This window comes from Acartia tonsa, chromosome 5 (genome assembly GCF_053477335.1).
Source record: "Acartia tonsa isolate MP-2025a chromosome 5, ASM5347733v1, whole genome shotgun sequence".
NCBI classification, from domain to species: Eukaryota; Metazoa; Arthropoda; class Copepoda; order Calanoida; family Acartiidae; genus Acartia; species Acartia tonsa.
Window position 1 is genome coordinate 11,364,034 of NC_137264.1, and position 72,089 is coordinate 11,436,122.

The window sequence follows — 72,089 nt, forward strand, 5'->3', positions numbered from 1 at the left end:
AAGTTGGGCAGCCAGGTAGAGTTTTCTTGGTCTCAGATCCCGGCCCGAGCCCACCATTATATTGGGCAGGCTGAGAAAATGGTGGGATTAACCAAGAGATTGCTGTCCAAGAAGTTGGTGAATAGTTCTGTTAATTTCAACGAGCTCCTGGTGCTGTTGGCGGAGGTCAGCAAAATTATGAATAGCAGACCACTGACGATTGAAGCTGCAAACGACGTGGAGAATTGGCGGCTGATTACCCCTGGCCAGCTGCTGGGAAATGTTGACCGCCAGCCGTTGTGCAATGTGGCGATGAAACCGGAGGACCAAATTTCCTCCAGGTTGAAGTTGTTGGAAGATTTATCTGCCCAGTTTTGGACTGCCTACCGCCAGGAGATCCTACCGAAGATATTACGGATGTCCAAGTGGAAGGATGAGATGGCGGAGCCACTAGCTGACGGAGATATAGTTTTGGTTACGAGTACCAATCCACTGATGAGATGTTTGAGGATGGGCCGAGTGACGAGAATTGAGGATGGAAGAAAGACTGCAAGAGTCTTGTTCAGACTGACAGATAAATCTCCCCTAGAAGAACATGCTGTATCAGTCAGGCAGTTGTTAAAAATTATGATTAATAATTGATTCTTATTTTATGGAAATTGAGATTTTTTTAGTAAAAAGCCACATTTTTCATATGCCTATTTTTATGCCTAAAATAAGAATCAAATGAAATGCGATTAAATATTCTTCTATTTCATATGCTCAAATTTAATTTTATTGAGTTTAATTTCTTTTCATAAGTACAATTCATTTTAAAACTTACCTGAAAAGTTTAACAAAAAGGAATAAATGTGTCGAGGTTGCGTGATTCGATATTTATTCTAAGAAAAAATCAAGTATTTTTTTAGCAGATTTTTTTTTAAAATTATATATGAATTTCAATCAAGTAAAACATTTTTATTCAGATCAAGGAATGATTGAAAATTCATATTTAAAGTTTTTTTTTTACAAAGAAAAATTGGTATTTTTTTTTCATAATTTCAATGAAAATTCTAACGAAGATATTATTATTTTGCTATTCTTTAAGTATTAAAAAGTTTTATTGTTGATTAAGATATTACAGTTCTTATTCATTAGGTTTGAAAAACTTTCTGCCCAAGGATTTTGAAAAATTTTTTCTTACTACTCTTTTTGATGCTTAACAAATTTAGTTTTAAGTACCTATAAATCTTAATTTTCTTGTCTAAGATTTATTTCGTTTTATTTTTACCATTATTGTTTACATTTACATTTCAACCTGATTTCGTAGGTACTTATTGATTTATTAATAATGATTTATTACCTATTGATTATGAAATGATTATTATTTAGTATAGTTGTTATATTACAACATCATGATTAATAGGATTATCTATTTTAGGATTGTGTATGTGATCTTGTGATTGTCATGTGCATGGAATGTTGTATGGTACAAACCAATCCCCATCCTTCTATCCTAAAAATGTGAGGTATTATGAGTCCTAGTGAGGAGTATAATATTGTGTATGCATTTCACGGGGTTTCATTTAGTTAGGAGCAAAATTGTCACGTTTTCGGGATGTGGCCATTCTCATGTGATTATGGTGAGTTGAGTTTAGTGAGAAATGTTGCTAGTGCTCAGCGCGAAAAAAACCTTGAATCTCGTTAAGGAAGTTAATTTGACTTTCAAACGGGGGGTGTGTCTTAACCTCTTTTCGAGGAAGCTTTGTGTTTATCAAGTTCGAAATTAAATTCCTTATCATTAACTGAAAACAAAGCGCAAATGTCGTCTTTTTATGGCTTTCCTTTCAAAATGTGGCGCGGCATAGAGTGTTTGTTTATTTTTGATGCGCACGTTCTTTACTTTTGAATGAGATATGAGAGTGTGAAGATTTCGGAGAACAAAATTGGGCCTATCATTGGTCTCATTGTGTGTGAACGACCCTAGTATACCAGGGATTTGAAACCATAAGAGCTTCAGGTAGAATTTGTTAATTTGATTAAGAAGTATGGTGTATAGGACGATTATATGTAGTTTTAAAAAGGCTTTAGCCAGCTAAGCATGAAACTTAATTATGATTAATATATGTTTTAGTAATTTTTATGTGCCTTATTGTTGCATTTAACAATGATTTATTAAACCAAATAATTTTCCTTTAAAGCCAAAGTTTCCAAAGATTTTTACCGTAGAGAAAAATGATTTTTAAAAAGCAAATAAGATTACGTGGTTATAAATAACTGGAATTATGAACTAATTGATATTGTAATTTCAGGTCTTTGAAATAATTTCATCAATAAATCTATATTCAAACCTGCTGTTGAAACTTGATGGTTCCTGGTATTGGGGGTTTGTATGTTCGCCAACTGATCTCGTGAACTTCCCGCTAATTCGGAAGTCAAGCTCAACCAAAGTGTCATGGTTGAGACAATATTACCTAGTTGGGGCAGGATTCTCCTTCGATTTCAAGAGATCAATTTAATGTGTTTAGTCATGGAGCGGTTACGGACTGATATTCGAACCTATCACCTCTAAGACGACAAGCAGATGCACTTCATGTTAGGCCAAGGTAGCGGATTAAATATTAATTATATATGCAAACTATAAGGAGAAAATATAATAGTCATAAATTATCCAATTATGTGATTTTACGAGTAACATTGAAGGGCAAATACTTTAATTTCCATAGTGGCGTGCCCATGGATTTGATATAGGGGTGTAAAAGGGGAAAAGGAAAAACATCTCCCAGATCCAATATTAAGGGGAGTTTTGAAACACACCCCCCCCCCCCCGAAACGCCCCTGGATTTGACATCTATGCCAAATATATTAATTTGTCAAAAATTTAACAAAGGCATTCTATTTCTACGTATTTAATGCATTGCATATCCTACATAAGATTACGTTTCTTTCATTTAAGATCAATAACAAAACAAGGATGACAACATCCCTATATATAATTCTAGAGTAGAACATCCAGACAGAAGGACAAACAGACAAAGAGCTAAATGGGCAGACAGACGGAAAATAGACAGACAGAAAGACAGCCAAAAAGATAGCCAGAAAGAAGGACAAACATACAGATGGACAGAAGTTCTTATGCCGAACAGACATACTGACATACGAACATAAAGTAAAACATTCAACAACATAAATTTTTGTATGATGCGTATTTTGACTAAATGAAGTAATTGACACTTTTTTCCAAAATATCTTTTAAAATAAATTTAAACAAAATTAAACTATTTAACTTTTTTGAAGGAAGAAGTATAATTAACTTTACAAACCCAACAGTATGCATGCTTTAATTATGAAGAGGAAAGAAAATTAGTAGTTTCCCTTAGGATGCCTTATCGAGGAAAGAACCCCCCTCCCCTTATTTTGAAAATTATATAATAAATATGTCGGTAAAAATGTTTTTTACTTTTTGTTTGGTTCTGTTAGGTTACATGCAGGTTTATAACACTCAGGATTGGGCACTCCAGGGGGGTTAGTCAAAGAAAAAAATAAAACTCCCATATTTTCAAATTATTCTTAAATTAAGGAGGATTGATGAACTTAATGAGTCGATAGGCTCTATGAAGGAAAGCACAGAAAAAATTTCGTCGGTCGTGGAATGAATCATGTGACAAAATCTTTTTCTAGGGTAATTAAATGTATTGAATCGGATCATGGAAAGAAAACGAAGTAGTGGATTTTGTCATATTTTCACATTAGCTTTTCTTCTGTTTCTAGCCCCTGTGAGGCCTATTTCCTGACCAAGCGGGGCAATCATTAACATTTACCTAACCTAAAATAACCTTTCAAAAAGCTACAGTGCAAATATGACGAAACCAGCTACTTACGTTTTCTTTCCATGATTCAAACAATCTTATTCTATAATTTTGAAAATGGTCATCTAATAAAGAAATGAAAAAACAATAAGAAACACACAACACAAAATTCTTTAGATAATAGAAATAATTTAAAGTATGATTATATCTTGTTAGGTAGGGGGTATTAGAGCTTAAATCAAATTAGTCATCAAAGGTTTAAAAACATTTTCTTTCATTCTATAAGCTAAAAACTTTGGGTACTTTTATTAAATCTATGTTTGGTAATAAAAACTTTCTAGTATTAAAGTAGAAGGTAAACGACAACCAACCCTTTTATGCAGGTTCCTCATCTAAAAGTTCATAGTACTTATTGTGCCTGTTCATTGGACATGACATTTACCATACTCATGTAATATGTATTATCTTTAATGTCTTTAGTATGGGGTCTTCCTTTCTTTATGATAAGCAAATATTTTTTTCAGGAAATCTTTGAACACTCTCTTAAAACTCTAATGGCCAAATCTTATCACTATATGGTATTAATGACTTATAGATATCTCAAGTATTATTTCTACTCAAGGATCTTAAGGGATAAGACAATAGAAACTAAATTAATGTACATCCACAATTATAATAAACAAGTTTACCTCATCTCTAGATAAACATAAACAGAATCCAATATTTAAGCAGATTTGCAACAAAATAACTACCGGTTCTGAGCTTCGCTTTTATGAATGCTGTCATCTATGTTTTCATATATATACAATACATATGCAATGCATATTAAGCTTTATGATTTTCCTTATGTAACCCTGCATTATATATTATCAGGAATGAAGGGATATATTGAACTGTAAATTATAATGGTCCTCAAAGTTAAATAAACAAGTTATATCATTCGTTGAATTAAAAACTCCGAGGACGTCAAATTAACCATGATTTATTAGTTAAAATTAGTTTATAATATTATTTTGTTTTCTTCTGATATGGGATAATTTTTAAATTATTGTATATTGTCTTATCCCTTAAGATCCCTGTTTAATAAAAATAAAATTATCATATCTATTCTTGTACATTTTATCATATCATAATGTTACAATGAAAGAATAGTTATTTATCTCATCGTATTATAGACAGCTTTCCGTGGATATTAAAATAAAAAATCATAAGATTAAAACCAGTTTTGTGAGGCCCGAGGGCCCGAAAGTCAAGAATAACAAAACTGGTATTAATGTTATGATTTTTGTATTTATATTCGTGGGAAATTGTCTGTAATGCGATGCTGTATTTGATTGTTGAGTGTGTCTGAGAACCGGTTCTAATCATCCGGATATAAATCGGTTTGAAAGTCATACTGTAAAATGTACATATTTAATATTAGGTATATATTGTATCTCGCAGGAATTACTTATCCGCAAAAAAAAAATATTATTGGAAGAATATTAGGGAGGGAGGGGACATTGCACTGTAAATTTCATTGGTACCCAAAGTTTTATAACCACGCTATCTTATTTGTTGACTTAAAAACTTTGGAAACTTTTATTGAATTTTGATTGGTAGGTTTCAAATTAGAAGTGTCTAAACTTTTCAACCAATAATATAATTGACAAAAGAGATAATTATGTGTATGTTATCGTTGTGGATGTATAAAATTTGCCCCTTGTCTTATCCCTTAAAAAGCCTAAAGAATAGACTTATCACATAATTCTTGTAAGGGTAATACACATTCTTAATAGATCAGGGGTAGCTATTCTAACCATTAATTCTACAAAAAAAATCACAAAACCTTATAAAGTATGTGGTGGTATATTTTGTTTTTGTCATGTAACTGAAGAGGGGTGGGGAAGAAGGGGAGGAAAATGGGAAAGGGGTTGTGGGGAAATTTTCCTTTAGAGCTGTTTTTCAGAATATCATTCCCTTGTCCCTGATTAGTAGCTAAGCTACTCTATAATTAAATTTGTATATACATCCATCTATCAGTTGTTAGCCAATAACGCTCTTTGAAAATTTGGTTTTCCAGCTGATATTTTTGTGAAAATACAAAAAATATAAATATTGATCTAGTTTTTTCTATAATTTATGAGATCCGTTTTTTTTATGACCAATAAATATCTCATCTGAAACCTTCTTATAGATATTGTCATCCTTGTTTAGGTTAAAATAAAGTCATATTTTTCTTAGGGTAATTTTTTGGGAAGGTTACTTTACCTATATAGCTTTGAAAAGAAAAGAAATTTATGTTTTGAGATTCCTAATATAAAATTTACATAAAGATAAACATTTTCTGAAAAAAATGTTTTTCTAGCTTCAAAAATAAGAAAATGACAGCTTTTTGAAATTTTGAAGTAAAAAAGGACCTAAAAACAAAGGTTGTTAAATAAAAGGGTGAAGGAAGCGAAAATTGACTTTGATTTACTTATAGTCGGAAATTCATTATCAAACTTGGGACATGCACAAAACTTTTTAGCCCTCTAGCTCTACTGTGAGCCGAGATAATAAAGGGGGCGTTGAACATCCCCCCCCCCCCCCCGACCAATAAATGTGCAGCAAGGGGCCCGACTGTTAAGGGTTAAACATCCTAATCTTTTTATATAAGGTTTTCTTATGTTATTCACGAAAGTAATAATGTCAAATGAAATTAACATTGTTCCATTTGGGTTCTGCATTATGTAACATACAATAATGAATATATTATATACCTGGATCTTACACCAGATTTTCATATTCTTTAATAAAGTGAAACTTACATCAGGCTAAAGTAATGAATCTTCCCTTCCACGTTCTTTACTCCATCCGCTCCCCTCTTACTGGATGAACGAACTGTCCAATAAAGGAGTTCTGTGCTAGCAAGCTAAATTGACGACAATTTTCCCTGTCATAATATCTACGTATATTTTACATCAATTCGTACAATGAATGCCAGGGATATAAAGGGATAAACAATGGACAGTAAAAATGTATTTTCCCAATGCAATGATGAAAAACAAATGCATTCCTTCTGTAGTATAATTAACGAAGCTTTTCTATAATTAGGTTCGGTCCGTACGTCCGTTACAGTCAGATCTTTTCGTTAATTTAAACAGGTTAGAATTGTCCTATCGATTTCAAAATTTGTATGCTGATTCCTATAACAGTTAGGTACGACTAAGAAAGCGAAGCAACTCTATTATCGATACCAGAAAGTCCGTACGTCCATTTAAAACAAGCTGATTTTTTGCTTTTTTGACAACAAATTTTTGTATATTAAACTTATCCTATTCATCTGATTCTTTGAATACTGATTCCTATTACAACAAGGTACAATGTGATAAGTGAAGCATCTATATAATCAAGTCCTAAAAACGTCAGTATGTACTTAAACAGTATCATGTATTTAATCAGTTATGCAACAAATTTACTTACAATTTTGTACATATAAGCTTATCCATTAATATTCAGTTTATTCAGTTCTGAAATATACTAGTGTTAGTGTTCGTTTGTCCTTCTATTTCAGAGCTTCGCTTTTATGGATGTTGTCATCCTTGTTTCTTTATAAATTGCTTGTTTCTAGAATTCAATCAAAATTTAAAAGTTATCAAAGTTAAAGAGCTAACGAAGGAGAAAGTATGTTAACCCTTAACAGTCGTGCCCGTTGCCGCACTTTAATCGCTCGGAAGGGGGGTGGTTATCAACGCCCCCCCCCCCCTATTATCTCAGTTCCTATTAGAGCTAGAGGGCAAAATTTTTTTGTGCACGTCCCCTGTTTGATAATGAATTTCCGACCTTAAGTAAGTCAAAGTCAATTTTCGCATCCTTCACCCTTTTATTTAACAACCCTTGTTTTTAGGTTATTTTTTACTTAAAAATTTCAATTTTAATTACTTATTTTGTATGTTTGCTATGTTTATTTTTCTGTGTATTTTCTAAACTTGCGTACATAATCGGACTACAAAATATCTGTCACTATGCAGTGGCACTATATGCAAGGTATATTCTGTACAAATATAACAAAGAGTTTATAGCTACTCTAAAGATGATTCCTTTAAAAAAAAAAATAGTGTCCAAAAGGTAGAAAAAGTCTTTGAAAAAGACAACAAAGAAACTTTACTAAACTGTGATAAATTTGAAAAAAAAAATGGGGTAAATATTAATATTTTTAAATGGGACCAAGACCATTAGAAAGCTTACGGAAAGGACTATCAGGTCCTAATAGGACGTTATCCTAGGACTTTTAGAAGTTTGTCATAATTGGACTCAAAGAAATTACCGATAAATGCCCCATGGTGGGGCATTGTGGGTAACGTCTTTTCAACCTAAAAAAAATCGATGAAAAACGGCCAAACGGCCAGTCAAACATAAATAATCATAATTAGTAAAGGTTATAGGGATTATCCACAAAAATTTTCATAAAGATCGGACTATTCCTTCTATGTCAAAAATCATTTTTTTTAAAGGACGAAAATTTCGATTTTTTTTTCACAAAAATTTTCTTTCAAAATAAAATTTGAATTTTTTTATATAAAAAAATCTGTTCTATTCACTATTTGGCCTAATTCTTAAAAAGCCCATATTGAATTTTAGATTTTACCAAAGAAAACTTGAAAATTGATATTAAAAATCGAATTTGAATTTTTTTTTCGACGTTACCGAAAAATACCCCGCGCGAACTTTGGTCATTTTTGAAAAAAATATTAACTCTACATTTAAGCTCTCAACGGATTTGGAAAGAGCGGGCAATTCTTAGTTCAAGGGGTTTTTACGGATCAGTTCTAGGTCTTACCAATTTTTGTGTAGGTCGATCTTTATACACATAGGTGAAAAAATTTTTGAAAAAATTTTTTTTGTCCGACTTTGAGACCCCAAAAGTACCCTTAAAATTTATCTCACAAAAATTTCATTTTATACTTTTTTGTAGGCAATTTAATAAAGAACAAATTTGTTTTAATGTTTTTTTCTGTCAGTCGATTAGAACATGGAGAAAAATGTCATTTTCTGAAGGTGGGTAAAAAATTACCGGTAATGCCCCTTACCGGTTAATGCCCCGCTTGACCCTACGGAATTTTATCAGTTTATTGTGAAGTGTAATTTTCTTTATTAATAACAATAATAGCATGCTTGTTAAAGATCATTCTTGATTGACTAACATGGTTAAAAACAACTCATGTCCTTATAAATATGATAAATATATTTTTACATCTAATAAGTTACACTTCTACATATTGTATTATCCTTAGGGTTGAAGGGATGAAGCGGATATTGGACTGTGAATTATACTGGTACCCAAAAAATGAATATTTAATCTACAGAAGGGGTAACTTTGTGTCTCGTAATTTGGGGATGTAAATCAATTTATCGGCCATTGTCTTATCCCTTAATATCCCTGTTAATTCCCAATCTACCTACACGTACATGTCTGTTTGTCATGATTAATACCAAGTATTAACAAGCAATGAAAAGGGATATTGCATACGATGAAAAAAACTACTGTTTCTCATTTTGTGGCCAGTAAAAAAATACAATTTCGGTGCTTTCCCTCAAATAACTAAACGATCAGAGAAACCCTCAACTTTAATTCTTATTTCTAACCGAAGGTAAATACTAACACACGAAAAGCTACCCCACCCCCACATTTTCAATATTTTTTAAATAAGAAGGGAGGTGGGGGCCGGGATCTGTTTACACTTTGTTGGGCGGAGATTCAATCCCTGAAGACAAGTATTCAGAGAGAAAGGGGACAATGTGCTCTTTATTACACTAGTCCCCAAAGTTTTAAATAACATTTTCTTATTCGTTATCTTAACAACTTTGGGGACTTAAGTGGATTTTGTATCATTAAATTCAGTGTCCAAACTATTCAACAAATAGTTGTTATCTTGGTAATTTTGTGTTTCATCATTTTGGATGTATATTGTTTATCAATTAATCGGCCATTACCTTATCCCTTGTCCCTGAGGACAAGTATTACACATTTGCGTCACAGATTGCGTCAAATAAGGATAATGTTTGTTTATCTTCATTTCATTATTAGCAGGGAGGGAGGGGACATTGGAATGTAAATTAGCATGGATCTAAAGAGTAAAGACAATGACCAATAAATTGATGTACTTCCCAATGATAATACACAAAATTACCCCTTTTGTAAATTACAACTAGTGGTTGGACGCTCAACCTAATGAACCAACCAATCATATTTCAATAAAAGTTCCTAAAGTTACTGAGCCAAATATTAAGAAAAAAAAATTATAAAACTTTGGAGACTAGTGTAATAAACAGCCTAATGTCCCCTTCTTCCCTGGAAAATTACACTGGCGTCTAAAGGTTTATAAATATGCCTTCTCACGCGTCTTATCATTTAAGATCCATGTTTGTTGGTCAATCACAAATAATGACTAAAATATTTTCAAAAGCAGCGAGCCACTGAAGTGATAATTTTGTTTGTCGGAATTGGTGTTGTAATATGCCATTTGTCAGCCCTGGTCCAATTTTTACAATGCCAATACTCGACTTTCAGACCATTTGAAAAAAGAATCGTGATTCATTTGTAATTCCTGCCTTTTAGACACATTTTTTCTATCATTACACAAGTAATACATTGCATGTATAAAAACTAAGTTGCAATTTGTTATTGCTGTACTACTTTATTATTATTTCAGTACTTTCCCTCGCGATCAAAGAAACTCCCTCCCATCCCAATTTATTTTTTTAAACTTGAAAAATAGAGGGTCATATATCTGCAGTACATTAACCCTGCAGAGCTACTCTTTACCTAATACACAAGAAAAAATACCCCATCCCCCCACTTACCTTTAATTTAATTGGGGGGGGGGGGTCTGTGCTTCTCTGGTCATTTTGAGGGATACCATTATTTTTTTCTACTTTTCTTCTGGTTTGTTGGTTATTAACTCCACCACACACACTTACAAACACACCACACCGCCCAACATTGATCGAATATGATTTATGTTAGAATAATTACCCCGTAAAGTACAGTAGGTGCACATATCTTAATAATTTTTCTAGTAGCGCAACTACTTTGCAATTCTATTTGTCAGTCCGTCTGTCTGGCACTCCGTAACGCTATGGGAAAATGTAATTTTATGGGAAGATTTCCCATTCCAAAGAGCATCCATAATACAATATACTTTGTATGTCGGTCTAAATATAGTTTTTTCAAAACCAATTACTCCTTTTAATCTGTAACTTCATTTTTATCAACCCCTATCTATATATACTATTTATTTAAACAACATACCTGTCCCTTATAACCAGAAAGAAAGGGGACAATGGTATGTTTATTACACTAGTCCCCAAAGTTTTATGATAACGTTTTCCTATTCGTTAGGTTAACAACTTTAGGGACTTTTGCTGAATTTTGATTGGTTAAGTGTCCAAACGTTTCAATTCAATCCCTAATTGTAATATACAGAAGGGGTAATTTTGTGTGTCATGAATGGAGATACACATCAATTTATCGGCCATTGTCTTATCTCTTTAGATCCCTACTTATATCAGCTAACAAATGCAATTTTGCACAACAAATCAGACATTTCTTCTTATGTAATAGATTACAATAATTTAGAATGATTTAAAGTTTACAAACATTTTCATTTATATCTATAATACCTTAGTTATATACTTGGGGTGAGTATGTGTGATTATTTGCAGGGAACCATAAGGATAAGAAATGACCGATTAAATTTTGTACATCCCAATGATGATATACAAAATTACCCCTTTTGTAAATTACAAATAGAGGTAGAAACGTTTAGACATCCAAATGAATCAACCAATCAAAAGACTATAAAAGAATCCAAAGTTGTTGAGTTAACAAGTAAGAAAATGTCATCACAAATCTTTGGGGACTACTGTATTAAACAGCCCAATGTCCCCTCCCTCTCTGGTTTGTTTGTTAAGATATCAGAAACTTCTCACACACAATTTTGAATTTTCTTATTCCCAGTAAGGTTCTAGGATATTTTATGGTCCTCCCTTCCTCTTTAGGAAGGCGCTAATTTTAGGGTAGAACTGACTAAATGTGCTTTTGAAAAGCAAAATTTAAAAGACTAAGTACATCAACATTTACAACCCCCTAAGTATATCTTTTTCAATCTAAGTAAATTGAACTGACGATGTAACAAAAAGTTTTAAACTTTTATACGATCAAAAGTTAAGAGTAGGAAGCAAAACAAGTATGATATTGTTCCATGGGATCATTTTAAAGACTTCTAGATATTCAAAACAACCCCTTGTATAATACAAAATAGCTGGTTTTAAGCATGGATCTTACGGGATAAGACCAAGGACGAAAAATTAATGTATTCACCTGTAGATTTGTATTATTTTTTTTTTGAAAAGTTTAAACACTGCTAAATTGTACCAATCAATCTTGATTCAAAACAAAAATGTATGGTTATACCGTGTAACTAAACCGTAGCTGCGATCAATTAACAATTTCAAGCATGTAAAGTTGGGTAATTAATTTAGGGTACAATTTCGTACAGTACCTATTTTGTACAAAGTAGTTTTCTTAAGTTTTACAAAATAATAAAAAAAATTCTATTCACCAAAATGTATAAAAATGAAGAAATTTTTAAAGAAATCAAATATTAAATCATTTTTTTGAAGCAGTACATTATTGGATGTTTGCCCGTGTACTATAAAACAATGTTCATTATCGGTCTAATGGGCGCATATCATCGCATATAAAGTTTTAATAAAAAGGTAAAGATTTTAAGGGTAGGTCGTTGAACACATAATTTCATTAAAAAGCTCCACTGTTTCTTTACTTTCTTGGTCGTCGGAAGACATGAGACCATGGAAGCTTAAATAATAACTAGTAGTCTATAGTCAGTAAGGTTTCTATCTGAATCTATGTATACCTGGGTGACATATAATCAGTTATTTGATAATGTACATTATAGGGTGTGGCCGGATATCCGGCCGGATATCCGGCTCTATAATTTTTTATACTTTACACCAAAAATCTCTGCTTTTCAAAATTTTAAATGGCTATAATTTTCTTATTATTGAAGCTAGAAGAACATTTTTTCTGAATAAGTTCAACTTTATGTAAATTTATATAAGATTTCTGAAGAAATTTTTTTTACTACTTTAATATCTGGTAATTTGGCCGGTTATCCGGAATGCCGGATATCCGGCCGGTTACCGGATATCCGGCATTTGAAATCAGCCGGATATCCGGTATCCGGCCAAAAAAGTATCCGGCCCAACCCTAGTACATTAGTTTACAAAGTATAATTGCAGGTATCACCTAAAATTTCGATTCTTTGCTTTTAAAAATCTCTCTGTTTATACAGTAATAGTAAACTCAAGAAAAAAAGAATATATTTACTGTATAAAATCGGACTATTAATTTGCCTGTCATACTTAAATTGCAATGGTCAAATATGATAAGAACTTGTACCTACTGTAAACATGTTTAATGGATGATTTTTTATTGTAAGATTAGGGTGAATGTTTTGGTAACTCGTTTTCATACTTAAATGTGACTTAATATAAAATGCCATGCAATCAAACGGGGTAATCTCTTAATTTTTGGTCTCAATATACTACTACTTCTAATTGACATAATTGTCCGTTTTCATAAATTTAAATACAGGAGCATCCATTTAATGTGATAAACTTTGGCGGATTTTGAGACTGTAAAAGTTGCGCAGGATTAATAAGGATTTGCAAATTTTAATTTGGGTGGCTGATCGATACAGAGTTGGTATTTATTCTAGATTAGACACTGTAGAAAATCAGGGAGATAGGAACTGTTTATTACAATAGTCCCCAAAGTTTTGTGATAACGTATTCTTATTCGTTAGCTTAACAGCTTTAGGGACTCTTCAAATTTTGATTGGTTGGTTAATTAAGTTGAGTGTCCAAACGTTTCAATCACTAATTAAGGGTTATTTCTATGTATCACTATTGGAGATTCACATAATTTTATCGGCAATTGTCTTATCCCTTAAGATTCCTGATAAATTATAGTAGGGAATTTAGTATCTTAACAACTAATAGTTGCTGAATTATTGAAACAAAATTAATTGTTTTTCATCCCTACAACAATAGTAGCATGATGTTTCAGTTATTGATAAAGAAATGAATGTTTTATTAAAGAAACTGTGACGAAATATTCTATTTAGATGCCTTATATATTTTCTATAGACAGTTTAGGTAAGGTATTAATAACCCCTTTCATAACTCGTGCCCTGTTTGGGATTAATAAAATTTTCCACAAGTACTCTTGATAGGTTAGTAGATTAAAAATTCAATATTGTTTTCTCATTGTCATTGTTATAGCATTTATTGGGTTATTTTTTTTTTTTTGACCAAAACTGTAGGGTTTATCTATAATACAAAGTAGAACGATGTCTGTCTGTTTGTTTGTCTGTTTGTAGCAAAGGATCTCGTTAACCGCTGAACCGATCGGGTTCTCCTTTACAGGGTAGCTTCTCATAGGTCCCGGGAAGGTTTATAACAATTTTCTTGGGGGTTGGGACACCCCCAACCCACCCAAGAAATGAAAATACCCCCCCCAAAAAAAAAAAAAAATTTCTTTTTAAAACTAAAATTAAAATAGTTGGGTCGACTACTCCCCCCCCCTAGGAAATTTTTTTTTAAATTTTTCTTTTAAATCTAAAATACGAAAAATTGGTTTAATCAAACCTCTTGGGGCAAAGCCCCTAGAGGCTAGGGGTGAAGCCGCTAGTAATGAAAAAAGTGAAGCGATTGTTTTTTTTCTTCAACACCCTTTATATTTTCAAACATAATTTCCTTGGTGTAGTAACAGCATGTGTTGGCTTAAACAGCTCTAGGGGTGGATGTGCCGTTGGGCTAACAAACCTTGCTGGTACAGGAATTTGTTTGTGTCCTGTGGCCACCAGGTGGCTTGACGGATGCCCAACAGGGCCCGGTGCATGATGGAGGTCATGAATGGCATGGTGATCATATTCACTATGGTCAGGGTGGGGTAGCTCATGGAAGACAACAGGATTTGAGACTGGTTGTCCGTGAACAATGTGGAGTGGCGGCTCCTCATGGAATCTTACGCCTAGAAGTTAAATCCTTAATAATATACATTATGCGAGCTAGAAAGACATTGAAAGACTATATATGAAGTAATTTAGTTGGATAGATAGATACACACAAGGAAATATATCAATAAGAGAAGAGTTCTATTCATTAATGGTATAGGCCTTATAATCTAGCAGATGATCAATTTATTGATATATTTATAATATGATAAGGATTCATTCCTGAGGGTGGGTAAAGCGAAGGATGGGTCAAATCAATATGGTGACTCTCGTGTACGTGAACAGCTGTTTCTGGCCCGTGTACAGCATGTGCTGGTACTGGATTATGTACGGCATGTACAGAACTGTGTATGGCATGTATTGGACCATGTACGGCATGTACAGGATCATGTACGGCATGTACAGGACTATGTTCAGCGTGTACCAGACCATGTAAATCATGTAAAGGGCTATGTACTGCATGTACAGGACTATGTACGGCATGTACAAATGGTCCCGGGGAATGTATGGTAATCGGGGGTTGTATCGTGCTAGGCGAATGTAGACTCTGAACCAATTGGCCAGGCGTATGGAGGCTATGAACTTTAGGGGGATGGGACAGGCTGTGTACAATGGGCTGGTGGGGATGATGGGGAGGTGTTGGAGAATGGAATACATGATGGGATGGAGTGGGTGAGTGATGTGCAAAGCCACGATGGAAAGGAGTTGGTGACCCAAGATGCTTAACCTAGAAAATAAAAAAAATATATATTTCCTTTATTTCAAAATGTAGAATCAACAGACATTTTAAATAATTTTTACTGTTATATCTTCAGTTTTTCAGAACTAGTAAGTGAAACCTTTCAACTCATTCGTTGTAAAATTTCTAAATATTCTATTTTTCTATATTTGTACCTATCCACATTAAATTCCAAATGCCTATCTATCTATATAACCTGTGGTTGAATGGTAGGACCAGCAGGAGCATGGTGGGGAAAATTAACATGGCCCTTCTCGTCTTTGAAAACTACTTCGTTGGTGGTATCTAGAATATGAAAAGTTTTGAAAAACCTAAATAAGAAAAGATACCTGTGATATATTATAAAAAAAAATATTTTGAAGGCCTATGCAGTCGTCCTAATTGGGCCTAACAATATTGTTAAATACTGATAGTTAACAATATTAGTTGACAAGAGGCCCTAGAACATCCAGGTGTATATTAGGAGAACTACCCTCCTTAAAATCTTGATAAAAATACAATAGATCTAACCACCCCACTATGTTCCACGGGTGACAAAAAATCGTTTTTTACATTTTGGAAAATACACTTTTAAACAATTGTTTAGTAATATACACAAGTTTTTGGAAATAAAGCCGAAAGAATTAGCTCTTTACTATGAAAAATAAGAATTTTATGTGTAATTATACCAGAGGTATGGAATTAAGTTCCTTTTCATCATTGTAAACAACTATTTTTAAGGTCAACTAAACTACATTTCAAATCATCGTGGACCCTTTATTTTTAAAGCTATTTTTAAGTATTATATATTTTTGGAATCAGTATGTAATAATTTATACGTTTAGCCTTTAAAAGAAGTCAAATCTCCATTTTTTGTTGTAATTGTAGATGGTTTTCTTAGCATACCCGATTTCTGTAAAATAGACAATTTTCTTCTAATGAAAATTTTACGTTTGGTTCCAGATCTTTTAAGACCAAAAAAGTCCAAGCAAATCCTCTTACATGGTGATATTAGATGTATGTATAATATCAGAAAACTTTACCCTGTGTATACGAAGCTATGCGAAGTTTGTTTTTTTAAGCCCTAAAGATACTGGGTCTATCAAAAAATAACAATTTTTTAAGATATAAAAGTTATTTATTTTTCTATTTATTTCAAACACATGTTCATTTAAACTAAAAGTAAAGAAAAGTTTTAAATAAAGATTATCCCTAAATGTCTAAGCTATTATCTAAACCATTTCACCTTTTTATTGGGGGGGGGGGAGGGGAATGCCCCACTTATATCCACATCTGAACTTATTAAAGCAATAAGTTTTTTTTAAAAATTATGTGGTTTCCTAGTTCAAATATATATTCTTATTTAATTCGTTAGCATTATTTACTCCCATCACCCTTTTATTAAGCAACCTTTTACCAAAGGTGCTTTCATACTTATTAAAAAAAGACAAGTAGAATTTGTATTTTTTTAGATAGAAAATGCTTCCTTTTAAGTAAATTGAAAATAAAATGAAAGTCTTACATATCAAAGATTTATAGGGATTAGACAATGGCCGAGAAATTAATGTACATTCTCAATGCTAATACACAAAATTGCCCCTTCTATAAATTACAATTAGTGAAACGTTTGGACACTCAACTAATAAAACAACCAATCAAAATTCAACAAAAGTCCCACAAATTGTTATGACTACAAATAAGAAAACGCTATTTAGTGAATTTGGGGACTATTATAATAAACAGCCATTTGTCCCCTCCCTCCCTACATATACACACAGAAAATAAATAAGAAATCTGTATGTAAACTTTAGATTAGAAATCTCAAAATATAAATTTCGGCGGCGGCGGTCGGCGGGAAAACGGCGGCAAATTTTCATATAATTTCAGTAGGTCATACATACTTGTAAGAAAAGCTTATGTTTAAAATTTGAAGTCTATAGGTCAAAAATTGCGGTCTTAGAAGGTGTTTAAAGATTTCTGAGAGATCAGAACCTGCAGGATCATACCTGGACCCTGAAATTGACTTAAACACTTAAATTTCATATTGGTATGTACTAGTATAGGATATTGTAGTATTTGTTAACTTAAAATGCTTAGTTTAAGGCAAACAAAATATTTTTGCCTTTTACCTGTATGACCCTGCCAGGTTTGATGGCATCCTGTGCCAGCTAGGATGGAGATATTTAAAATTTCGCCATTATATTGAAAGATATATGGATACTTATTGCTTTTTAAATAAAATTTCATCAAAATTTTAAGATATACAGTCTCTATGATTTTTTGTCATTTTTTGGATTTTCTGGAACACGGTGCACCCTATAACAAATACACCTTCAAGCTTGAGATGCTATAAATATCCCCAAAACACCTTTGTTAAAATCACCGACAATGTTTATTTCTTTTGTGCCAATTTAGAACATTGACTTAATGATCAAGGATTTCCAAAAAGTTCGGACTGGAACTTAGAAATGAACTATACCTGAATGTTCAGTCGAAGGACCATCATTGTGTCCATCAGCAGGCCCGTCTATGTGATGGACAAAAGGTTTCACCTTATGCTCAGAGGCTGTAAGAAGAGGTTGGGCTGTTCCTAAAAAAATTTCATTTACAGATTGATAAAAAATAAACATAACTGGATTTTCCAAATTGTTTTTTAAAAATTAGTTGCTGAAAACATAAGTGTGGAACCTAATTTATCTTTTACATGCGGCTACGCGCCCTAAATGAGCACTTGAAGGGGGAAGGGGTTTGAAGGGGTAAGTCAATAATTTAGTTTTAATAAAGAAAAAGAAAGATTTTTCTGATTTCTCCTCAAAGGTTGGGAGATACTCTATCCCAAAATCTCCCCATGCCCAAAGCTTTACTATAATGGGGTACACTTAGAGACGATTAGCGAGATCTTAAGCTACAGACATCATGTTACTTTTCCGTAAAGATTGATTTTCCCTTTTTCATTAGAAATGAGAAATGAGGTAAAACTAGAAGAAAAAATACACTTTAGGGCATTATTTGATTTATCAATTTAACTCTGTAAATGCAAACCTGAGGCTAAAGCTAAATCCGCCGCCGGTACAATATGTCCTTTGAGGGTGGGGGAGAGTGTTGGCGGTGTGGCGGGTTTATGGATTGGCGGCAGGGTTGGGTAGCGCAGGTTTGGATGGGTGGGTAGGCTGAGCGAGTGGACAGCTGTTGTGGGTAGACCCACTGCGTAGGGTGAGTAGGAGGTTGGTACAGGACTGAAATACAAAATATTTTCAAAATAACACTTTTTAAAAATTCAAGTAAACCCTAAATTAACAAAACGTTTTACCCAAAGACCTAAAGATAAAGGACAATGGATGATACATTGATGTACATACCAATGATGATTTCCCATTCTGTAGATTAAAAATTATTGGTTGAAAAGTTTGGATACTACTATTTAGTTTAAAACCAACCAATCAAAATGCAATAAAAGTTACCAAAGTTTTAAATCCAAACGAATAATGCAACGTTTTTTTTTTAACTTTGGGTACTAGTGTAATTTACAGTTCAATACTACTACCTTCCTTAATTTTTACATATTTAAATTATCGAAATGACCATTCAAAAGCAAATACATATGTCTTGAAGTTATAATATGTTTCAGACAGACAGCAATACTATTTAATAATAATTTCAAATATTACCAAAACTAATAAAAATGATGTATTTTTTATGAATTATGAGAACAAAAATTTAATATTTAACTGTTCTGCTTTGGTCAAATGCAGGGGTACTGTTTCTTTAAACTTACAAAGATTTTTAAATATTGAAAACAGCCTAAAACCATCGCAAAACTTAAGGAGACCTTAATTAATTCAGTGGTTATTGAAATCTTAAATCAGACAAATAAACCTTACTACTTTGAATAGTAGAATAGCGTCAAAATTATGAAGTAATGTAGAAAACTTGTATTACAAGCGCCTGTGCCTCTAACATCTAGGGATGGAAGGTAAGTAAAAAATACATGAAATCATTCCAAGACTTATATTAATAATGAAATAGCCTAAAACCCATCCATGGTTCTTATGTGAAGCTTCTGTAAATTAGATAACTCAATAGGTCGAGATGTGAGTGATATCTTATTCTTAACATACAAACAAAAAGGACCGGTAACTTTAGTTAAAAGAATTAAATAGCAAATTGACTGGCGGAAAACTAAGAAGCAAATTTTTCAATTGTTAAGGTTAATCAATCATTTTCAAGTCTTCATTTTGATTTTTAATTACTTATACAATTGGAATCAATGGCTAGTCTCTAGTTATAGAGTATTTTAAAAACAGATTCAGATATCTTAATCCACAAAATACATATATACTACAGATTATGTAAACATCTAACTGACCAAACCGCAGAGATGTAATTAAATTTAGACTTTACTATACCTTTTTTAATTACAATTTTACCAATTAACGGAGCTATAAGGCATACTATAAATAAGGCTGTAGTATGCAAAATTATGATTTTTAATTGCAAGTTTAACAAGGGTAACCATGTGCATAAGTTGTGCAGATATAACATAATGATTTAATTAAAATACAAAAAAAAATCAAAACCAAAGCAAATAAAAGCTTTAGATTTTAGACATGCAATGTCAATAAATCACAGAAATAGACAGCTATTAAGAAAATTGATGTACACCACCAATTATGGTATACAAAAAATACTATTTGATGATTAAAATTATTGTCATAAAAATGTAATACCGTTGGCTTTAAAAAACAATTCATGTTTTGATAAAAGATTTTTAGCCAACAAATGAGAGAAGTTATTAATATAACTTTTGGATTAAGTATATTTAACTGAAAGACATCTCAATTAGCTAATTTGTCCGTCCGTCTGCCAATCATTTTTAGTAACTAACAACGACAAAAATGGCAAAAAGAAGAAATCAAACTAAATATAGGCAAACTGAGAAATGTAGGGGAACGTTTATGATACATTAGAGACAAACTAAATATAGAGTTGTGTAGCAGCTTTGCTGTTCGGAATGTGGGAAAGCAAAATATAATACTTGAAGAAATACCACAAACATATCTTGACCTTTTTATATCTATTTTTTGGCCAAAAACATTGGAAAATAAAATCTGCATCTAGTGTATTTGTTATAGTTTGGTTAATTACAGTTATACTTTTTAATTGTTAGCGTCTGTTTAACTATTTTCAGGGGGAAGGGGAAATGAAAATTATACTATTACCCAAAGTTTTCCAAATATAATATTTAATTGTTAGCAAAAGCTTTTGGTGCTTTTATCTTATTTTGGTTGGTTGGTACAAACTGTCAAATGAATTATTTTAATCTACAGAGGGCTAGTATTGTTTATCCTAATATCGTGTATTACACCTTCAATTTTTAAAACAAAATGTCCTATTTTTGTAGATTACATTATTAATGGAAAAGTTTAGACAAATAAATAATAATTTTTCATTCAAAGTCCAATGTTCTGGGCGTATCAATATATTTTTTTGAGCAATCTACTAAAGCATTATACCATCATCTATCTATTTAATAATCCATCTTTTCTATCTAAACATACCTAACAGGTAGATGGGAGAAAATAATTTGACTGCTCTCAGCTAGCATGACCTATCTATAATCTATACATGTAGCTATCAATTCATACCATCTATATATCTATCTGGAAATACCTAACAGGAGACAATAACTTGACTGCTCTTAGCTAGCTATCTATCTACCTATTAATACATTAAACTAACAACTTATCTGTAAATACCTATCAGGAAGATGGGAGACAATTACTTGACCGCTCTCAGCTGGCGACGGAGCTTCCGATACTGAATCCTTCAATTCCAGTTTGGACCTAAAACAAGATACACTTCATTGTAAGTATAATTTAACTATCTATCCATGTATTTATATATGTACACTTACAGGTAGAATGGAATGCCGCGTTTATGATGATAGATACTAACAGTGGGTAGGGGAGAAGGTCGCGGTACATTGTATGGGCCATACACTTCATCTATCTAACTATCCATCCATCCATCTATCTATTTACCTGTAGAATGGAATGCCGCGTTCATGGTAAATACTAACAGTGGGTAGGGGGAAGGTTGGGGTACATTGTACGGGCTGTACAATTCATCTATCTATATATTTATCTATCTATGTACCTGTAGAATGGAATGCCGCGTTCATGATAGATACTAATAGTGGGTAGGAGGAAAAGTCGTGGTACATTGTACGGGCCATATTATTAACCTATCTATCTATCCATCCATCTATGTACCTGTAGAATGGAATGCCGCGTTCATGATAAATACTAACAGTGGGGAGGGGAGAAGGTCGAGGAACATTGTATGGGCATACACTTCATCTATCTATTTATCCATTCATCCATCTATCTATCCATCCATAAATCTATCTATGTACCTGTAGAATGGAATGCCGCGTTCATGGTAGATACTAACAGTGGGTAGGGGGGAAGGTCGGGGTACATTGTATGGGCCATACACTTCATCTATCTATCTATTATATATCTATGTACCTGTAGAAAGGAATGCCGCGTTCATGATAGATACTAACAGTGGGGAGTGGGGAAGGTTGGGGTACATTGCATGCAGCTATAAAATTCATCTATCTATCTATGTACCTGTAGAATGGAATGCCTTGTTCATGATATAAACTAACAGTGGGGAGGGGGAAAGGTCGGGGTACATTGTATGGGCATACACTTCATCTATCTATTTATCCATTCATCCATCTATCTATCCATCCATAAATCTATCTATGTACCTGTAGAATGGAATGCCGCGTTCATGGTAGATACTAACAGTGGGTAGGGGGGAAGGTCGGGGTACATTGTATGGGCCATACACTTCATTGTAAGTATACACTATATAATTTAATAGCATTTTAAGACATGATATTTTAATGCAATTTAGGGGATATCCTTATAATAAAGTTTGTACCGAAGGATCTCGGATCTTGCTAACGGCTGAACCAATATTCTCCTTTACAGGGTAGCTTCTCAAAATACATAGAGCCCGGTTTACCCTAACCTAACCTGATCTAAAGTAGCAAATAAACAATGGCAAACCACAGCAGTATATTTAGATTTATAGGTTTAACGGACTTACAGAAACGTAACTTGATAGATTGGATTCAAAGGAGATTAGCTTCAAAATGCTATTTTCCTGGTTGTTGTCGTTTAGGGACATTGTGAGATAAGGAATCTGTGTCTCTATCATAGAAAGTTATGGCAGCCCTAGAATAAAAAATATAATTAGAATGGCATGAATATTACTTCTATTTTAATTAATAGCTGTTTCACCCCTCTTCCCTGAGATGAGGACCACATCTCTCCCCTTTCCAATTGAATATTACATACATAATTTGAAGTTTTACAGAGTTGAAAAAAACAATTAGATTTTTTAAAATTTCATTCCTACTGAATGTTTTAGAGCATGTTATTCATGGTGCAAGTAAGTTTAAGCTTTTTTTATGGGGGATGAGGTTATGAGGGGTTTCACTACAAAATTTATATATTTAGGGGGGTAAGGTATACACCCCCTTTATCTGTACTTGAAAAAAGTATGAGATTATTTACCTGGGTTCTTTATCATCTGTGGGCTTTCTCCTACCAGTCTGAAATATTATTTAATTTAAATTACTTCTAGTGGAGGGCGAAGGAAATATTATAAAGCTTTCTTGAAAATTATATCATAGGAATTAAATATCTTGCTAGTATTGTTTTTGATATGTTTCGATTCCCTTAGAAGTTGCAAAGATGGCAATATTTCAATAGTTTTCTTACCCCTTCTGTAGATTAAAATTATTAGGCAAAAAGTTTGGCCACCCAATCATTATTTGATAGCAGCCGCAGTTTTAAAATAAGTCCATTGTTCCCTTCTCTTGAGAAGTTTAACCTATTATGGCGCATCGTAGGCTATTCTGAGCTGGATCTTTAAATCATTTCAATGGTGCGCTAAATCGGGTTGCGCACCATTGAAATGATTTAAAGATCCAGCTCTGTTCTCTTTTTTTTGTTACGATAAAAACTGCAATCTTTACCTTTTTATTTAACTTCACATTTGGTTTTCTGCCTTCGTTAGCATGGCTGGCTTCTCTGGGCGGCCTAGAAAATATATTATGTTATTGATAATGCAAATATTAGTCGGGGACCTTAAGAGATGAGATATTGGAAGTGATATTTGTTTACACCTTCTGTAGAACAACTCAAAGCACGTTATAATGACTATAAAAAAGGGACAAATTTTAAAACTTTTAGCCGACTTATCCCGAATAACGTCATATTAAAATAGTCAGTTATTTTAGTATGATGTCATCGGAATATTTCAGTCAAATGTTTTTAAATTTATCTCCTTTTTCAACAGGCACTTTAAAGAGCTTCGATCAAATTTATCGATGGAAAAGGTATAGACAATGCTAGTAGATTGAATCATGCTTTCAAGGTTTTGAAACATCTAAAGTTTGTAATCCAAGTTATTTCAAAATTGTCTCTTACCTGCCTGATATGATATTAGATAGACTAAAGACATCATGCATAAAAAATAGACCGTTTGAAAATATTATGAACAAGGATGACAAAATCCATAAAAGCGAAGCACTGAAACGGTAGGACAAATGGACATTAACACTTGTATAGTGTCAGAACATAATAATCAGAAAATAAATGTATAAGAGTCGCAGCAAAATTGTAGGTAAATTTGTTGAAAAACTGCTTGATACAAGATATTGTTTATGGACATGCTGACGTTTTTAGGACTTGCTTCGCTCATAATATTATACTTTGTTGTCCCAGGAATCAATATACCAAAAATCAGATCAATCGGATAATTAGATCACATACAATTTTTTTGTTAAAAAAGTAAAAAAAAATCAACATGTTTAAATTGGACGTACGGACATTCTGGTAAATCGTACCTAACTCCTATATTAATCATCATGCAAAGTTTGAAATCGATACGACAATTCTAACATTCCTAAATTACCAAAAAAATATCTGTTACGGACGGACCGACCCTAATTATAGAAAAGCTTCGCTTTTAAAAAGTGATTTTAAAAAAGCCTATCAAAAAAGTACTATCAAGTACAGACAGACAAACGTCATATGTTACTAAATGCAAGAGAGAGAAAAAAAATATATGAAAACTTTTCCAGTTCTATAATTATATAATAATCAAATAATTAATTTTTATGAATAGATTGATAATTAATTTCTTGAAAACTGTTACTAAGAAAGTCAACATCCTACTGTATAAAGAAGAAAGCTTTTTTGTCTGTAGCGAAGGATTTCGCTAACCGCTGAACCGATATGGTTCTCCTTTACAGGGTAGCTTCTCATAGTTTCTGGGAAGTTTTTTCTTTTCTTTTTAAGTCTACAATTGAAATTGTAGGGCCCCTATCAAGAGCCCCTAAAGGTCTTTTGGGGGCGTAGCCGCTAGTATATTTTAGAATAAAGTATGTAATAGACAATTGTTTACGAATTTAAATTCATTATTTGAATCAAATAGTACTAGCAATGTTATGATCTGCACGAAATAATAAAAGAGTAATGCCCTGACCTAAAAACAGTCACAATGTATTATTATGCACAGTTAGAGTTAGCTTGAATATTGTTGTGTGTTCTTAAACACTGATAAAGATAAAAGGTAGTATGTTTTAAGTCTGTCAATCAATTAAGATCTCTCAAACGGATGAACAAATTAAAACCTCTATTCAGGAAAAATTCATTATATAGCTTTTGTGGGTATCAATATTTCATAAAAAAAATTATAACTCCCCCCTCCCTCCCCTCCCTAATCTAAAATGTATAGTATGATTATACAAATACAGTATCTGATCTAAATCAAATAATCATAACATTCGATAATAATACTATACAAATTTTTAAATACTAATTTAGTATACTAATTATTATATAATTTGTTTTAAATTTATATGAAAAACTAAATTTTTGACAATAAAATGCTTAATGCAATAAAAGCAGGGTGTTTGTGCGTATGTCAGATAAGATCTCGGAAGGTTCATGTTTTTTAGAAGCCTCGTATTTTACCTTGGCAGGATTTACAAGTTAACAAACCAAGGGAGGGAGGGGACATTGAACTTTAAATTACACGTGTACCAAAAGGTTCTAACTGAGTTAATTTGTTTTTTTTTCTTCAAAAAATTGGGTAACCTAAAACAGGTATAATTTTATTTAATATTATTTGCAACGTATTTTGATTTATCGTTCATTGTCTTATCCATTAAGATCCCTAAGTAACATCTAAGAACCATAGGCAACTTCTTACAAAATGGTACAATAAAATTGAGGGTTATATTATCATATATACCATATTGTCCAAACCCTGTCTTACATAGAAGTGCTTAGCCATAAACATTATTTTAACAATACACGTACATGAGAAAATTATTTAAGCGGGTTGTCATACAAACCAACTACATAACACTGCCTTAAAATATTTAAATTGAGTCGACTAAAAAGAAACTGATTTAGCGGTTTCACTCAAAGTGCATAGTTGAGAACAATCCCATTATTTTAAAATAAAAGCACTAAAATTTTGAAGGAAAGCACCATTTTTAAAGCAATTAAAATGTATCTAAGATCAATTTATTGTCCGAAATTTTCGAGTCCTCTAATTAAAACATCAATCTGCAACCATCTTCTATTGATTTTAAGCTTGTTGGACTGAGATTCGAATCTAGCACATACTTGATATCGAGAGGATGTTTTACATGCCTTAGTGGGGGTAAACAAAACAGTCCTACCTATATAATTGTTTTGCTTAAATAGTAAAATTTTTAAGAAATGTCAAAGACAATTGGTGGTTTATTATACTGGTCCCCAAGGTTTTATAATAACGTTTGCTTACTCGTTGACTTTACAACTTGGGGACTATTAACGAATTTTGATTGGTTGGTTCATTAAGTTATGTGTCCAAACGTTTCAACTACTAATTGTAATCTGGGGAAGGGGTAATTTCATTAATAATCATTGGGGATGCACACCGATTGATCGGCCATTGTCTTATCCCTTGAGATCCCTGGATAAAAGTAGCCGCATTTCCCAAAATTATTAGCAACGTTGGAACACTATTGAAGCGATAATTGCTGTTACATTATGATATTGTTGTTGTTAATTTATAGATGGATAGATAGATATATAGATAGATAGATAATTGTTGTTACATTATGATATTGTTGTTGTTAATTTGTTTTCATTATTAACATTTAATATAGTGGGCTTTCACTTTCGCAAAATTTGCAACATTAGCAAATTTAGTACAAATTTAGTACTGCATAACCTTATACTAAAGTAACAGGATGTCTGTTTGTGTGTTTGTCTGTGTGTTTGTACCGAAGGATCTCGCTAACCGCTGAACCGATCAGGTTCTCCTTAACGGGGTAGATTGTCATATGTCCCAGGAAGCTTTTTAACTATTTTGGGGGAGGGTACCACCACCCTCCCAAGAGAAATCACAATAAAATCGAGAAAAAAAATTGAAATATTTCCGCCGCATAGTTGATATTTGATTTTAAAAAAACATTTTAAAGTGCCACTAGAGGCCTCTAGGGGCGTTGCAGCTAGTTAATAATACAGCATAAAAAGCAACCCTTTCTCCTACTATCATAGTAAAAAATATTCCTAATTTATAAACTACTATTGGCTAAGCCCTAAGGGGTCTTGTTCGAGATCTTAACGAACAATAAAAAAAAACTTACTACTTTATGTAAAACTAGAGTTCTTTAGAATGAAAGATAGTGGTTGAAGTCGATCCTACACTTTCAATTGTAGTTTTAAAAGAATTTTTTTTTTATTTCAGGGGCTGTTTATTTTGGGAGTGTAGTGGTACCCTCCAATAAAATAGTTTTTAACCTTACATGGTCCCATAATGGTTCAAACACGTCCAACGGCTAACAAGAGTTTTCTTGTGATACAATCATACAGATAGACACAAGTAAAAGAATTGCTTTATGTTAATAAAAATGCAAGCAATAAAAATTTAGTGGGAATCGATTGAACACCCATTTAAGCATGTGTAACTTTTGTTTTGTTCTGATTTTAAAGGGAGGCGGTGCGCCGGTGCTCGACAAGATAATTTGAAGGGATAACACACAAAAGTCGAATAAAATATTATTTGAGCTAACTCAATCAATTTAATTTATCCTTTTTTAAAACCCGTCTATTTTTAATAATTTTCATCCTTTTTAAAATATTGAATAATTTTTAAAGTAAATAACTATCAGAATAAAAATCTCCAAAACTAGTAAACATTTCCGAGAAATATAGATAGACTGACAGACCATAAAATCTATATTTTCAAAAACTTAACTTTGTTCGTTTGTCCATCCCTGCTTTGTTGTGCTTCGCTACTTAAGGATGTTGTCATCCTTGTTATTATGATGTTCGAATTAAATCTGTACATATCCTGTACTATTGTTTAAAAATAAAACAACAAGGATGATAACATCCATAAAAGCGAAGTTTTGCAATCAGAAGGAAGAACAAACAAACAATAACTCTTGTAGAGTGTCATAAATTGTTTTGTAAGTCTTAACGAAAATGTCCAGAAATTTGTTGTAAAATTGCGTAAATACAGGATATAGTAAAAGGACATACTTTGATTATTTGTAAGTCTAATCGAAATTGTATATAAATTTGTTGCAAAATTGCTTATATACAGGATATAGTAAAAGGACTTTTTTAGGATTTGATTATTGAGATGGCTCGTTTATAATATTGTACAATGTTTTCCTAGGAACCCTTATTGTTGTCATAGAGTTAAAAATCAACATGTTTTAAATTGACTTACTGATTTTTTGGTAACGGTTATTTAGTTGATATGTTTTCTAAATCGTACCTTACTGTTACAGGAATCAGTTTGAAATCGATTCTAACATGTCTGAAAGGACGAACGGACGGACTAACCCTAATTATACAAAATTTTCACTTTAAAATACAACTTTAATTGATCTGTCAAAAAAGTACCAGGAAGAAAAAAATGACCTTTTTTAGCTTGACTTCAATGGAAGTAATTTTAATAATTATTTTTTCTTATGGCTATTCATTTCATTGACAGTTATTTTTAGAAGCGAAGCTTTTTTATAAATAGGTTTGGTCATTACGTAAAAGATAGCTCTTGTCGTTAATTCACGAATTGTCTTAATGATTTAGTATGCATAGCAACTCTATAATCGTTACCAAAGTCCATAGGTCCAATAAAAACAAGTGGATTTTCAAAACTTTTTTAACAACAATATAATTATTCTTTAATCATCTTTTTTAGAATATGGTTCCTAGGACAACAAGTTACAATCTTGTGAATGAAGGTTTTTCTATTTTGAAGTCCTACTAATGTAAAAATAAATTTAGTTATGTTCAACAAATTTAATTACAATTTTCTGTAGACTTTTAATTTTATATTCTACCTTTTGAGTTCTGACGCTCAGCAAGTGTTAATATTGGTTTATCCTACTTTGTTGTATAGTACTTTAGTGTTTGTCTCCGGGAGGGAGGGTACATTGGACAGTATATTGGTCCCCAATAACAAATATTAGGGACCTTTAATTAAATCTTGATTACGTCAAACTTTTCTATGACAATAATCTTAAACTACAGAAGAGGAAACATTGTTTGCCGTACTTGGGAAAATCCATCAATTTATTTTCCACTGTCTTATCCCTTTAGTTCCCTAAGGATAAACTTTACTTTATCTAAAATACAACATAAATTATAGAGTAGCTACGCTTGTATATAACTATCCCTTACCGTAAGACCTCATTGTCGACTATCCGTTGTTTACGTTTGATCAACCGGCTGGCGCTACTTTTGTTGTCAATTTTCCGCTTCTGCCGTTTCTCACCGCCGAAAAGAAAGTCTTTCACTTTTGGAAATAACCTAAAAAAAATTACTCTTAGATTAAAGATAAATGCAATAAATCCGACTGTTATTTATTAGGAAGTGGATTACTTTATTTCTTTTGTTGATATTAGATATGGGTGATTTGATTTATTAAAATAATATTTAACTTTTTTATAAAAATTTTCGTTAAGCAATAATGAAAAATCATGTATCGCATAGCAATATAGCCATTTTTTCAAGAATCATAAAAAATCATAGATTATTAGCAGTTTTGTTGGTCTGGGACTTTAACCTTTTTGGGGCCAACAAAACTGAAAATAAACTTATTATTTTAGTATCCGAGGACAGCTGTCTATATTACGATACGATAAAAAAAAAACTGTTATTAGAGAAAAAATAGCTTCGTCTGTTAGTCTGTATGTCCAAACGTCCAGTCCTCTACATGGGGAGCAATGGGTTTTTAGTTTATCTGGCTACTATATAAGATAGGCATCTGAAATTTGTGAATCCTCTTACCTAAATCCGTATCCTAGCCGTCTGGCGGCTGAGAAAACTTGAGACTGTAAGGATTCATCATCTATCGGCCCAGCCTGAAAATACATTATAATAAAGATATTTGTTATTAAGTCTTACATAAAAAGTAACAGGAAGTCTGTCTGGCATACTTGTCTTTTTGCTTGTATGTGTAAGTAGCTAACGATCTCGCTAACCACTGAACCCATATGGTTCACCTTTACATTGAAGGAGTAATCACGAATAAAATGACCCATTCCCAAAAATTTGGATTTATTTATGCTTATATAAAAGTAACTAAATGTGTGTCTGTTTGTTAACTTCTGTGTGTGTGAGTGTAGCAAAGGATATTACTAACCGCTGAACCAATATGGTTCTTCTTCACATTGAAGCTTCTTATAGGCACAAGGAATGCTTATGAATAGTTAAGGGAAATGTTTTCAAACTTAAAGCAAAGGTTCGACTCCCACTCGCAGTTGATTACGTGTAAAAATGTTTTTTTCCCTTGGTTAATGACTGATTTAATAAAGAATACTTATTTTAACCAAATTGTCATAACATTTTCTTATTCTCCCTAAAATACTTTTATACTTTCATTTTTGTACTAATGATTCAATAACTTTAAAAGCAGAATTATGAATTGGTTAATTCAATGTAAAAAGATAGACCGACAAATAGACTAAAAAATCCCACGTATTAGACCGGAACTTAACAAAAATATAAAAGCCTATTTAATTTTTAATATAATAAAATAATAAAAGCAAACAGTTAGCATTTCTTAACAATTTTAAGTGAAAAGAAACAAGGATGTGTTATGGATGATAGATATCAAGTAGACCAATAATATACGAGAGTTTTTAAAAAGTACAAGTAAAATTTCTATAAAGTACTGATTCTAAAAGTTGAATTAATATTTGGTTTTTAAAATATCTTTGTTTTGTATATCTTAGTAAAAAAACATTTAAAACTTGGAAGAAAAAATATTGTGTTCATAATATATATTGTACAAAATCAGACACTCAAATAGTGTGTCATCGTTAAATGTAATAACGTTTAAACAAGAGAATTAATGTCCATAAGAACGCAGCATACAAATGACAAATAATAGAAAAAAGGGAAAAAGTTTAGCCTCTGATAGCCTCTAGAGGATGATTACACCACAAAATCTTGTATCTCTGAACCAAATCTTGATTAATGATATACATGATTATTAGGTCAAACGCCTTTCAGACAACCAACTCTTTGATTGTACGACCTTTGTCTGGAAATCCTAGCTCTGTATGGTAATGAGTTGTATCTGTTTTGGGCCAAGGTATTCTCCCCTTTCTAACTATATATCGTGCTCCTGACATAACAGCAGTAATGTCATATATGTAGACAATGTTTGTTCTAGAGTAGATGTGCTTTTTAAGCTTAAACATCTTTTGTTAATTTTTGAAAGTGAAAGGATTGTTTTAATTGTTGTTGATAAGCGTTTCTAATTACCAAAATTACAGATAACAGTATTATGATGGGATTTTTATTCATTTTCTTAAACTATTAGTAACAGTCTGTTACATATGATCTCGCTAACCGCTAGATGGATAGACATGGTTCTCATTTACAGAAAGGCTCTAGCATTGTGCCCTAGAGATATTTAGTGGCATAACTGCTAATCCTAGTTATGTAAAGTTGTAAGGGTTTTGTTTGTTTGTCAAGATCTCGTTGGCCATTACAATTACCATAGGACAAACGCCGAATGATAAAGTTTTTTGGGGGGTATTTTACTTTTGGTAACGTGGCTTGTAAATAGTGGAAGGGTTTGTAAAGTTTTAGGATTTTAAAAATGTGCAGCATTTTATTTTTCTAATTAAATTTCATATAATGAGCTAGCCTTGATTAAATTGCAATATTTTGGAACGTAGGTACTCTAAGTTTGCTGTGGACAAAATGATGTACATCCCTAATGGTGACACACAAAATTACCTCTTCTGTATATTAAAATTGTTGGTTGAAACGTTGTATCATTCAACTTAAGAAACCAAACAATAAAAAATCAGTAAAGTCTCAAAGTTGTAAAGACAACGAATATGAAAACGTTATAGTAAAACGTTGGCGACTTGTGCCCAATATCCCTTCTCTCTCTGGGTTTTAATGGGTTTATTGTCAATGCCTGCTACTGAAATAGCTTTAACCTTTTTCTTATAATAAAAAAATGGTATTAACTTGTTATTGCGGCGCTACTTTTGGATATAATTGTAAAACTAACAATAAATCATCAAAAACTATTCTAATACAATTACAGAATTTGGAAATAAATTAAATTGCAGTTACTTTTTAAAATCAATGATGGAGGAGGAGAGGATGTTTCAACTTAAATTTTTGTTGTCATTTATTTTTTGAAATATAGGGGGAATACCATCTAACTCTTATAGATTTAGCAACAGAATGTAAAAAAAATATGTCTGACTGTCTTCAAACTAGGATTTCCTAAAAAGATGTTGATAGAAGATAGATTTTTAGTAATTAACCACTTAAATAATTATAAAGAACATGAATCCTTTAACCCTATCCCGGGGTTGCTAATTAAAACCCAGGGAGTAAGGGAGGGGACAATGGATCGAATATTCAATCTTTAGGAGTCTCAGACTTTGGGGACTGGCTTAAATGGAATGTGCAAGAATTTAGCAGTTTCTGACTGAGTTTGGGGACTTGCGCAAGAAATGCCGTTACTCGCTATGTTGGTTTTGAATATATATAGTTTTGCAGACAGAGAGTAGTTCAAATATAAATACACGGCCCCCCTCCCATACTATATTTCACTCCCTTCATCCCCACCTCCTTTTTAAAAGTAGACGAGAAAGGGAAATGGAGAAGGGAGGTGGGGGAAATAAACAGGATAAAAAGGGGCAGGAAGGCGTGCGGGTCATATACTTGCCCATCCAGCTACACGCCTGCCTGCCCCTTTTTTCCGTGTTCACATCACTTGGCCCCAAATCTCTTTTCTCTTTCCCTGTCATCTGAAGAGATCCAGGGAGATATTTCTAGTAATTAATTACAGAATGGTTATGTCAGTCTGTAATACTGGTAATCTTATTTTCAAATGATTGCTTTTTTTCTTGGAACTTTTTTCTTAGTTTATGGTTTTCTAGATTTAATCAACAATCACTTTACAATTTCCACCATATTTTCGGGATTATTCTGGTTTTCATGGCCTTTCTCCAAAAACTCTTAAATTGAATTAATTGCCCATTGTCCCCTCCCTTACTCCCTGATTAAAACCACTTTTTCAGGGCTTATATGACCCCGAAACCTGCTATTGCAGAAACCAAATAGGGTTAATATTTAAGAACATTTACTAAAATTACAATCCGCGCCATTTCACGTTCCGCTCGCATAAATGGAAGATAAGATGTACTTTTAGAAAAGATAAGTCTATCTAACTGGCAGAAATTAAGAATAAAACTTTCTCATGCCATTAAAGAAGAATCCATTAAATGAATATTTTTATGATATGGGAAAAAATGACAACAATTTCTAATAAGTTGGTCACATAAAGTACACACACATAAAACAATAACGTTAAAACTACATAAGCTTATAAAAAAATTGCTATATGGGGGTACATGTGGCTATTATTATATTATTATACTGATACCAAAAGTTCTTTAGAAAAAACCTTCTCTTGTTCATTAGCTTAACAAGGATAACCAACATCCATAAAAGCGAAGCTCTGAAACGGTAGGACTAAGAAACATTTATACTTGTAATGTGTCAGAACTGAAAAATCAGAACATAAATGTATAAATGTCGAATCAAAATTTTAATTAAATTTGTTGAAAAACTGCAGAAATACAGGATAATGTTCAAGGACATACTTACGTTTTTAGGACTTGTTGTTAAAAAAGTTAAAAATCAATATGTTTAAAATGGACATACGGACATTCTGGTAACGATTATAGAGTTGCTACGCTTTCTAAATCGTACCTAACTACTACATGAATCTCCATGCAACGTTTTAAATCGATAGGACAATTCTAACATGCCTAAATTAACGAAAAAAATCTATCCGTTACAGACGGACGGACCGACCCTAATTATAGAAAAGCTTCGCTTTAAAAAAATTATTATTAAATGTTGATTAGTTGGTTCAAACGTTTCAACCAATAATCTTAACCTATAGAAGGTATTATTTTGTTTTTCATGATTGTGGATGTACTTCGAATTATCATCCATTGTCTTATCCCTTCAGATCCCTCAATATTCACCTCATATAGAGATACAATAGTATTTATATAATAGCTACATTAGAGTTAAAACAGTAGATATTGAGGAATAACTGTATTTCCATGTCCCAATGACTTTTTGCCGACTCACAATTGGGTCTTTAAAATCAACCAATGGTGTCTAGAGTATAAACACATCCGAGTAGCAGAAAATAATTTGCTAGCAGACAAAAAGGTCATTGAAAAAGTGGGAGGGAGGTATGTAGTTTTCAGTATATAAATCTATACTATAGATCTGTTAGCTACACAACAAGCTTAATAAAAAACAATGGAATATTCAATCAAAATCAATAACTTAAAAAAAACTTGCAATTGATAATATAGCATTATACTAACTTTTTATACATGTTTTACTTATTATTATGTAAAACACGCAGGGGTAAAGGATGAAATAAATTTAAAAATACAGGGATCTTAAGGGATAAGACAATAGCAGATAAGTTGCTAAACATTTCTAATTACGACAGACATAATTTCCCGTCATGTAGATTGCAATTATTGGTGGAAACGTTTGGAACCTGAAAATGGTATTTCCAGAAGTTAGTAAACGTGATTCGTTAGCTTAAAAACTTTGAGATTGGTTCGTACAAACCAACAGTTTCCAAAATTTTCCGCTAATAGTTATAATCTTCAGAAGAGGTAATTTTTTTTATCATCATTTGGATGTACATAATTATATTGTCCATTGTCCTATCCCAGTATCCCTGAACATTATGTAACAATGAAGTATTTAGTAGTAGTAAAACAAATACAAATTCATATTTTTTAAAGAATTAGCAGAGAATCAGTGGTTGGAAAATCAACGATAAATTATCCTAAAAAATAAAAATAGATATCAGGTCAAAAAAATACGCCAAACAAATAATTTTATAAATACAGATTTATAACCAGACAACTACCTAGATCCCCTTGTTTGGGGCATTTTTCGTCTGCTTGCAAATTGTTTTCTGCTACATGGCTGCGTCAATATTCCCGACGCTATTGGTCTATTTTCAAATACCCAATTGAAAGACGGCATAGGGTCCTCGGGATGGGGACATACAGTTAATTAACCCCTTCCAGCTCTAATGTTTTACTCTAATGTCAAACCTAATTAAAAAGGTTGAAACCCACAAAACGACCGACAAGATTTTTGAAAAATATAATTTTTCACATCAATCAAAGCTTGTCCCTTGAAATTCAATTATTAATAGCTTTTTTACACATATGAAACAAAGAAATAACTGAATATTCATATCGAAATGTTTACACTTTTTAACCAATAAATAGTTCAGATTTTTTGTATGCTCTATACTTATTGGTCCAATTAAGGGATTGACAATTATCATCTAGATTTTCAATATTTATTGTAAGTTACCTTGATAGCCATTCCAGTAGAGTAAAATAATAGAGTGGGAAGGGGTTAAATAACTGTATTTCTCCTTCCCGAGGACCCCGTGCCGACTTTCAATTGGGTCTTTGAAAATCAACGTTTAGCGTCGGGAATATTAACATAGCCAAGTTGCTATAACAGATCAGAAATCACTTTGCTAGCAGAAGCCCTTAACAGCGGGATCCAGGTAATTGTGTGGTTATACATCTATACTATAAATTAATTACCCTTCCAGTTTTTCAGGTTCAGTGCAAACACGAATTTTTTCATCTTTTAATGTATGTATTTTTATAACTTCAAGATATAATTTTGTTTTGTATGCACACCCAAGATAAATATTGAATTAAATAATTGCACATAATCGATATATTATCACTTGGATGTTGCACCACATTTTAATGTACTTTGATAAAGTAAAGCTCGCAGCTGACTACAATAATGATACCCTTCATCCACTCCATTTACCCCCTACCGTCCCCTCCTACTGGATGACTAATAAATGAGGTCCATATGAGGAAGCTAAATTGATGACAAATTTCCCTCGTCAATATATCCATGTGAATTTTGCATATGATTATTTATTGTTGAAATTCGCAGACACAGTTTTTATCCCATATTAACAAACCGTTAACAGACAAATCTACAGGCATTTAAAAGGATAAGACAATGGCCGATAAATTGATGTAAATCCCCAATTCACAACATTACCCTTTTCTGAAGATTAAAATTAGTGGTTGATACGTTTGGACACTTAATTTAATGTACCAACCAATCAAAATTAACATAAGTCCCTAAAGTTGTTAAGTCAACGAATAAAAAAACGAATTATGAAACTTTGGGGACTAGTTTGATAAACAGCCCAATGTCTCCTCCCTCCCTGCAAATCTAGAAAGAAAATTGATTGAAAAATAAATTTAAAAATATAGAAAAACAAGTAAGATTGGATTTTTTGTTTAAATACTAATATAGAGGTAGTTTTTAAAATTATAAGATTGTCAGTGATTAATTTAATTTTAGTTACATTTTAATGATTATAACAGAATGGGACAGTTTTAGCCAGGTATCTAGGGTTGGGACAATGGATCTAAAATTTATTTTCTTGTCTGTTTGGACTTTGGATACCAGAACTAATGCAACTTTTCTTATTTTGGCTAATTTTAAAGACTTTGGAGAATATCACATATAATGTTTTTTCAAAGCAGACAAATTTTACTGAACATGATGAACTAAAATAGTATCAGACAATAACAAGATTTTCTAAAGTAAATTTATTTTGGATGGGTCTAAAAACGTTTTCTTATTCTAATAACAATCAAGATAAGACCGCAGTTTTTCTTGCATATGTTGTTTTTACTTTAGAACAAGATATTTTTAATTTCTTTTTAAAGGGAGTGTGAACGTAAAAATTTTTATTGTGTTGGGCAATAAATAACCCACTTTGGAGAATCAGTTTGCACTTTTATCAGACTGTTTATAAAGAAATATTGCGTCTTTATTATTTACAAATTTGTAATTAAAGGTGGGCAAGAGATGGGTCATCTAAAGTTAATTGGATATTAATAAAAAAAACTATTTCTAGCTTTGTTATTGTATTTGGTTTTCAATAAATAATATTGCTTATTTTATCAATTTCTAAGTAACTATACATTGGTTTAAAGCAAGGATCATGTTAAAAGTCAGCTTAACCCTTAGGAAAAATCAAGAACTATGTGAAAAAGTTTAATTTTAGCTAAGATAAGATAAGATAAGATTTATTTTCCTCAAAGGTACAACATATTTTATTAGATATATATCATACATTATGTTACTATGCTTTGATTTGTTTGATTCTTCTGGTTTGTTATATTTGATGCAGGTTTGATAATAATATAATAATATACATAGTAACTATTATTAAGTACCTAGCATGGAATTGGCCGAACTTCGTCTCCACCTAGTTACCAGGCCAGTTCGAATAAGATGAAGATAACATTTTACAGTAAAAATTCCATGCAACATTGTACCAGATAGTTAGCATAACCCTTTAAGGGTTGTGGAGCCACTGGTGTACTTTGACGCTTGCTAAGCCGATACAATGTTATATGTGCAAATAAATAATAATCTTAACAATGAAAGAATAAAATATCTTGCTGTGTATTTCAGACATCCTCCTACTATCAGTTGCAACTTCTCCAAGCGTAAATTCGGAACAATTAAGGAACCAAAACCTCCACTAGGAGTCGCTATTCCCGTTGTGATCCCTTTTCAGCTCTACATAGACAGTTTCCTTTATAACAAATTATTTTCATTATAGAGTGGAGTTTTGTCCGGGTCTAAGGACATCTCCACACCAATAATTACAGGATAACGGCAAATCTCGCGATAACACTTGGTCTAATCCAAAAATCCAAAAATCCAAAAAATGAATAAGATATCCTAATATATAATCGTATCATGTACTTAAGTGAACAAGGTGTAATGGTTGGTTTCGATTCCTACGGAATCTGATTTTTATTTCTTGAGAATGGATATAATAATCCTATGATGTACAATTGTACAATTGTACAGAATAAAGAATAGGTCATGTGCGATTCCTACGGAATCTGATTTTGGTTTTTTGATAATGGGAGTGTGTCCCTAAATATGTAAGGTTCGATTCCTCCGGAATCTGATTTTTATGTTTTGAGAACTGGTCACAGCATGGCTGTGAATGGGGCAACAATATGGGGGAGGGTGAGGTGAGGGAAGGTGAGAGGAGAGTGGTTTGTGCTAGAAAACGTTTACATTAATCCATTGATCTCACTCTTTTTTGAAAGTAAAGGGTGAAAGTGGGTCATGTTAAAAAAAAAGGCTGTGGCGTGCTAGTGCGCGCACAATTTGGTTATAGCTTTGCTTTAGTGGAGTTTAAATCTTACTGTTGTTTAGGCACGAAAATGTTCGGAGAGGAAGAATACCAACAAATGTGGCAGCCGTTACGCAATAGACTGACAATAACATATCAACGACTTCTCAATATAGTTAATGGTGACAATGTCAGTGAGGAAGTACGTCGTGAGGTAGCCCGTCTACTATACCAACAGGGTTATTTAGAAACCGAGTTGGCACTCACACTATACAACCCAAACAAGGATATGGAGTATCATGAAACTAAATTAGGTGAAATTGCTGAGCGGATAACTGCACAAGAGGGGGCTTGTCTCCAACTATAGCTCCAGAAGTTGGCCATTTCTGGTCTGGACCAGTTATGGTCAAGTTCTCTACGACTTTATATACAAGATATCCGCAAAATATCCGCAAAAACAACCGCGGAAATATCCGCAAGACGTTCACAAAAATCAACAGTGAGGCATCAGAAAAAAAATCTGCAAAATGAGAAATAAATAATACAGTTTAGTTTTTAAAAAAAAGTAGCTAAATATAATTTTCAAAAATAATTTACCATAAATTCATTGATTTGTTTTTTAATAAATCCTAGATATCTTGCTATGAACTTTTTATTTTTTTATTTGAAAGATGTACAAAGTAATAGGATGTCTGTTAGTTAATATTTTGCTATGGATTAATTTAGTATTAGCATAAAAAAAAGTAAGGATAAGAAATGTAAGTTGATGAAGTGAGAGACTAGTTAGAGTAAGGGAGATGGGTCAAGGAATTGAACAGGTATGGGGGAGGAGGGGAGGAAAACGAGGGGGAGAAAATGGGGTGTAGTGAATGGTTTGTGCGCGGTCGTGGCTACCAGCCAGACAGACGGAGCGGCGCTTATCGTTTGGTATATGCTAGGGGGGGAGAAAAAGAAGGGGGTGGGGGGAAGAGTGGTTTTCCGGTAAAGCACAGTAGAATAAAGGAAAAAAGGGGCGGGAGGGAGACAATTGGTTGTAAAGCATAGGGGAAATACGCGGGAAATCGGAAGTGGGGAAAGTTATTTACTAATTAATAAGTTAAATTAAGATTGCATAATGCATGGTATTAAAACACAAGGGGGGTATAAATATGGGGTAGGTGAGGTCAAATTTCAATTGTCTCCAAGATGTCAGATCAAGAAGAGGAAGTAGGACAAGGCCAAGGTGCTTTACCAGATGGGGCGCCGGAAGTTCCGGAGGAGGCTGGAGGTGAGGAAAATGTTCCCCTCCATGACCAGGTGCAGGAGCTCATCGCTATGCTCAATTCTAGCGATGAAGTCGATGATCCTGTACCCGTGCACGGCGTCCAGCAGCTGCTGAACCTCGCGGCAGTGCCTGATCTACTCCCATTTCCGGGGGTAGACAGGCGCTGTCTGGACCTCTGGTTTATGGTCAAGAGGAGGTTGTTGGGCGTTGTGCACGAGGGCGACATGCTGATGTGGAGGAGATTCCGCAACGACGCCATCGATGAGGAAATCCTCCGCATGATGTATTCCAACTATGGGTTAGTCGTGAGGTTAATATCAGTAATGCCCACGTACGCCCGCTCCTTCCAGGCTAACATGGATTCCATCGCCGCAATGGACCGCCTGGTCACCGTCCAGCAGGACCTTGTGGAGGAGCTCCTCCAACAGGAACCCGACGACATCGGCGACTCCAGCGACTACGACGAGTAGATGGCTATGCCCACTACATGAGCTTAACCAGTCAGCGATAGTCATTACAAAATTTTTGATATCTAAATTTAAATAAATAAATATATTTTCGGTCAAAATTCTAAAAAAAAACTTTGTTATTTTTTATTAGATAGATAGAGGTAGAGGTTGCGCGATTCGTTAGCTGCTTGATAAAAAGTATATAATATAATGGAAGAAGTTAAAGTCAAAATATAAAATGTAAAATGAATAAAATGGATAAGAAACAAACTATGCCAAGCTACTCTATACATAGGTATGTGTGTCGGTTCCTACGGAACCTATTCGTTGAGATTTGAGGTTAAAGAAATGCTGTTTTATTGATTTTTGATATAGAAATTAAATGCTTACAAAAAGTCGAGGGCTAAAAATACGGATAGAAACTTAGTTAGAACAAAAATTGTTAAGTAAAGGAAGAGAAAAAAATAAAATATTTGCTTTTTTAAAACTCAATCTTGTTTAGGTAATAAGTAAAACATCTTTCTTGAAAATATTTTATTATCAATCAGTTTAATTTCAAGTGGAAGGTTGTAAAGGAAGAGAAAAAAAAAATAAAATATTTGCTTTTTAAAACTCAATCTTGTTTAGGTAATAAGTAAAACATTTTTTCTTAAAAATATTTTTATTATCAATTAGTTTAATTTCAAGTGGAAGGTTGTTGAATATAGTTGGGAAAGAGTTAAGAGGGGCGTGCAGGAGAAAGTTTCTATTGGTGCCCGGTTCGTAAGCAAAGTTGTTCCTGTTCCTAGTGCCATACGTATGTCTGTCTTGAACAAAATTCCAGGTGTTTTCAAAGATTTTGGGAAAATTGCCTAATTTATAGGCGTGCATAAATTTACAAACATTGAATTCAATTAACAGGTTAAACGGAAGTATGCCATTAGATTTAAAGAATTCAGCTGTGTGAGCTCTGCTTGGTAAATTTTCGATTATTCTAATGGCCTGCTTCTGCAACTTAATGATTGGTGCTAACAGATACATAGGACAGGCAGTGAACAGGAGACAACAATATTCGATATTCGACTTAATATAAGAAGAATAGAGTAGCTTTAAGTGTTTCTTGTCCAACAAATGACGCATTACTTTCATACTATAAATTATTTTAGAGACTTTGCTATAGACTTTTTCAAGATGATAAGAAAACTTCATTTTCTCGTCTAATTGAATTCCCAAGTGTTTGATACTACCCTCATTGGTACCGCTCACAAGATCCAACTTAGTGATTTTTGACTCATCATTTTCATTATGATTATTCATGTTTACATAGACTTCAAAGTTGGTCTTAGCGGCGAGCTCAGCGGGGGTGAGTATCTCACGGGGGGAGGAAAAGACCATACATTTGGTCTTGCGGGGGTGAATGAGAAGTTTATTGGCATTGTACCATTGGGTCAGTCTGGGGACAAGCTCCTTTGCAAGGTTAATCAATTGAATAATATTCTGCTTTTCAATGAAGCCCACTGCGTCATCAGCAAAGAGATTGATTAGGATCTCTTCACTGCATGAAACAAGGTCATTGATAAAAATTAAAAAAAGAATTGGTCCCAGGACTGACCCCTGGAGTACGCCAATGATAATGAATTCAATTGTAGAGGAGAAAAGGCCCTTAAAAAATACACGCTGTTTTCTATTTGCATAGTAACTACGGAACCACTCAAGTGCAACCCCCCTTATCCCTGAATTCTCCAGTTTGCTAAAAAGGATGTCCCTATTTATCATGTCGAAACACTTCCTTATGTCCAAAAATATGGCCATGCAGGAAGTGTCTCGACTGAGTGCTTGGGTGATCAATGTGCTTAAGTTCAATACATTGTGAAAGGTTGAGATCCCTTTCATGAAGCCAAACTGGCGATTGCTAAAAAAAGACCGATCTTCTAAGAACTTAACCAGCGTATCACAGACATATTTTTCAATGGGTTTGGAAAAGTTGTCAATGAGTGAAATTCCTCGATGATTATCTGCCTCGCTGAGTGAACCTGATTTGTGAAGGACAACTATTTTGGAAGTTTTCATTTTTTCAGGGAAAGTGCCATTTTGAAGTGATAAATTATAAACATGTGTTAGGGGAGTGGCAATGGTATCAGCACAGCGAGACAGAACATACATCGAGACATCATTTATGTCTGTGGAACGCTTAGGTTTAATACTACGAATGATATTAATAACCTTGAAGGGGTACAATGGCTCAAAGAAGAGGGAATCTTGACATGGGGGTGGTAAATATTCAAAAAAGTTTTTGGGGGTGGAAGGAATTTCAGGCCTTAGGGAAGACCCAATCTGACTAAAATAACGATTAAATTCGTTAGCTATTTCTTGGTCATTTTCAATTTTGTTTGGGCCTACTTGAAGGTATGTGCACTCAGGGGAAGATTTACTAAACCCAATGACTTCCTTTAGGGTTTTCCAGAGTTTTTTCCCATCCCCGTTTGCATCCCTTATTTGTTTTCTGTAATAATCAATCTTTGCTCTTCTCACTTGCCTATTGTAATTATTCCTATAGACATTGTAAATACCTTCATTTTCAATTGTTTTGTCTTTTAAAAAGTTGCTGTACAAAATATCTCTATGCAATCTACAACGCAATAAATAATCTGACATGAAAGGCTGCTGGGGCTGGGTACGTTTGTTTTTTCGTTTTTTTCTAACTGGACACTTTTCATTATAAAGTCTCAAAAAGGTTGAAATAAAGTTATCATAAGCAATGTTTGTGTTGTCTTGACTTAAAACGTGATTCCAGTTAGTGTGGTAGAGTGCATAGTTTAAGGCATCAAAGTTTTCATCATTCAATTCTCTTTTTTCAAAGAAATCTGGAGGTTTGGGTTTATTTACTTTGTCTATTCGGAATGAATTAATAATTGGCAAGTGATCGGAGATTTTTGATGTTAAAACAAAGGAAGACATTAGGTTTTGAATAAAGTTACCTACCCCGAATAAATCAAGAAGGGTTGCTGTGGTTCTAGTTACTCTAGTAGCTCTGGTAACGGTATTTATGATACCGTTAAAAGAAAAAGACTCAATAATTCTCATGGAGTTGCTATTTATATTATTTATTTTGAAAAGGTCAAAATTGAAATCTCCCACAATGAAGTATGGTATGCTTAAAGCTGCTATTCTATCAATCAGGTCTAAAAAAAGTTCAAAAAATTCTTCTATTTCAGCATTATTCTGATTGGGTGGCCGATAACAGTTTAGTAAGCAAAACTTTAGTCCATTGTGGGAAATTTTTAAGCAAATAGATTCAAGAATATTTTCTTTAAATGAAAACTTATCAAATAGTTTATCTACTTTATAATATTTGCTTACTAGAATACCTACCCCTCCCCCCCTATTTTTTGTGCGGAGTTTAACATGCCAATCGTAATTATTAATCCCATAGCAATCCATATTTACATCCTTATTTAGCCATAATTCTTGAAAACACAGAACATTTAAGTGGATATCATGTTGCCTAAAGAAGTCTACAGTGGAGACAATATCATTGTATTTAGAATGTAATGACTGACAATTAATACTAAAAATATTGAGAAGGTTTTCATTGAATGTTTTCAGTTTCTGTACGATACCTTGTTCACTTGAAAAAACGCAATTTATTCCGAATTCATTCTCAAAATCGTTAAAGTAGTCGCCGTAAATCGGATTCATAAGATTTAGACCAATGTTATCGTTTAAGTTACCGTAATCCTGGTTAATCTGATCATTAGGGAGGTTTGTCATAGCAGAGCTGGTCCAGGAGCACCGCAGGAGGAATCGTCTTAACATCAAGTATGGACATCTGAAACACAGTAGATATTAGTGGACAAATAAAAATAGTTAATATACAATATATTATCGTTAAAGCGAAAAAAATTACCATATTTACTATGGTTATTCCGATAGCGTTTAGTTTATGTGTGTGTTGGGGGTGGCAACACATTTAAAGCTAGTTTAGTTCCCCCTACTCATTTTCATACAAGTTCCATGTATTTTATATGCTAATCAGCAGAAAAGAAAAATAGATTGAAATTAATATGCGATGTGGGCGTTCTAACAACTTAGGTAATATATAATAATAATATTATAATATTATAGAGTTCACGTGGATACAAAACATTCAATTTTTCGAAATAAATCATTTTGAAAATGATTTTGAAAATGATGACAATAATAACTAAGCTGAGTGTTTTTTGTTAGGTACCTTTTTTTCGTCGTATAAGATACTTAACTTCATGTTGTGATTACCGCCTTTGTTGCTTTGCTTTGCTTAGCTTTGTTGGCGGTGTCTCTAGCTTTGGCCCTCGTGGCCACAGGATCAGAAGGTGCTGAGTCAACGGTAAATGCCTTCATGGCAACAGGATCAGAAGGTGCTGAGTCAACGACAGGTGTAGATGCGGCAGATGCGGCAGACGTGGCGGCAAGTGCGGCGGTGTGTGTGGCGGTAGGTGCGGCAATGGATGCTGCAGGTACGGCGACAGACACGGCGGCAAGTGCGGCAGACGTGGCGGCAGATGCGGCGGCGGTCACGGCGGCAGGTGCGGCGGTGAGCGCGGCGGCAGGTGCGGCAGTGAAATCAGCGGCAGCGGCGGCGGCGGATGCGACGGCGGCAGGTACTGACTGTGTGGGCTGTGCGGCTGGTGCAACGGCTGTATGTGCGGCACTAGGTGCGGCGGTTGCGACGGTTGCGGCAGAGTCTATGGGAGGAAACACAGCCAGGTCCCCAAGAGCTGGGGCAGGGGCAGACGTTAAATTATGTTGAATCGTGCTGGAAGGGTGGGCTGTGATCGTACTAAACTGCCTTGGGAAGTCATCCTCTGTTAAATCAGCCTGATTCGAGAAGAATGTTTTCCTTTCCTCAGGCGCTAGCTTGTTGAAACAAAGGATAGGCGGTGCCTCCGACAGAAAAAAATCCTCGCTTCCAGGTATGGGTTGGGCCATTTCCTTCAGGTCTTTGCCAAATGGGTTAAGGCAGCGTATCCAGCGGCTGCCGTTCTTGAGCTGGAATTGGACATGTTGGCCAGCGACTTTGGCCCTCGAAATCTGGTTTGTGGCATATACAAAGGTCATGGTCTTCCTGTTGAGGTCGGACATATCTTGCTTCGCCTGGACTAACCTATTGGGGAAGAACGGGACCGGTGACGCGTTGTTCCTGGGATTGAACCTCTTGATCTCGGCGTTGTAACGGTCAAGCACAGCCTTCTTATTGTTCATCCACGCGTCGAGGTAGGATCTAGACATAAAACGAAAAATAAAAACGGGGATCTGGCCCTTTGTATATGGGAGCATATGGGCACGCTCGACGATATCACAAAAATGTGAGGGAATATATTCTAATTCCCCACGTTTAAGAGCGGCTTCAAGGGTGGGCCTTATAATGTTTCTAAATATGATAAACTCTGTAATATTTTCACGGCTCCACGGCTGCTGAAAATTCACTATTCTACAACTCCAATCGCGACACCTTTGCTCTCTTATCGAGTTTTGTAGAAGTTGAAATTTGACGAAATTTTCTCTCGACGATTCGACAGAGTTTAGATAGTTTTTTTGTTGTGTAATCGTGGTCCTAATCGCTTTTTGTTCACTTGCAACAGATTTAGCATCTACGAAATTTTCTATACCTTCGATAGATTGAATTTTAACATTTAAATCTGAGACTCTCAATTTAATATCGTTTATTTCGGTTTTATGACTGGCAAAAGTACTATGAATAAGCTCATCCCTTACCTTAGCTATATTCGCATCGTATTCTTTAAACTTAACATCCAAAGCAGCGTCCAAATTTGTTTTAAATTTTGACCAATATTCTGGGTTGTCACACGTACTACAGGCCATGATGAAGTGAAGATGGCGGATCCGAGGGTGCTGAGTGAGTGTGGGTCAGCTGACCAATGGTGAGACGCGAAAAAATGATAGCCAATGGGAGAGCTTATTTGTCGGGAGTACTTTGCGCCGGTAAAATGTTGCCAGACCGATAAATTATCAAAAAAATTTGAGAGTGTTTTCACCAAAAATTGTTCATTAAATTAAAGCGATTAGGTTACACATAAGTTAAAAAAAAAAAAACTTTTAATTCATTAATGTTTTATTTTCCCTTTTTTGTGCTAACAATTGACCGATACGTTAACACATACACATTGCCAGGCCTAAATACGAGGTGCCCTCTGGCTACAGTGTCTTCCCTTTCCTCCAACTGCGGAGTGACCACGGGCAGTGGGGAGAGGGGAACTAGTTGAGAGAGAGGGGGAAGGTAGAACTGAGCTTAACACATGGGGTAGGGCGGGGGAGAGCTTGCAAAATGCGTGTTCTCAGCCCGACTCTCTGAACTAAAAGCTATAATGGGAGAAAAAAGCAATTTAATGCACATTTTATATAATACGGAAAATTTCTTCCTTTACCTTATAAAAATCGTCAGAAAAAATCGTTTTTTAAGCAAACAAAATCGCGTTTTGCTCTATCTGTGAGATATTATGAATGAGATAATGTTAATATTTGTTATTAAGACGAGAAAAATTTACGTTCACAGTCCCTTTAAACAAAATTGAAGCCTGGCCTAGGTAAAAATTGAAGGAAACAAGATCCTTTTTTTCTCTATCTAAAAGATATTATGAAAGAGATAACATTAAGGTTCGATAATCAGATCAGAATTTTTTTTCTTTAGCCAAATAATTATACATAATTTAATGTTTTTCACTAATTTTTTATTTAGAGTAAGTAAAAATTTTCATTTGCTCATTATAAATGTTCATTTTTAATAATGTAGACATTAGAAAAAATATACAATTGGAGTGTTTACTTTGCTGCTATTTTTCCAATAATGAACAAACATTATTAAAATTTAAGGGGTAAATATTTTTAAACAAAAAATGAATTTTTAGATAGTTATATAATATGAAATAAGTGATAGCTGATAAAATAATTTATTTTATCCATAATTTAGAGAAAATATATTACTCTTTATTCTAAGAACAAACAGAGGCCAAACCCAATGCATGTCATTTGACTATCAGCTCCCAAGAGCTATGGATAAAATACAGTTATTAAACCGATTGTTTCAAATTTTTGCTTTTGGAATATTTGTATTTCAAATGCAAAATTCACTTAGAAAATATGCTCACAATCCAACTATCCAACAAACCTCTACAGTAAACTTTGATGACCTTTACAAGCCAATGATGTTTATTTGCCAGGTTATAATATTTCAATAGACATACTATATCTAGATTACCTATTTGACCCAATTTTTTGTCAAATCTAAAAAGGAATATTTCTAGCAGACGAAAGATTTTTTTATTTTCTATGAAAGCTGAGGTGGATTCTTTTTATAAAAATTATGCTTGTTTCTCGCTGGTGGGGCAAAATTATTTTTGTGAAAAATCCTTCAAAATCACATTAAAAATCTACAAAACTTAAACAAAATCCTTTTATTATTTTATTTAAATTTTGTAGATTTTTTTAATGCAATTTTGATGGATATTGAAGGAGTGCCAATGAGTACAGGAGCCTAACTTTTTTTTAAAGAATCCATCTCTCATAACGCTTTCACATTTCAAAAATTTACGACAAAATATTTGGGCAAATAATTCTGATTTAGCAAAAGGTTTTGTACTAAGAAATTATGAAATGAAAAAAAAACATGTGTTCCTAACAAAATATGTACACAATTTCAACCAATGAGATCTCTTTGAGATCCAATGTTCCTTAAGAATTTTACTATTAGTGGAATCTCTACTAATATTTCAAATATTAAGTTTGCAAACTAAGCTCCTTGCAATAGTTTAAATCAGCCAAATAATAAATGTACATTCAAGACATCTCATTGTTTTAATAATTTTACAGAACTTAAGTCATAAGGTCATATTTTTTGTATTTTGTACGCATTATGAGTCAACAATAAATTATTGCACATTGTACAATAAGGCTTTTCTTGGGTAAATTACTTTGTGCAAAAACTTCTTCCCTACTATAAAGTGAAGCATATTAAAAACATATAATAAGTTAGTTATGAATAGTTGAAATTATTAAACTTAAGTTATTTTACATCATCAAAAAATAGCATTGCAAATAATGTTGCCCGTATCTTGTATATAACAAAAAGTAACAAAGGTATTTATCTGCAAAACATTTCTTTTTAACAACAATGAGGTCAAATGGTCCATCTATGTCTATTCTCCTTTCCAAGACATTCAATTATCAATTGAAATTAATTTTTTACTTTTAAGATACAAAATTATTATGACCAATCTATAATTTTTATCTTTAATGGTTGAGAGGGTTTCAGTTATTGTAAGTAAAAGAAGACTATAAATAAAAAAAATTGGAAAATGACTACTGCCACTGAGCTGGTTGGTGTTTTTAAAGTGTTTACCGCCATTTTAATTTGAAGATCCTATTTTTTTTGCAGCAGTGGCATTGGGCAGCACTTAATGATTTAAAGATCCAGCTCTTTTGTAAATTTGATGTATAGTTTTACAGAAAATCTAGGCTATTCTGATTCTTTTTCATAATCCTTCAAAGTTTTCTCATGATAGTTAATATTCATTGTTGATATATTATAATTACAGACAAGTCAATTTAACTACACAAAAGTAAACCAGCATGGATACACTGGACTCACAAGATTTTCCTTGGGTTTACAAACAACTAACAATGGCATTACATCATGGAAAAAATTGAATGAAAATAAATCATTTTCTGATCTACAGGCTGAAATGTTTGAATATAATTATGAAGATTTTGAAGCTCATTTTGGACCTTGGAATGACAAGATTGGGGATGTAAACTCAGAGCTAAAATATCTTACCCCTTTTGGGTTTTGCTTATCATGGAGTTTGTTGAAAAATGAAGTTACATTGAGTTCTAAAGAAAGTACAAGTGTGTTTATTATAGATCCAACATACTCAAATGATTTAGTCCTGCTTGGTAGTAAGAGTGTTAAACTGAATTTTGGATCCTTGGGCAATGGGTTTTACAGTGGATATAAATATGAAGTGCAGATTACTTTGCATGATGAGAGAATTAATGATGGTCTTTCCTGCATTGACTATGATAGAATTGATTCCAGCTATGGAGAATGTATTGAAGATAGAATGAGGAAAAATATGCTAATGGAACTAGGCTGTTTACTACCTTGGGTTCCTGATGCAGCTAACTCATCATGTGAAAATGTCAAGAATCTCAAGATGCCTGAAGTGTTTCACAAAGAGATTTCAAAGTTTGTCTATGGATGGAAAATTAAATCCCTCTTAATGTGCAAGCAGCCATGTTTAAGACTAGGGTTCAAGGAAGTTGAAATAATTAAAGTTTTGAATAAGAAGAATTATGGTTATGCTGAAATATTATTCTATGATGAAGTAAAAGTTTACACAGATGTGTTTGCCTATGATATGTTCAGCTTGGTAGTTGACCTTGGATCTGCTCTTGGGCTCTGGTTAGGTTTATCTGCTCTCAACTTGTTCAGCTCTTTGGTTGATTATACTGCTTTGGCAAGGAGTCAGTATTTTCATTAATGATTTCTCATTTGAAAACTTTACCTTATTTGTTCTAAATTTGTAAAATTTTAAAGCAGCAAATAGTGCCTAATATAAAATGACATCATACAATACAAATAACCAATGATAGGCCAGCATATAATTTACCATTGGTCAATATCAATCAATACAGGCCTATGATTGGTCATTTGTATTGTATGAACTTGTTTTTTATTGGGCACTATTTGCAGCTTCAAATTTTAAATTTTTAGAACTCATCTAAATTATACTGTGCATTATGTTTAGTTTTTACATTTCTATTAATTTTGTCAAATATCCTATTAAGATTTATTCTCTAAATGTTTTATTTAATGTTTCCATTGTTTCTATTTCACCTTTTCTATATTTCACCTGTCAATCAAAATTTATCTCACCAACTCATTGAATTTTTTCTATATTTCTGTTCTGGATATTGGTATAAGGTACCTAATGTTTATTTAAAAAGTATAATTACCTTGTATATTGGGTTAATTTGGTGTTTTGCAACTTTAATCTTAAAATAAAATATCGGCCAAGAAGGAGCAGCTAGGATTTCATTTTCAATGGATTCTACTTTGCGCTGGGTCCTATTTGAATGCTGCATTATCCATTTTAATGGTGATTTTTGTTCATCCTTTTTTTGTTTAAAGCAGGGCGTGTTTTTACAGACATATATCACTGAAGCTTTTTGATTTTTTTGATAGAATAATCAACACATTTTATTTAAACATGGCTTTTAATTTGATAATTCCAATACACAGTGTTTCATTGTTTAATTTTGACAAATCATCAGTTGGTTTACAAATAAAAAAACATGATGTTCGGATGAGTACAAAGGCAATAAGACAATTGCCGATACATTAATATACATCCCCAATGATGATACAAGAAATTACCCTGTCTGTAGATTAAAATTAGTTGTTGAAACGGTTAAACACTCAACTTAATGAATCAACCAATCAAAATTCACTCTAAAGTCCCCAAAGTTGTTAAGCAAACGAATAAGAAAACAATATTATAAAACTTTGGGGGCTAGTGTAATATACAGTCCTTTGTCCGAAGTTTTCCGAGAATTTGTTGGACACAAAAATACAAACACATAGACATCCTAATACTTTATCTTGGAGTTTGGACTATCAGACGAAATATATGAGAATATTTCACATATGCACCGTTAAGAGCGATAGACATAGCCATAGTTTTTCTATGAACAGCAACTTTTCTAGACAAATAGACATACACAGAGAGAAAGAGACACAAACACACACACACATACAGACCATAAATGGATGTATACTTATTTCGATATTACATCAGATTTTTATGTTCTATAATAAAGTGAACTCTGTAGCGTTCTAAAATAATGATGTTCCCCATAACCCTCCTTTACCCCATCTACTTTCCTCCTACTGGAAATACTGCCCGATCAATAAATGCGGGGGAAAATTGCAACCCAAATTGATAACAATTTTTCTCCTATTATATCATTAACGTTTATTCTACATCCATTAGCACATGCAATTGTTTTACTTATATTGTAGACATTCGTGTAAACGAACAAGTATAAATATATTCAAACGTTGAGCGTTGTTTGGATCTTAATTTTTTTAATTGTTATAAAAAAATTTATTAATTCATAAAATGTAAGTAAATCCATATTAAGCCTACTATATCTAAGTAATTTCGGGACTGGTTTACACGAATGTTTTGTTTAAACTTAATTTTTACTTTATATTTGTCAATTTTACTTTGTCTGACCATCTGAATTGTTAAGGTTTCCTTTTATGGATGTTATCATCATTGTAATGTTATTTAAAAGTACACTGTTTTTATTATAGAATAAAATATTTTTTCTTTATAGCCAACGTTTCCTTCATAATTTGTCTTGCAAATATGTTAAAAAGCGAAGCTACACTATCACTCACTTTGACTGTCTGTCTGTCGGTCCATAATGCTATGGGGGAGGGGGGGGATTTTGATACTTAGTATAGACTGCTGGTTTTAGTGTAAAGATCCCTTATTCAAAGATAATCTTTATGGGTTCTTAATTAAAACACAATAATTTGTAGCTACTACATTTTAACTGCATAATTCTTTGAATTTTAACAAAAAGCATTCTACAATAAGGGTAGGTCCGTCCGTCCGTAACGGTTAGCTCTTTTCCTTTTTCTTAATTTGTCCTATAGATTTTGTATGATGTTTCCTACGATTTTGGAAGCATAGCAGCTCTAATATCGTCACAATAAAGTCCTTACGTCCATTTAAAACAGGCTAATTTTTTTTTACTTTTTTGACAACAATTTTTCAAATGCTTATTATCTTATTCATCTGTTTTTGGAATAACAGAGTAAAATAGTAAAAGCAAGCCATCTCTATAATAAGATCCTTAAAATGAAAGTATGCCCTTATACTGTATACTGTAATTAGGCAATGTTGCAACCAATTTATGTACAATTTTGTTTAGACTTACAAATTAATGTTCTGCTTATCAAGTTTAAAATCACGTTTGTCTTTCTTTTGAAATTAGAGCTTCGTTTCTATGGATGTTGTCGTCCTTGTTAATTCAAACTACTATTTTTTTACAAGATAAAAGCTTGTCATTGCTACACTACTTTATATGATAAAACTTTGAAATAGATAGGAATTAGATTTTAAACCGATAATTTTTTTCTTGAAAATTTATAATTTTATGGTTTTGATTTTTCTGTTGTGAAGGAAGGAAGGAGAGATATTATGAAAAAAGAGAACAGAAATAAAAATATTAAGAAAACAAGGATGAAAACATCCATAAATAAAAGTAAAGCTTTAAAAACTATAAAGGCAGACAAACGAACATTAACAAATATAACGTTACAAACAGTTCATTTGAAATTCAACATTATTGAGAAGTTTGAATTAAAATTCCATGTAACTCTATTCAATAATTACTTGAAAACAGAATCTTGAATTACTTTTTAAGACTTTGTTATACACTACACTATTTGCCTAGCTCCTAGCCTCTCTGGAAGGTTAGCAAAATATCCTAAAACCATCTCGGGACCTATGTAAAGCTACAATAAATAGGAGAACTCAATGAGTTATATCTTAAGCTTTGGATAAAAATAAACTTACTCCTTTATATTACAGGAGTTAAGATGCTTCGGTTATAGAAATCCATATACTTCAAAATTTAAGTGAATTTAATGAATATAGGTTATATGAAATTGTTTTTTTTTAAGCCAAAAATAATCATTTACATGCACATACGGTCTTTATGGTATTGGTTTCTTCCATTTACAAAGCCCTGGCTCCCCAGAATGTCCCATTTAGCCTTGACAAGAATAATTCTCAATAATATTATTATTTGCCAACTTAACTAAAAATTAAATCAACTTTTGAGAAAATTGTAAAATTTCTACAAGGATAATGTCGCAGGTGTTTCTGTAGAAAAACGAATTTCAGTAAAGAAAATAATTAGCAAAACTACATGTAACGCAAATGTTGTGTATTTAAATGTTATTAGAATGCCAAAAAAAGTTTTTGAATAATTATTACAAAGTTTTTCGACAACATTTTTAAGGTTCTAAAGATTATTTTTGTCCAATGCAATAATTATAGAAGAAAGTTTCACAAATTATAGAATAATTTGTGCTATTTTATGTCTAAGTCTTTGTTTTAGGATGCTTTTTCTGCCGGCTCTTTCCCCTTCAGAATATTGAGCCCTTCGATGATATGGGCACAGCCACAAGTTATGAACAAGGATGATAACATCCATAAGTAAAGAAGCACAAGAAAAAACATGGATTGACAAACGGACAAAATGAATAAAGCAAATGTTCAGTGGTCATAAAAAAAAGTCTTGAATTTAATACCAGATTAGTAAATGTCATCTCCTCCATAGAGTTACGGACTGTCGGAAGGACTAACGAACGGTCACTCAACTTAATGAGCTAACCAATTAAAATTCACTAAAGTCCCTGAAGTTGTTACGCCAACGAGTAAGAAAACGTTATTTCAAAACATTGGGGACTAGTGTAATAATCAGCCTATTGTCCCCCCCCTCTCTCTCTCTCTCTCTCTCTCTCTCTCTCTCTCTCTCTCTCTCTCTCTCTCTCTCTCTCTCTCTCTCTCTCTCTCTTTCTCTCTCTGCTGTTTTGTAGGCTGCCCCCCACAGTACAAATTTAAGAAAAGTATCAATTAAAGAACAATAACAGACGCCACTGAAATTACTTCTCTTACATTTGGGAGAATTTATTGCTTATTTTTTATGATTTGTTCGTTTATATTTTAGTAGCGAAGCTACTCTATGCATTAACTGTACATCCGTTTTTTTATGTAAGTATTTTAAATTAACTTTAGCCCACCATCACTTTCGTTTGCTCCTAATTTTTTTTTAGTTTTGACAATATATTTAGCTTATATTGTAATTTCAATTTCAATCCACAAAAACGTCCATATTTTCTTCTTACTGTTTTTAATATATTTATATAGAAAAAAAACCTACCGTTGGACGTATTCAATCTTGTTTTTGTTCTTAGACGTAAGACAAAAAAGTGTGTTAAATTAATCTACAACCCCTTTGTCCCCCTGATTATAATAACCATTCATGATAATAACGCTTTCTTTAGTGCTTTCCCTAAAAGTGCTCGTCGAACAGTAAAAACCCCCTCTCATTTTAAATAAATTTTTTTTTAAATAGGAGGGTAATAAAAACGAATAAAAAGCAGGTCTCTAAATTTAAATTTTGTTGTAAAAATAGGGGAGGGGGGGTTCATATGCTCGACAATGTACTTTGAGGGAAACATCCTTCTTGCTTTTCCTGGAAGCTTACCTCTGAGTCTGCATGAACAAGGATTAGAGAGGCCGACAGGCAGGCTAAACTAACCTAAAATATTTAAACAAGATTAGTTAATAGAATAAATATAGAAAGTCTAGATCCTATTTTATACATTTAGACAACGGTATATGAACAATTTAACAACCTTTTGTTAAACTACTTTGGTCTCTAGTATTTCGTCCACTAATTATCGGATTTAACAGTTAGGGACTTGAATCCATTTTTAAAGAAGCAGAAATATAATCTATGATTATGGTTTGGACCCTCTAAATCTGTAATCTACCCTTCCACTTTCCCCTCTCTTAGTGAAGATATCTTCAACGCCGATACGATTTTTGAAATATAAGATTCCACTTTTGTCTCTCTTGTTAAAGATATCTTCACCAAGAGAGGCAAAAGTGGAATCTTAAATTTCAAAAATCGTATCGTCGTTGAAGATATCTTTACCAAGAGAGGGGAAAGTGGAATCTTAAATTTAAAAATCGTATCGGCGTTGAAGATATCTTCACCAAGAGAAGGGAAAGTAGAATCTTACATTTCAAAAATCGTATCGGCGTTGAAGATATCTTCACCAAGAGAGGGGAAAGTGGAAGGGTAGATTACAGTTTTAGAGGGTCCAAACCATAATCATAGATTATATTTCTGCTTCTATAAAAATGGATTCAAGTCCCTAACTGTTTAACCTTTTATAAATGGGGGTTATCGTTGTTTTGCAACATCAAAATAATAATATAAGAATTATGGTAGAATATAAAGTACGCAATAACCCAAATATGCGTATGTTCTTTAGATAGATATGCGTATCTAATAAAAGTTGACAAGATAAAATTATCAGGAATAAGAGATAATATTATAAAAAAATAATGACAGCTTATTGTGATATTTATCAATTATAAAGTATTGATTTCAGAAAAAAACATGATTTCTAAGAACTTGAAGTCATAACATTTAAGATGTTAGTTTGGGTTTTGAGATTAATAGCTTTTAAACTTTTAAAGACTTTTTATTAGGAGTAAAATTTTATTACACAGCTACTCTATAACTAAAGTCTCAATTTATATCATGAATAACCCCCAACTTAATAGCTTAAAACTAAAACAGGATTAATATTTAACATGAAAAGCACAACGTTTTCGGTTCAGTGTTCAACAAGAGTAATACCTTAAGGAAAGGCAGAAAAACATTGTTTTACTTTCTTCATTGGCTTATTATTATTGTGCTACTTATGGACATAATTGTTAGGAAGAGAGGGGACATTGGGCTATTTATTACTCTAGTCCCCAAAGTGTTACACTAATTGTTTCTTAATAGTTGGCTTAACAACTTTGGGGACTTTTATTGAATTTTCATTGTTAGGTTCATTAAGTTGAGTGTTCAAACGTTTCAACCACTAATTGTAATCTACAGAAGAGGTAATTTTGTAAATCATCATAGAGGGTGTACACTGTACATCAATTTAACGCCCATTGTCTTATCCCTTTAGATCCCTGCATTATAATTGTCCTTGTTTTCAAACACGTCCAAGCTTTTTTTTTAGTGGGGGGGGGATGGATCACTCATTTCCCCCTCCCCCATTGTTTTCTTGAAATACAATATCCTTTATATTGTATGTCCAATCTTGTATCCAAATCTAATCAGAAAGGATAAGAAAATATGATCAAATAATAAAAAAAAACAATGATAATATTATGATTATATAATGTATTTTTGCTGTTCGTATTTTCGTTGCTACTCTATAATTCTACTAGTAACGGCTAAATTTCTAGCAGAGGAAGTAGAATAGTCTAAAACCATCCCTGAACCATATTAAGCTCCCCTGATATAAAAAAAACTGAATTTGTGCAGTTATTAGTGAGATCTTAACAGACAAACAAATAGAAAATATTACTTCTTTATATTATAAATACGCCCCTAGAGGCCTCTAGTACTCCTTTCCCAAAATAGTTATAAACCTCTCTAGAACCTATGAGAACCAAGAAGAACAACAGCAGTTCTGCGGTTAGCGAGATCCTTCGGTATATACAAATAGACACACTAACAAACATCCAGTTACTTTTATATATGTATGGATTAGACGTCAACAAAATTAGGTCTACATGAAATAATACAAAGTTCCCCTTTATGCAACCAATATATGTAAATGTAGTTTTGTTTTTGTCAATTTAAATTCGCTACGCTACTTTGGAAACACGTGCCGTCAAATATATTGCCAGAGAAAATAGTTCTTTGTCAGAGCTCGGTAGTGTTTTATATTTAGGACTTCAGATGAAGATTGTTCAATGACGACAAGCTGTTTAAGCTTTCCCTCAAAAGTTCATTACCTCTCCCCAACCCCCCTTATTTTAAAATCAATGGAAAATTAAGTAAGTCTTAAATTATTGTCTCATTCTTGCGATGTACTATCCCTGCGGGGCTACCAGTACCCAATATAACCTAACCTGAAGTAATATACAAACAAACGAAAGACTTCCCAACTTAGTTTTAATTAATTTTTAAAATAAGGGGGTCTAAGTGCTTATCAACACATTTTGAAGGGAAAGGCCTATCAAAAAGCTACCAAAATACAGAATTTGTTTATAGTCCATTGTCCTATCCTTGTATTCTCTGGTACGTATTCTCGGAAATAATAAAATGATTGAATTTGCATAATACTGATATCCTTTTATTTATATTGTTATCTTATTTACATCAGTTTTTACAAGCGTAGCTTCTCTGTAACTTTGGTATGTACGTCTGACTGTTCTTCTGTCTCTCCTGTACTATAATGTCATTGGAAGAGGATGGAAGGTCAAGGATTAATACAGTGTTTGTATAAGGTGACTTTTTATTGAAAAAAAATCAGTTTAAACTTTGAAAAAAAATATATATTTCTTTTGTGTTTGTTTAAAGACAAGTCTTATTAGGCTTGATAGTGAGCTTTGCCTGTTTACCAGCTAAGAGTAAGACTTTCCTTGTACTTTTATTTTGGATTATACTCTATTGTCATAGCAGCAGTATGTATATGTTTGGTTATGTCGTGATTTGGGCTAGGATTTGATCCCATCAACTCACTAAAAATATGCGGAATTCTTATTTGAATATCCTATATTGCACAAATTTCCTCTAATTCTTGATGTCATGCATCTAAAATAGCAGCAATGATGATGACGTTTTTGGGGCCGGGATTCGAACCAATCATCTCGTTGAAAACGAGCAGCTTCGTTTTTTGAATATTTAAAAATGCAAACTGCAACAGAATACAAATATTCAAAATGCAGAAACAAAACAATTTTCCAAAGCAAATGAAACTATCCATAAAAAATTCATAAAAATCTCCAAAATTGTCATAAAAATGTAAATTTAATTTTGCCATTATCAAATTTGTAGGGTGGGAATCTTCAGGGATCCAAAGGGATAAGACAATGGCCGATAAATTGATGTACATCCCAATGATGATATACAAAATTACCCCCTCTGTAGATTACAATTAGTGTTTGAAATTTTTAACACTCAGCTCAATTAACCATCCAAACAAAATTAAATAAATGTCTCCAAAAGTTGTTAAGCCAGCGAATGAGAAATTGTTCTAAAAAAAAACTTTGGGGACTAGTGTAATAAACAGCCAAAACTTCCCTCCCTTCCTGGGAAATCTTGCATTGAAATCTTAATATTTAGCCGGGGCCCTCTCTCACTGAATACTAATGCAATTATTTCACATTACAGAAATTTTAATTTTTCTTCAAATACCATTTCAAAACATAGAAAAAAATATGTATAGGGCTTTAGACAGGTAAAAAGTAAATTGACAATTAGGGTGTTTTTTCCCTATCACTGACCCTTACCCTAAACTAACACAAGAAAAACTTTTCCCCGGCTTCTACCCCCTTATTTTCAAATTATTTCAAAATAGGGGTAGATTTCTGTGTTCGACTTAGTAATTTGAGGGAAACCCCTTGTTATATTGATATTAAATGACCATAAAAACACGCCGAAAACTGTATTGCTATAATCTTTGATTTCAAGTTTCATATAAATTTTATTATGACTTGAAAATTTATATTTATACAATTTCAATGGAAAAATCTTTTTATAGCCCATTCATGTACTGCCTCCACCCCCCTCCCCCAATAAACAATAGAATTTTGTGTGCATTATAATTATTGGTGGAAAAGTTTGGATAACATAAGTTCGTACTAGCCAATCATAATTCAATAAAAGTGCCAAAACCATGATAGAAAAATGGATATAGGATACGTGGATATTGTGAGAGATTCTTGCATACCATGATAAAATGTATCTCCCAGCTGGATAATATGACGATTACCTCTCCCCCTTATGGCTTTACCACATTCCCTCCATTGACCATGGAGGAGCGTATTGGCCAATATCTGAGGACTGCATTAGTAACATAAATTTCCTGTCACAATATCTACATATTCTATACCCATTGACAGAATGCATTACCAAAACTTTGGTTACCAGTATAATTTATTTTCCAATGTCCCCTCCCTACCTGCTCGACCAATAGGTGGGGGATTAATGCTCAGTCGATTTATAAGATCTTGCCATATTTAGTTAGTGACCCGAATTTGACAAAATTGAAATCTATGAATGGAAGGAAGGATTGAGGTTGGAGATTAGCCAAGTTTCATCAGGGAAGTCAAGGGATAAGACAATGGCAGATGAATGGATATACATCCCCACACTGTAGATTAAAATTAGTGGTTGAAATGTTTGGATACTCAACTTAATGAGCCAACAATTAAAACTCAATGAAAGTACCCTAAGTTCTTGAGCCAACGAATATGAAAAAGTTATCATTAAACTTTGGGGATCAGTCTAATAAATAGTCCATTGTCCCCTCCTTCCATGAAGTTTTATATATCCACCATTGGTTCAGGAAAAGGTAACTAGCTGATAAAATAATGTTTAATAATTTTTTTAAAACATGGATGACAACATTTATAAAAGCGAAGCACTGAAACGGTAGGACAAACGGACATTAACACTTGTATAGTGTTAGAACTTAATTATCATAATATAAATTTATAAGAGTCAAAGCAAAATTGTAAGTAAATTTGTTGTAAAACTGCTTGATACAGGATAATTTTTATGGACATACTTACATTTTTAGGGCTTGATTACAGAGTTGCTTCGCTTATTACATTATACTTTGTTGTCCCAGGAATCAATATACAAAAAATTAGATCAATCCGATGATTTGATCACAAAAAAATTAGTTGTTAAAAAAGTAAAAAAAAATCAACATGTTTAAAATGGACGTACGGACATTTTGGTAATGATTATAGAGTTGCTACGCTTTCAAAATCGTACCTAACTACTAAAGGAATCACCATGCAAAATTTGAAATCGATAGGACAATTCTAACATGCCTAAATTAACGGAAAAAGCTATCCGTTACGGACGTACGGACGGACGGACGGACGGACGTACGGACTTACGGACGGACGGACCGACCCTAATTATAGAAAAGCTTCGCTTTTAAAAATTATAAGCATATTCACTCGTTATTTGGCTAACATTCTCTGGGTATTTTTATGATATATTGATAGGTTAGTTCAATAAATGTATAAGTATAGATTAAAAACACCTTTTTATTCTGCTAAAAAAAAATCTTTCTGCTCATTTGTAGCGACTTAGCTGTGTTTATTTTTCCGACGCAATTGACTAATATTCAAAGACCCAATTAAAAGTCAGCATAGGGTCCCCGGTGGGTAGAGTTTCATATAGCTTTATTCTTTTACTTTAATATTGCCGGTTCAGACTGAAAGAACATTGATAAAGCCCCACTAGTAAATAGGAAGTACATTAACATTAGAAGAAAACTTACTTTTATTGCCTTATAACTTACATGCCTACATGGGAATTTATATTCTAAAAAACAAATAAAAAAATTGTTCTTTGTTGTTCAGCAAAGTAGTAACTTTATTGGTCATAATTGTATTTGTTGTCTATTGTCTTATCTCTTAAGATCAATAATCCCACCTATTATTTTCAACTATTGGAACGTTGTATCCACCCTCATAACAATAAAATAACACACCTCTTGTTGTCTGTATTACACTCCCCTAAAGCCAAAATTCCCTTCGATTTTGGTTTAAGGGGGATGTCAAAATTGGATGGTGCTCGAAACTTTACGCACGCCACTGATTAGAAGTTTTCTTTGTATGTTCTTTTAATATTTTAGAATAGCCCCGAGAAATCTAGTTTTAATCTTATGATTGTACATTTTTATATTTTTAAAAACTGGATATAATACGATGCTATACATATTTTTTCAGTATGGCTGAGGAACTGGTTCTAATCCACTGGATATTAATCGGTTTCAAATTCATACTGGAATAAAGATTCCTATCCCCCCCACCCATGCTGTTTATATATAATATATCTTGTTGGCCAATTTCTAAATTGGAGTTGTATCTCCCAAGAGAATTTAGAATCATGTCTTCCTCCTAGGGCAGGGATCTTAAGGGATAAGACAAAGGAAGATAATGGCACTAGTGTTACACACATACAAACATACAGACAAACATTTTTTTTGAAGTCCCTAAGGTCATACAAATAAGGAGAAAACTTTTATTTATAAAATTTGAAATAGTAAAAGAAGAAGGCCTATTTTTTTAACAAGGCGAAAAAACTAATCTACTGTTATTGATCTTTCCTTATATCTCTAAGGAGGGAGGGGATATTAGAATGTAAATTATATTGGTACCCAAAGTTGTATAAACACGTATCTCATTCATTTACTTATAAACATTGGGTACTTTTTCGTTGCTTGGTTGAAAATTTAGTGTACAACTTTTTCCAATCTACAGAAGGGGTAATTTTGTTTATCATTATTGGGGAGGTATTTTATCATTTTATCCTCCATTGGCTTACGCTTAGGATCCCAGAGTATTGTACTTTAGAACACAGGCAATTATATATTCTCCCATTATTAGAAGGAGAATATATTGAGATTTCACCAAGTAAGGAGGGTCATTGGGCTGTTTATTATATTAGTTCCCAACGTTTTTCAGATAGTATATGTATATGCAGTTTTTATATATTTAGTAGGGTTCTTGACCATTTTTATCCAATATGAAACAAATCATATTTGAGGGGAGGGGGTGTAAAACGCATCCCTCATTTTGATAGTGTGAAAGATATTTCCTATTTTTTTTTTAAAAGAGCAACTTCGCTTTTAATACTGTCCTAATCTCTTATATAGTTTCCGAGATAGGAAGGGGAGTCAACCTCGCCCCCCCCCCCCCTCAGCAACGCCCTTAGGGTTAATCTTATTGTGAAAGAGGAAAAGAGGAAGTTTTTATTTCTACTGCATCAGACTAATTATTTCTAAATATGTCATTAGCACATTACAATACAATTTTTCTTACATTTTGTACGCAGGGGTTTCAAGGATATGACAATGGACGATGAATTGCTATACTTTGCAATAATAATAAACAAAACTAATTATTCTGTAGATTGACACATTTGACACTGGTTGTTTGAATCAACAAGCCAAGATTTATAGAAACACCCATATAAATATATAAAACTTTAGGTACCAGCGTAATTCACAATCCAATATCCCCCCCCTCCCTGGTTTTTAAAAAGATATTACCGCGTAAATCTGCTGTATTTTAGCATATTCCCTTTTGTATTTGTATTACATAATAAAATGAAACATTTTTTTTTCAATCTTTGTCAAATATATTAAAACAGGGTAGTCAAATTAGTTATTTACATTTTTGCTAGATTTTGAACCTTTGACTTATGGATATCTTACTTGTTTTAAAGAAAGGATTCAATAGTTATTTATCGGATATCACTAAAGACAGCTTTCCTAGGATATTAAAATGAAAAATTATAAGATTAAAACCAATTGTGTACGCCCGGGCCTTCAGCACCACGAGGTTAACAAAACTGGTATTAATTGTATAATTTTTATTTAAGGTAGGTTATCTGCAATACGACATAGAAAGACAGACAGGCAATGTACTTTCCACAAAGTTATCTAGAGTTACATACATACATACGGACAAACAGGCGACAGAATGAGGGAATTAGGCATTAAGGCTACTTTGATATAAAACCTTGAGTATAACAATTTATCTTTACAAGGTGTGTAAAATCATATTGACGCTTTGTCAGCAAATCTTCATATACAAAAAAGTATAATAACATCCAAAAGTAGCGAAGCATAAACAATCATGGATGAAATTTTAGTTGCATGACTGATAGATAAACTGACCAAGACCCCAGAACAATAGATGCCTTCAGTGTAAGGAATCTTTATAATAAATTGCATTCGTTTATCCTAAAAAGCACCCGATAATTCACATTTTTTTTATTTTTTGGACTGACGGATGGACAGAAAAGTCGAAGTCAATTATAGAGTAGCTTCGCTATTATAAAACAAGAAAAAATTGGCAATGATCTTTGTTAGACATTGGTGCTGTCATTTTATCAACATAATGCTATAGTCACTATATCATTATTAGAATAGTGTCCAAAAAGTCTTTGATTGCTCCTTGATAGAAAGAAAGGAGTAAGCGATTAGTGGGGCAATTTTTTGTTAAGAATCCACCTCAGTACTGTAAAAAGTAAAGTCCCCCCATTTTTTTCCCTTTTTTAAAGGGGGGGGGGGGTGACCACCTATCTTATATTCGACGAAGCCTTTTAGAGGCAAAATATCAAAGCATAAATTAATACATAAAAAATTATTTAAAACATTAATATCAAAATTTACATATAAGAAGAAATAATAACTTATAATTACCAAAAATTCAAATAAATTTAAGATTTATTAAGTTTAAAATACCGTTTATAAATAAATTATAAAAATATTTGCAATTATGAATATACCATTATTATGACAATAATAAACAAACAAGAAATATTAGGTCTATAAGTAGCGCAGCAAAGAATTTAATTTGAAAAAAAATAAAATTCGTTATTGTGAAATAACTTGCGGCTGCGCCCCTAGTATCTAGTGGCTCTGTTTTCATAGGGGTAAGAAATATGCAAACAAATAGCCTAAAACCAACACAAGGCTTAAATCTAATGAATAGCCTAAAACCAGCCCGTATCCTATGTGAAGTCTCTAGGGGCACTTAAGATGGGGTAGGAATATGACCTCCCACCCCTACTTTCAATTTTAATTTCAGGGGTGATTTCTCTTGGAAGGGTGATGATACCCAAAAAACATAATTAACCTTAACTTTACGTACAATTATCTTCACTATAAAGGAGAACCATATCAGTATAATGGTTAGCAGGATCTTAAGCTACTGATACATACGCAGACATAATGCTACTTTTATATAAGGATCATAAGAGCAGCTATGCTCCATAAATTGCATTTCTGGTCTTGAGACACCGCAAAAATATCCTCAAATAATAATTGCCTCTCAAAAAAACTTATCATTAAGCATTGCACAATGGTCCAAAAACATTTTTTTGGCCAAAAATAATTTTTAGCAAGATTTGAAATTATTGGCTAAAAAGTTTGGACACTGTTAGCTTTAGAACTAACCAAGGTTTAATAAAAGCACCCAAAGTTTTTGAGCTAACAAATAAGATACATAGTTATATAAAATAATGTAAATTTTGCATATAAATCAAAATTCACCTATAAAGTAGGCACAATTTGAGGAAGTAGAAAGATTACTCAAGAGACGTAATGTCTGATTCCACCAATAGGAGAATCCTTAAGGAACATTCAAGAGATCTCATTGGTTGAAATTGTGTACACATTTTGTGACGAATGCATGTTTTTTTTTAATTTCATACCTAGATAAAAGTCAGCTGTAAACAGTATAATTACTTAGTACAAAGCATTGCTGAATCAGACTTAATTTCCCAAAAATTTTGTTGTAAATTTTTTAAAATGTGAAAGCTTCAAACAGAGGTGGATTCTTTTTTTAAAATATTAGGCTCACTACTCGGTGGTGAGGCAAAATTATTTTTGTGGAAAATCCTCCAAAATCGCATAAAAAAATAAAAGGGTTATTAACATAAGACTTTGTTTAATTTTTGTAGATTTTTAATGTAATTTTGGAGGATTTTTCACAAAAATAACATTTTCTCACCAGCGAGCAGAGAGAATTTTTTTTTTAAATCCACGTCAGCTTGAGTCAAAAGTAAACAATTCTTTCGTCTGCTAGAAATGTTCCTTTTTAGATTTGATGAAAAATCGGGTCAGACGGGTAATCTAGATATAGTATGTCTATTAGTAAGGTGAATAATAATGTATATGGACATTAGACATCCAAGGAATCTTCACAAGAAATTTTAAACATCTATCTCAAATAGAAAGTAATAAATTCACATTTTTTCTTATATAACATTATTGATAAAGTGACCAACATTTATTCTATACTATATAGAAGTGTTTTATGTCATGTGATGATTTTTAGTTCCCCTTGATGTTAGTGGCTTAGCCGCTAGTAATCATATTATGTATAGATTCTTTATAGCAAAAATCCAATTCCTTTTTTTTAAGTAGTATCAAATTTTGTCAAATTTTAAAGCAATGTGAAAAGCTTAGTTACAATTTACAAATACTGTATTATTTTATGTACATTATGAAAAAATAACTGTTTAGTGTTCAGACCTTTTTTATGCCAAAACAGTTCCGCAATTTTTATATAGCATAACCACTCTATAACTACATGTTATGCCAGTCTGTCTGTACGTTCTCAGATTTAATTTACATCTAGTCCTAAATCATAAATTTAAACAGTTTCCTAAGAATTTTGCGAAACATTAACATAATTTGTTAATTGTTACTCCTCTTACAAATATCTGACACTATACAAGTGTTAATGTTCGTTTGTCCTACCGTCTGATTTTAAAGCCTTGCATGGTGTCTTCCTTGTTTATATTAAAAAGCTGTTAGCTCATTGTTGAATGTTACTCGATTATAATTCTAGCAATTTATTTCTGATCATATTTTGCCTAATTTAACCCAAACAAGAAATAATTGAAAATGTTTTAATTACTGAGTATGTTTTACACAGGGAAGGGAGGGGACAATAGATTGTAAATTACACTGGTACCCAAAGTTTAATAAACATGTGTTTATTTATTAGTTGGCTAAAACAACTTTGGGTACTTTTATTGAATCTTGATTCGTTTTTTCCAACATTACAAGCTTTTCATTAGTAAATCTATAGAATTTGACAATATTGTTTTAATAATGAGAGATATACATCAATTTATCGTTCATTGTCTTATCCCTTAAGAACCCTGTTTTAAACCTTATCTTATTTCCTGAAAAATATCTATGCAAAAAAAAAAATTAAATTAGTCTTAAAATATTCCTATGAATATTAACTATTTAGTATAACAGTCAAATTCTTGTCTAAGCTAGATTAATTTTGTGCTGTTATTCTATATTCCTAGAAAAATCTATAGGACTAGTTAGTGCCTTATAATCACCCATTGTTTTGGTTTTAAGTGTTCTTGTCTTGAATATAGGAAGAATTAAAAACAAGAATGAAAACACCCATAATTATCTAAGCACAAAAAATTCAAAAAATCAGTTGTCATAAAAAAAAGAGATAATGTGCGATAATTTAAAGAATATAACGAAATGTTCATTAAAAAAAGTATTTATGTCATTTGAAGCATGACTGACATACCGACAGACCAAATAAATCATATACTTGAATTTAATTTTATAGGGAATATTCACAAAAATTTAAGTCGCTATACAGAATAGCTAATGCGGACAAACTGACGGACAAACTGACGGACAAACTGTTTGACAGCAAATTTACTTTTTACTATATTTAGGCATAATATAAGTATGCAAAGAATATATTAATTAAAAAAAAACTCTAGACAACTATAGCAAATAAAATTTGTGAATAAAGTTTTTTTTACTTCCTATTTTAATCAAATATTTGATTTTTAGCAGGAATTATCATTTAATCAAAATACAATGAAGACACGTGCTACAATCTTATTTTTAAATTGAGCTAAAGCGGAGCCGACAAAATCTTTGGAGATTAATTATTTATAGCTTATTACATATAAACAATTGTAATATGTCCTTAAAAAAGACTAAATAATTATTATAGTTACTTATTGTATCATATCATAGACAGCTTTCAGCGGATATTAAAATAAAAAATTATAAGATTAAAACCAGTGATTTTATTTAAATATTTGTGAAAAAAATTTCTCTGATACAAGTTTTTTTTCAGAATGGCTATGATCCGTTTCTTATCCAGCGGGTTTTATCGATTTCTAAGCCATACTGGAAATAGCTATACAATCATTAGCTACAAAATTTTCAATTGTTATCCATTCTCTACAAAATATTTATCTCCTTTTAAAACATAAAGTACAAGATACGGTCTAATCAGCCTGAAGCATAAATTTTTGCGGCCGGCTTAAACTTATATTTTAACACTAGTCTTTTTCCCACCTATTTAAACTTTTCATTGTCTTATTCTGTTGAATATGGAAGCGTTTCATTGACATTTAATCTGTCGACAGTAGAGCATTTGTAAAAGTGGCAACTGCTGACATTTTAACATTACAAGTTACAAGTTTCTTTTCTCACTTCTCCTCTCATCCTTATTTTTAGACGTATTTTTATGACGTCGCACGTTACAACCCCACTTTATGAGAGTAATTTCGACAAAAACCTTAATAATAAAATCAGATATATAGAATAGTTAATTATCGCATCGTATTATAGACAGCTTTCCGTGGAAATTAAAACAAGATTTGTTAACATCTAAGGGTAGAGGCCGGGACAACTAATACTTCAGTAAGGTTGAAAGCCAGTTCTAATCCAGCGGATATTAATCGAAGTCATACTGGAAAATACTTTACAAAATTTCAAAGCCCTAATTTTTTATTAAACATAAGTTTGTATATAGATAATATTGAAAAAAAATAATGTCTAAAAAGAATGCTAATTTGCATATATCACTTAGACACTTTTAATGAATTGTAGCTCTGTATTGTAAAAAAAAAATGATTTCCTACTATTGTCAAAAAAATACAATGTTTTTTTTATTAATTTTATGTTTTGGTTTTAAATGTTGTAATTAGCGTAACAGCGAGAGAAATGTGCCATTGTTAATCTTAGAATAATGTTAGATAGAGTAATATATAGGTGTCTCATTGTTAATCTCAGAATAATGTTAAATAGAGTGATATCTAATTATGTCATTGTAATTCTTAGAATAATGTTAAAAATAGTAATATTTGGGTGGTTAAAATTTGAATATGATTGTTTCTTAGGAGAATGTTAGATAGAGTAATAGCTAAGTGGTTAAAAATTGAATATACAGGGTGCGCCACATAAATCCAGCCTTTTTTAAACGGCCATAGTGCCAAAACTACTTGACCAATCAGGACGTTTGACCCCACTATAAAAAGCTTAGGTAATGACCTTTTTTCCCATGAAAATTTTTGGACGATAGAGGACGTGTATGCCGAGCTGGCCTCGCATATGTTTAACAAGGCAGACTCGAATTGCGCAGTAGTTTACCGTGGATTTTTAACTTGATAAAAAGTTAGAAAACGTTATTCTAGCTTAACTGTGGCCCAAATAAGAGCCGCCGTTTCAAAGGGTAGCATTAAAGATGGGTTAATTTGGATCCTTCTGTTACTCACATCCTTAAGGAGATGTGGCCTCCCAGCAGCCCCGATCTTAATCCAATAGCCTTTTGGGCCTGGAGCGCCATTAAAGCATAAACCATTAGACGTGCCCATACCAAAAGACCTCTCTCATTGCTCCTATCATGGCAAACTTCGCCTGCTTGAACAGGGACATAGTGACCAGGGTTGGCAGGCGGTTCAGGGGGCGGGTAGAGGCGGTGATTGAGGCTGGCGGCGATTTTATTAAATAATCTAGAGGCTAGGGGCGAAGCTGCTAGTATCATATACTTGATTGATTAACTGTTTCTCAAATAGCAACAAGGACAATATTGTCAATAAAAAGCAATTAAAAGACAATTAACATTTTTTGACAAAAAGAAAGAATAAAGAAGTATTTTTTCTAAAGCCATTAAAACTATAAATAAAAACAATTCTGTGCTTTAATATAATATAAAATTATATAGTTTTTGTTCTGTTAGGACCTTCAAATTATACAAGATTAGTGATGCCAGCTAAGTTTAGCATAACAAGGTTAGGTGTTCATGTATAATAACAAATTCTGTTGTTAAAAAAAGCAAATACAATCAGAGGAAGTTGAACTTTTATGATTGAAAAATAGAAGTATCCCTTTGTTATTAGTTTTAATCACTTAATCAAAGTATTGAAACATCATATAGTTTCTAACTTATTGTCAAATGTGAAAATCAACAAATCAATAAGGTTTAACTTTTTGACAAAGTCCGTGCAATCAAACGAGGGGCTTAATTCCTATTGAAATGTGCTAGATTTAAAAAGGGTTTGGTTTGGTTGCTAAGTTGAGCAAAAGCTACAGATACCAAAGCTTCATGCTATATGTACAATTACAGTTGCCATAAAAAAAGCAGAATTAAACTAGTTTTTATGGTAACTACTATTGCAAACTTACCTAAAACATAAATTTAAATATTAAAAGTAATCAAAAGTAATACTGTCATAAAACATAGAATTTTTATAACAAACCAGCTATTCTGTTGGGTTGATAAACCTTGAAGAGATTAAATTAATAAGATTACAATATCTATCTCAGGATCATTGGGAATTTAATTATGTAACAAAGTACAGGCACTCTTAAAAATACTAAAAAGTCCTATTTAAAGACAAAAAGAATTAAATCAAACCCCAAACTTTTGTAACCCTTCAATAAACGTCTTAATATAAAAGGCAGTATCTGTATTAGATATGATTCATACATTTATCCCTCTTTAAATAGCCCATCAAAAGAAACAAGATTGAAAGGAATATATTAGACAGGAAATGATGGATAAAGGTGGTAAAAGGTACACACTAACTTGTCTAGAATATATTAACAACTTTGTAGGGGGAAATTTTGAGAAGTGTCTGGACTAATATGAGATATTTTCCAAAATGGATATTTTAAATATATCTTTAATACAAAGTAGAACGATGTTTGTTTGTCTGTCTGTTTGTTTGTAGCGAAGGATCTTGCTAACCGCTGAACCGATCAGGTTCTTCTTTATAGAGAAGCTTCTCATAGGTCCCGGGAAGGTTTATAACTATTTTCTTAGGGGGGGGGGGGGGGGGACACCTCTAACCCCCTTAAAAAATGAAAAATACCCCCCCCCCAAAAAAAAAAATTTAAATTTTCTTTAAAATCTAAAACATGAAAAATTAGTTTGATAAAACCTCTTGAGGCAAAGCCCCTAGATAGAGGCTAGTGGCGAAGCCACTAGTCCTATAATATAAAGTAGTGAGGGGTTTTAGACTGTAGCTAAATATCTTGGAAATGGCTGGTCGGAATGGATAATTCTTTTCGGGGTACATGTTTATACATGTATTGGGGTGGTTTTAGGCAATTTTCCTGAAAAATTCATCCTTCCCTAGAATCTAGGGACAAAAAAGACTAGTATAAATACAAATAATAAATCATATTAGGTTGTAAGAAAGCTGTTAAAATGTAAAACTAATAAAATTACTATAAGTGTTGATTAGAAGCATAAAGTCTCTAAATTTTTTATTTTTTTTATGGTATTAAGGTTCCAAGAGACTTACTGAAAAAAACTGAAAGCTTTTACTGTTAAGGACAATCTTTTCCACCATTATGGATGTGTAAAGTATAAGGATATACAAACACAATACCAGTATAGACAGATAGAGCCAGCAATCTAGAAAACAAAGATATGATTAGTATGCTATATAATATATATCTGTATGCCTTGCCAAATTTGTGTACATGATTGTGTATGGGTGAGCATTAGTAAGGACCACTCTAGCTAGACCTAGGGAAAAAGAGAAAAGTCAATTCAATTTAGAAATATGCTTATTTTAGATCATAAGCACCATTCATGCAGAAAACTGTTATTAAGGAGCGCTATTATTTTAGAAATTGTCAGAATTACAACAGGATGTTTTTGTCAAAATGAATAAACCTCGTGTCATATAAATATTTGCCTTTTCAAAATAACTTTTGTTGTAGAATTTAATTTTTAGTTTCAGAATTATTAAGCCTGCATCAGTTGTATATTCGATATGCAATATTTCTTGGTAGTAGAGTAACTTTATATGTCTGTCACATTGGTTTTTCTTATATTTATTGTTAATCATTAGTGCTTCAGATTTACTTATATTAGGTATATTATATTAATCATGAAATGTTGTTTTCCAATATTTTTCTTCTCTTTTGGTCGCTTATTTATCCATGAGTCCACTCTACACACATTTAATATGGAAATGAGGCCTTGTCTTATTGCGAGCTAGACATTACATAGAAACATAAAATTACAGAATCCATAAAATAAATATATCTGTCTAAATAAAAAGTAATGCGATGTTTACATGTGTTCCAGATGAAAGTTAGGGGGTTAGAAAAACACAGCTGATCTTATTCCAACTCTAACTCCTTTCAAAGCAACAAATTATTATGGTTATTAAAAAGGTTAAAAAGGATACCAAATCTACCTAGTACCTCTGATAGATAAGGTTATAAAATCTTCGAGACATACCCTTTGAATTATCATCTAAATTGATATACAAATATAAATGATTGGTTGGAATACTTTTAGAACACAAAATAAAAGTTTACTATGATATTACAATATTAAATATTAACTTTGAATTTATTTTCTATGAGAAAGATTATATTTACATAATGATTATTCTTTCAAATAACTTTTATATAATGAAACAATCTACCTATCTGTAATTCTGTTTAGTAATTATTCTATGTTAAACCTGGCCATCTTTCTTGAAGCATACAAGATATCATATCATCAAATACATTATATATGAGAAGTACATGATGTATGTATGTAATGTGTAATAATCATGGGTTAAGCAGGAAAAAATAAAAACAACATTAAAGTTTTCAAAATGAGAATGTTATTGCTTCTCAGCTAATTTATAAGATGATGATTTCTAGAGAAACTAAGTATGATGTTATATGAAATTCTTTCTCAAACAATTGCAGTATTAATTTATTTCCTAAATAGAAATTGCTGGTACTAGACAACTTTAATTTCAGGGAGGGAGGGGACATAGGGCTATTTATAACACTAATCCACAAATTTTTATAATAAAGTTTTTATACGTCAGCTTAACAACTTTGGGAACTTTTATTCAATTTTGATTGGATGTTTAATTAAGTTGAGTGTCCAGTCCATACATTTCAACTATTAATTGTAATCTATAAGAGAGGTAATTTTGTGTATTGTTATTGGGGATTCACATGAATTTATCCGCCATTGGCATATTCCTTTAGATTCAAATTCAGTGGCGTGCGAAGCACTTTTTCTAGGGGGGGGCATTTTGAAGATTTTGTAAAATTTTGCCCCCCCCTAAATCAAAGTGCCCCGGGGGGGCACTTTGCTTTAGGGGGGGGCATTTTGATTATATATACAAATTTTAAATAAGGGCGTTTTAAGGGGTGGGATTATTTGATTATGGGCCTTCTAGTCCTTATCCCTTCTTCCCCATCCCTTCCCCCATCCCTATTTCTCGTTTATATCCCCTATCTCTTCCCCCCCATCTCTTCTCCCCCATCCCTTCTCCCCA

The 72,089-nt window shown here is 32.7% G+C and overlaps 3 protein-coding genes across 3 annotated transcripts; 1 reads left to right on the forward strand and 2 right to left on the reverse strand.

The window, feature by feature from the left end:
- Positions 1-22,719: 22,719 nt before the first annotated feature.
- LOC145319934 (uncharacterized) lies at positions 22,720-35,566 on the reverse strand. The gene is made up of 6 exons (XM_080162336.1): positions 35,555-35,566; positions 29,936-30,009; positions 29,327-29,455; positions 23,605-23,668; positions 23,141-23,178; positions 22,720-22,798 (listed from the first exon to the last, which is right to left on the reverse strand). The coding sequence occupies exons 1-6, from the start codon at positions 35,564-35,566 to the stop codon at positions 22,720-22,722; spliced, it is 396 nt and encodes a 131-aa protein (XP_080018462.1).
- Positions 35,567-43,095: 7,529 nt separating this feature from the next.
- LOC145318746 (uncharacterized) lies at positions 43,096-45,989 on the reverse strand. Its single transcript, XM_080160238.1, has 2 exons — positions 45,837-45,989; positions 43,096-45,342 (listed from the first exon to the last, which is right to left on the reverse strand). Exon 2 carries the CDS (start codon positions 45,321-45,323, stop codon positions 44,343-44,345), a length of 981 nt encoding a protein of 326 aa, XP_080016364.1. The 5' UTR covers positions 45,324-45,342; positions 45,837-45,989; the 3' UTR covers positions 43,096-44,342.
- Positions 45,990-47,137: 1,148 nt separating this feature from the next.
- LOC145320244 (uncharacterized) lies at positions 47,138-49,869 on the forward strand. Its single transcript, XM_080162674.1, has 2 exons — positions 47,138-47,299; positions 48,674-49,869. Exons 1-2 carry the CDS (start codon positions 47,198-47,200, stop codon positions 49,616-49,618), a joined length of 1,047 nt encoding a protein of 348 aa, XP_080018800.1. The 5' UTR covers positions 47,138-47,197; the 3' UTR covers positions 49,619-49,869.
- The last annotated feature ends 22,220 nt before the right edge of the window (positions 49,870-72,089 follow it).

Bases quoted from the DNA above. Each gene is read 5' to 3' on its own strand.
- LOC145319934 (XM_080162336.1), bottom strand. The intron at 29,456-29,935 runs GTAAGAGGATTC...AATTTTTTTTAG, and splicing joins CGGCTAGGATACGGATTTAG to GTTATTTCCAAAAGTGAAAG. The intron at 22,799-23,140 runs GTAAATAATCTC...TTTTTATTCTAG, and splicing joins ACAGATGATAAAGAACCCAG to GGCTGCCATAACTTTCTATG.
- LOC145318746 (XM_080160238.1), bottom strand. From the start codon at position 45,323: ATGAACAATAAGAAGGCTGTGCTTGACCGTTACAACGCCGAGATCAAG.
- LOC145320244 (XM_080162674.1), top strand. From the start codon at position 47,198: ATGCAAAATTCACTTAGAAAATATGCTCACAATCCAACTATCCAACAA. The intron at 47,300-48,673 runs GTTATAATATTT...TTATAATTACAG, and splicing joins CAATGATGTTTATTTGCCAG to ACAAGTCAATTTAACTACAC.